The 72089-nt window shown below is 42.2% G+C and overlaps 4 protein-coding genes across 4 annotated transcripts in view; 2 read left to right on the top strand and 2 right to left on the bottom strand.

Moving 5' to 3' along the window:
* The first annotated feature begins 29934 nt into the window (after positions 1-29934).
* On the top strand, positions 29935-32547 carry LOC136705953 (cystatin-like). Its single transcript, XM_066679809.1, has 3 exons — positions 29935-30135; positions 32229-32339; positions 32429-32547. Exons 1-3 carry the CDS (start codon positions 29935-29937, stop codon positions 32504-32506), a joined length of 390 nt encoding a protein of 129 aa, XP_066535906.1. The 3' UTR covers positions 32507-32547.
* Positions 32548-35904: 3357 nt separating this feature from the next.
* On the bottom strand, positions 35905-40013 carry LOC136705544 (interferon-induced very large GTPase 1-like). The gene is made up of 3 exons (XM_066679173.1): positions 39951-40013; positions 36069-39298; positions 35905-35965 (listed from the first exon to the last, which is right to left on the bottom strand). The coding sequence occupies exons 1-3, from the start codon at positions 40011-40013 to the stop codon at positions 35905-35907; spliced, it is 3354 nt and encodes a 1117-aa protein (XP_066535270.1).
* A 3367-nt stretch (positions 40014-43380) lies between these two features.
* Positions 43381-49393, bottom strand: LOC136705542 (interferon-induced very large GTPase 1-like). Its single transcript, XM_066679170.1, has 2 exons — positions 49322-49393; positions 43381-48111 (listed from the first exon to the last, which is right to left on the bottom strand). The coding sequence occupies exons 1-2, from the start codon at positions 49391-49393 to the stop codon at positions 43381-43383; spliced, it is 4803 nt and encodes a 1600-aa protein (XP_066535267.1).
* A 17460-nt stretch (positions 49394-66853) lies between these two features.
* Positions 66854-72089, top strand: part of si:dkey-76k16.6 (uncharacterized protein LOC566817 homolog) — a 5316-nt gene continuing 80 nt past the window's right edge. The window contains exons 1-5 of the mRNA XM_066679163.1: positions 66854-67052; positions 67611-67721; positions 67811-67919; positions 69355-69478; positions 71755-72089. The exon at positions 71755-72089 is cut by the window's right edge and continues 80 nt beyond it. Of these exons, the coding sequence (XP_066535260.1) occupies positions 66978-67052; positions 67611-67721; positions 67811-67919; positions 69355-69478; positions 71755-72089 (754 nt within the window). The 5' untranslated portion in view covers positions 66854-66977. The remainder of the gene's footprint in view (positions 67053-67610; positions 67722-67810; positions 67920-69354; positions 69479-71754) is intronic.

Below are 72089 nucleotides of genomic sequence, written 5' to 3'. Positions count from 1 at the left end.
CTTCTTAGCACCAGGGTATTTCTTGGGGCTGGTCTTGACTTCTCGTTCTCGTTTACACTTTACCCTTTCTGTAATAACATCCAAATTGCTCACGTCTGTCTCTAGCCTTTGTGTACGTCCAGTAAGGGGCTGAAACTGGGCTTTCCTTTCATGGATTTCTCAAAAGACTGAAGTGGAAAAACGCAGGGGAACACTTGTCCTCCCGCCCCTCGCCACCTTCCCTTACAGATGTAATTAACGACATTGTATGTGTAGCCCAAGTTGTATTTTCTTAACAAAGACTAACTTTAATAAGACCCAGTGAAATATTATGTAATTTACATGAAAACTATAGATTTACAGTTATTAATTAATCCCTTAATTATAGTATTTTTTAAGGTGCCACCTCTTGCTGCTTACACAGTGTGAGAACCACGGATGTACAGGATACTGAAAAACAATATTGTGTAAAATGTGCTCTATAAATACATTTTACTTACATACTGAACATATAGAAAACAGAACAGCAAAGCAATTGAAATAAATGACTGAAACCCATCTCAATGAGGTTTACAGCAAACAGGCCTATCATCTTCAGCAATGTGCTGGGATATCCCTGGCTGGAGATGCACTGTATATTGACTGTTGTGTGTTCCTCTGAGTCACCTACTCTGAGATTGTGTGGGGCCTGTAATGTCAGGGAAAGTAGTTAAACAGCTTAACAACAGTCCCTGAAATGTAAATTTTGTGGTCTCACTGTGTTGAACCTCAGGGCCTTCAATGCTTCATGGGATCTTCATGAAGTTTTGTGCCAGCAACCTTTCTATTTCTGTGCACGACACCATCTATGAGAATAGACTACTTGCACTCTCAGTTACAGAGCATGCTGTTACAGAGACATACATTCAGGAGGCCATTAAATCAGGCTTTATTTGCCCACCCTCCTCTCCTGATGGGGTGGGATTCCTCTTCATAGGAAAGAATACAGAGGCCATTACCCTTGTGTAGATTACTGCAAACACTGTGCAGTTACAGTAAAATACCTCTACTCTCTGATGTTGACTGACACAAGGCTCAGATCAAGGGCTTCACAAGTGTTCTTTAGGTCTTAAGAACATGTGTCTCTCTGTCACCACTGTCATTTATCTCTCTCTCATCTGTCTTTCTCATCTATCTCACGCTCCCATTCCTCTCTCTCACCTATCTCACTTATTCTCTGGTGCTGTGTCACTGCTTCCTCACGTCTGTTCTGTAAACTGGAAAGGAAACAGTATTTGCTTTGTTTAGATAAACTGCCTCTTCCTTCCTCAAAGAGTTTCCAGTGAAAGTGCTCTCTAACTTTTTCTGAATTAACTACAACGAGGCAGAAATCTGACTGCCTTTGTGTGCTGTGTTCTGGAGGATGTTTTATTGAGAAAGAGCTTATAGGGTTTTTAACATGGAGCTACATATGTAAAGGAATTCAGCACTCAGCATTCAGAGTCATTGAGATCAGGTCTCAGTCCTGAGTGGGATCCTGGGTAAATGTAAGTGACTAGGGAAATGGTTGACATTGTCCACAAGTGTGAGTGAGTGAGTAAGTGACTGGGTGAGTGTGTAAAACTCGTGTAAGTGAGTGATGGACTGCCCATTGTGTGTTCCTGCTTGTGTCCAATGAAGAATAGATTCTTGGCCTGCATTACAGTTTTTTACCATCTCTAACATAATTTTGTAAAATTTGTATTCACTTTTTTTAAATCTAAAGACAATTATCACAACATCCTTCAGTGGTGAACAATACCATTAACACAATTCAGTCTGTTAACAAGTCTCTAAATGCTTAAATGTTCTGTACATGCAAGCTTTCCCAGTAACAAAAAGCGTGTCTCTTACATATGCTTGAAAACCTAATGTTCAGAATGTCGTATACAGTGTGAAACACATACTTCTGGAACATAGGCTGAAAAGCTATATTGAATTAATGTATTGAATTGAATAAATTGAAAAGTACTTTTGGAACAGACCACAAACTCAGTGAGAAATAGGTGTAGCATGGGAACAGTATTTGTATTATTTCTGCTTTATTGTGATTATTAATTAAGGATTATTATTATTAATAATAATAATTTTAGGTAAGAATAATATTAATAATTTATCATAAATTTATATACCATTCCCCGCTAGAATGTGGGTTTTCAGGATCTTCAGACTCTCCAATGATGGGCTCTATACAACAATATTGTTTCAAATCAAAGAACACTTTATTGGAAAGAAACAATATTAATTTGATAGACATAGAACAATTATTATAACCTCACAAATGGGGATCACTGCAGATGAAACCCTTCTTATGAGTCTTATCAGTGGCTAGGCTCTATGGCTTGCGTGACTTATATGATCTAACTAGTTAAAGTGTATATTTACCAAGGGACTAATTAGACATCAGCTCTGAAAATGATATCTGAGCCTTACTGTGACACAGGTCTCGCCAACTGATAGACACAGCGAGGAAATCTCAGTAGGCTGGGTCCTAGGCCTTGGCAGAGTCCGACATCACAGTGGGTGCTGACGCATATCCATAACAAAGGAGAATTTTAATATGGAGCCTCAATCGTTTTCTTTTAGAGAAAACTTGAGAGGGTGGTGATTCATTCTCCTGTGGGCCATTTGTTGATTCTTTTCTAGATTAAATCTGACCATTAGCTTGTTCAAATGCTTTTGAAGAGTCTTGGGCTTCATCGTGTGATGACTTTACGAGTTAGTTATCAGGACTCATGATCTCATGACTGATTTAAAAGAGCTGTCTGTTGGTGTAATGGTGGTCTGATGGTCATAAATCATGTGTACAGGCCTTTTAGTGTAGGGACCTTCTCCTGCACATCACAGAGTAAATGACCTTCGGATCTCCAAAACAGACTATGTGGGGGTAGTTTGATGGCCGTCCTTACAGCTCAAGCTAAGGAAGTGGAGGACCTGAGGAGAATCCTAGATTCCTTAATCAAACTATTTGAATGATCCATAATCTTGAAGATGGCCAGCATCCTACAGAGATTAGCCACTACATCATTAGTTAGTAGATGAACTACAACTGATTCCAAACTCATTAGAAAAATAGAGTGTTGTGGGGGCAGCCTTGGCCTAATGGTTAGAGACCAGTCCAATCCCCAGAACCAGCAGGAACATCCACGGCCTTGAGTGGCCTTGAGCAAGACACTGAACCCCCAAATACTGCTCCCTGTTCTGTGTATGTTCACAGCCACTAGTGCACTTGTGTGAGTGTGTGTGTGTGTGTGTGTGTGTGTGTTCACTGCCACAGGTGGGTTAAATGCGGAAGACACATTTCACAAATAATAGCTAATTACATTACAGTCAACACAGTCTACTCCCTGCATGGCTTCACTCTCATCTCATCATCCCACGCTCCCCTCATCCTCCCAGTCTCTAACTCAACAGCTTGTGTGCTTTGTGGACCAACCCCTTCACTTTGAAGCTGTGCCATACCCAGCTTCTAACTTTACAACTCTCACTTTCTCTTTTCAGGTGCTGCTGCGGACTCATGCCCCGACCCCTCTGCTGCTGCGCTTCTTCCACCCTCCAGCTTCCAGCTCATGCTCCCTCTTTCACCCCACTTCTTCCTTTAAAGCCCATCCTCTCTCATGCTGTGGACCTTCGTCCCAAACCACCCCCCCCCCCCTCGTGTCTACACTGCACCCTGCCTCCAACTTGCTTGCAGCTTGTACTTTCTCCTGCCATAGACCTTCTGCCACCCTCGCTCCTTCCCCCCTCTCACATTTTGCCTCTTCTGGTACCTGCTTCTCCCTACCAAGGCATCCTTGAGTCAACTTTCTATCCTGCCACCATGTTTGAGCTCCTCAGCACCATTCTCTCTTTCAAGGTTCACTCCCATGTGATGAGCTCTCTCTGTCTAATCCAGTTCCCACTGGCCCAATGATCTTAGCCATCTTAAGATCAACTCTGATAACACTATAACGTTGCACAACCACTAACCCTTTATTGCTGTCACATATTGCTTCTCAGGACACAAACTACCAATCGCTTTAACCCCTGCTCTCTAGAATTCATTCATGGACTCACTAACCCCTTTTTCACTCACTTACTCACGATCCAGGACACCAACCAAACCCTCCCACAACTCCCTCTCAGGCTGACCACACTGTAGCACTTAATGAATAACATGCCTGTAGTTTTTGAGGTATGGCTTCATACACATTCATAAGCCACCTGAACTCCTTCCCAGAATCCTCTGAGTTCACCTCCCCGTTTCAGTCTTTATGGGTGTGGCCTGTACTAACACAAGAGATCATTAAAGTCCCTTTTTCAAACTCCAATGAGCAGGAGTGTCTCCAATGAGCAGGGGGTCTGCTGTGAGTTTACTGGGCTGCTGTGACTGACACATTGGACTCTGTCTGTGTTTGTGGTTCTCACCGAGGGCATGCAGTAGTTCAGATCTGTTTTTCAGCTGAAGTGTGTAATACCGATGTTCTGGTCTGGTTCTGTGCTGTGGTCTCTGAGCAGCAGTCTTAGGTACAGTAGTTGGATTTTCTGGACTGACTTAGCAAGATACAAGTCCATAACAATTTTGGCAGCACACGTGTTGAAAAATTGTTGAGGCCTTTTAAGTTCCCTCTGCTGCAACCTGTTGGAACAGCCCACAACAGTCACTCTACTTTGAAATGTATCAAAAACACATACAAATATCCAGTTATGGCTTCATAGTGCTGCAGACTTGTGTAAATTTAAAAATCTCTGATACTTTATGTGAAAGGGGTGAATAAACCCCTCTCACTGGCTCACAGCCCCCTGAGTCTGAACATATGCTTGTGAGAGATGAAACACTATGTACACACACACATTTCATATATAAATATCACTTTGTTTAATAATATTTGGGTAAGTGCCTGCTAAAACTCACATTGTTCCTCACGGGGCGCGTTGGTCTCGTGGTCGCTTCAGTTTTTGCCATGTTATATGAATCGGCGTTTTCATTAACATCGGGTATCCGTTCAGCGTGTGGCCATTTGTTTTCATAATGCCGTTTTTTGTATGTTGATAGGTGGACGTGTGGCTAGTGAGGTACCCACTACCACATGCTCCATTTAAATGATGGTAACATGTTTTAAAATACCGCTGTTAAAACTTGCACCCACACTGATGCGGGCCTTTCCCACTTCCACATCCATTAGGGATCGGGTTGGAACACGCGCGCTGCTCTTAATTGCCCTTTATTGGAGGTTCTGGGGTGGAAGATGTCTGTTTTAGAAGGAGGGGTGTAATTTATCTCTAACATGATGGTGGTATTTACATTGTGCATGTTTTAATTTCTCAGTTCAATAATATGAATAATGTGTTGTATTTGGGTGCTTGGTGTTATTTTAAAGTGATAAAAAGTGATTTTTGTTTCTTTAGGAACTGCATGTTGCTGGCTTACCATACCTTCATGGATGGTATATCCCAGGTAGGGTTAATGAGGGGAAGGTATTTAAGCATGGGGTGTGAGGAGGAAACTTGAGTTGGAGTGGGCCAGCTTGAGGAGAGGCTGCACCCAAGATAGCTCAAGAAATTTGTGTTTTCTTTTTCCTTTTTTTCTCTTTGTTTTTGGTAATTTCACCCAATAAAACAAAAAGATAAACTTACTCTGCAGTGACTGTACCTCTGCCAGTTATTGATACACGCAACATCTTCACACTTTATCACAGAATATCACAAGAAGCTTTTGAAAATAAAGAAGTCAAAGTGCTGTTAATTCCATGGACTCATCAAAGGGGGCTTTAAGGATTGAGTCTGACACCATGTAGGAGCAGAGAGAGTGATAGAGAGAACAGTGTCGGAACAAGGGAGAGGGAGAGGTGAGGGGTGAGGAGTGAGAATGTGTGGTGGTGTTCAAAATAAAAGCCTCCATCACAGACCATGTGGTAAACCATGGTCTATCTCTAACAGAGGCTAAATTCAGCCTCACTCAGAAGGTCAACTGTGCATTCCATTGTCCAGACTCAACAAACAATCAGGGAAATAACACATTTCAAACAAGCATCACCTGTCCTCGCTGTTGTAGGCCAGGCCCACTGCTAATCCGTGTGTTGTCTTTTTGTTCCTCTAAAGGAAACCATGCCTTCCTTCCTCTGAGGGAAGAGGAACACTCCTAAGTGAAGACCAAGAGCATAAGATGTTTGACATGGTCATTGGTTGGTGCGCCAGGTCAGAGACAAGGAAATATCAATGTGTTTATAGTTTGCAGGTAGAACAGACACATAGAAAGAATGCTGTTCTTTAATGCCACCATCATCACTATCATCATCACCATCAGTGCTGTTTCTGTTTTCAATTTCTCTCGCTTTCTTCTCACTCATTTTCTCTTTCCTCTCTCTCTTCTCTATTTTCATTTACTTTCTGTTCTTTTTTGCAGTATTATCTTTCTCTATGTGCTGTTTTCTATCTTTATCTTTACACACATCTTAATATTTAGCAATGTATTATTGCGAAACACACATTTTATGCGTGCATATAGGTCTGTGTGTACATACATACATATATATACACCCCTAAGATAATGCATTTAAACAAATGCCTTCTCAGTGAGCGTGTGTCTGGTATCAAGTTATATATAATCACAGTAAACACAAACAAATAATAATATAAAACAAATAAGAAATATAAGACAATGTTTTTCTATAAAGCAGTAGGTGAGAGTGAGTTTGAAGAACAGTGTTTTGTTCAGATTCTCCTTGATTTGCATGAATTTGTTAAATCCACAGCACACATTATTTAAAATCATTATTTATTAACCACTAAAACTAGGTACTGGATCCATCCATCCATCCATTATCCACCGCTTATCCGGGTCCGGGTCGCGGGGGAAGCAGTCGGAGCAAAGAAACCCAGACCTCCCTCTCCCCAGCCACCGACTCTAGCTCCTCCGGGGGTATACCAAGGCGTTCCCAGGCCAGTCGAGACATATAGTCTCTCCAGCGTGTTCTTTGTCTGCCCCGGGGCCTCCGCACCGTTTGACATGTCCGGAACACCTCTCCAGGAAGACGTCCAGGAGGCATCCGAACCAGATGCCCGAACCACCTCGGCTGGCTCCTCTCGACGTGGAGGAGCAGCGGCTCCACTCCGAGTCTCTCCCGGATGTCCGAGCTCCTAATCCTGTCTCTAAGGGAGAGTCCAGACGTCCTGCGGAGAAAACTCATTTCAGCCGCTTGTACCCGCGATCTCATTCTTTCGGTCACTACCCAAAGCTCGTGACCATAGGTGAGGGTTGGGATGTAGATTGAACGGTAAATCGAGAGCTTTGCTTTTTTCCCTACCGCTTCACACTCGGCTGCAAACTGGTCCAGCAAGAGCTGGAGGTCCCGGCTCGATGAAGCCAACAAGACCACATCATCTGCAAAAAGCAGACATGGAATCCTGAGACCACCAAACCGGACACCCTCCGCCCCTTGGCTACGCCGAGAAATTCTGTCCATAAAAATTGTGAACAGAACCGGTGACAACGGGCAGCCCTGACGGAGTCCAACTCCGACTGGAAACCAGTCGGACTTACTGCCAGCCATACGAACCAGACTCCTGCTCTGTTTGTACAGGGACTGGATAGCTCGTAACAAAAAGCCCAGTACCCCATACTCCCTGAGCACCCCCCACAGAATACCCCAAGGGACACGGTCGAATGCCTTCTCCAGATCCACAAAACACATGTAGACTGGTTGAGCAAACCCAAAGAGCTGGTCCTGTGTTCCACGACCGGGGCGGAATCCGCATTGTTCCTCCTGGATCCGAGGTTCAACTATCAGTCGGACTCTCTTCTCCAGTACCCCCGCATAGACCTTACCGGGGAGGCTGAGGAGTGTGATCCCCTATAGTTGGAACACCCCCTCCGATCCCCCTTTTTAAAAAGGGGAACCACCACCCCAGTCTGCCAGTCCAGAGGCACTGCCCCCGATGTCCACGCGATGTTGCAAAGACGTGTCAACCAGGACAGCCCCACAATATCCAGAGCCTTGAGGAACCCGGGGTGAACCTCATCCATCCCCGGGGCCCTACCGCCAAGGAGTTTCCCTACCACCTTGGCCACTTCAGCCCCAGTGATAGACGAGCCCCCCCCCCCCCCCCCCCCGGGGTCCCCAAGCTCTGCTTCCTCTGCGGAAGACGTGCTGGTGGGATTGAGAAGATCCTGGAAGTATTAACCGGAGCACCCGGAGGAAACCCACGCTGACACGGGGAGAACACACCAACTCCTCACAGACAGTATTAGTTTTCTGACCAAAGCAGCACACAGAAAATAGACTGGGTATGGACTGGTGAGCTCCACATTAATGAGCATATGCACTGACCAAATTTTAACATTCAAACATTTTTTTCTTCAGTTGTGATTCAGCTGTGACTCACTGAAATGGTCAGAAATCAAATCAAATCAAATCAAATTTATTTGTATAGCACTTTTTACAACTGATGTTGTCACAAAGCAGCTTCACAGAATTCTGGTTAGACAGAGTATTGACATTAAATGTAAAAATGTAAAGAATGTAAAGATGTAAATATCCCTAGGTGAGCAAGCCAAGGGCGACAGTGGCAAGGAAAAACTCCCTCAGCTGAGGAAGAAACCTTGGGAGGAACCAAGACTCACAAGTGGTGACCTATCCTCCTCTGCTCAATCTACTGGTAAGAATAGTTAGGAGTCTGTGAAAACTTCAGTGTAGGGGTGGTCCAAAGCACTTGGTGGGGGCAGCTGGTCTGAAGAGTGGAGGAGGAGCTCGACAGTCATCCATCACTGTCCAGTGACTGGTTGGGGTCTTTTACTCAGAAAAAGGTAGAGGGATGGAATTAGTTGTGATCTGTTTGACTGAATGTAAAGCAGAGAATGTGAACATTTCCAGAGTGTGGCTAATGACTCAGCAGATCTGACTATGACAGCTTTAACTAAAAGGAGAGGAACCAGAAGTACACACAGACACGGGAGCTTCCTGAAACACTGGCAACATCCAGTTACGCAACATCCAGCCTTTCACGTGTTTTACACAGTCCTCTATTATCTTTAATCTTTGTTTGTCATCGGGCTTGGCTGAAATATATAACTGTGTGTCGTCTGCATAACAGTGAAAATTAATGTCATGGTTTCTTATAACTGTGCCTAGCAGTAGCTTGTACAATATAAATAATAATGGTCCTAAAATAGAGCCTTGCTGTATTCCAAATCTTGCTTTAGAATAATTTGAAGATAAATAGTTTAGTTTTACGGAGGTGATAACTGTGGGAGTGGGTAAATGGTTTCAAGTCTTTCTTTTACAATTACATTATGTTTTTTTATTAGCCACATCTGGTGGCAGCCAGATCAGATTTAATACCGTGGGTTGAGTTTGTTGTCTAATATTCTCTATTTTTTTTAATTAAAAAAGTCCATAAATATTTTATTGGTGAGTGTCATACTTATCGAGTCTCCCCACCACTCTATGAACCCTCAAGACAGAATGGAATTCATTTCCCATGATTCCACTCTGCCCCATGTTCCTGTCACATGCCCGCGGTCAGCCAGTCAGGAGTAGCTTCCCCGTTCATCATCCCCTGAGTTCTAATCCATTTCACCTGGTTAACTCAGTTAGTGTGTGCATATTAGGACAGAGAGTTACTTGTTCTGTGCGAAGTATTGCATTCAGTCGCATTAGGAAATACTGAGCTCCTATCACGCGTTTATATTTTATTTGTACTTCCCGTGTTTTTCGTTGCCTTTTGGGCTATGTTATTGAGACTGTTTGTTCTTGTCCTGGGTTCTCCTGTGTTTTGTGTTCTGCCTCATCAAATATTCTTCCTCGTGTCAATAAAATCCTATTTTCATCTGCAAGCGTCTGCCACATTCCGGTTTCGTAACCTGCCTGATTTTTTGCAATTCTGGAAAACACACTAAACAGTGCTCAAGGATTATATCTGAGATCAGTGAGGCCAGATATGCTGAGCGAGATTTAGTGAGGACATTTCTATACTCTATAAGGCTGTCCTTCCAGGCAGAGTGGAACACTCTAGTTTCCATGATGTTTGTTTTAAGGTATGGGTTTTATCATTGTACCATGGAGCGAGCATTTTCTTTCTCATACTTATTCTTTTAAGTAGTGTCACATTTTCTAAAGTAGATCGACAGGAATTTTCTAAGTAGTCAGTTAGTACATCTAGGTCCATTGAGTCTGATGGAGTGGGAACTTGGGATGATAGTTCTGGGAGGTTTTCTATAAATTGTAGGATGGTAGATGATTTTATTATACGCTTTGTTGAATAGCAAGGGGGTGTACATATATGATGGCTAAGACGTAGTTCATATGAAATTATGTAATGGTTGAAGATTGCTGAGGATTGCGGTACGATATTAATTCTGTCTATGTTAAGACCAAGTGTCAAAACTAAAGCTAAAGTGTGACTACAGTAATTTGTAGGCCCTGTTACATTTTGAGCAATACCAATAGATTCTAGGATTGAAGTAAATACCTTTTTAGTGGGTCACTTTCCTTCTCAAAATGGATATTGAAATCTCCTACAATTATAACTTTGTGATTGCACACAGCTAGGTTTGCAGTGAAATCACTGAAGGCCCTGATGGTCTGTAAATGTTGCATAATAAAAATGGGTCATTTTTTTGTGACCGGATTTGTAATAATGTTGGAGAGAACCTCAAAACAACTGAAGGTGTCACATTGTTTAAGACTGATGTCTAAGGTATTTTGGTAAATTACACATACTCCACCTCCTTTGCCTGATAAACTTGGGCTATGCACATACAGTGCCTTGCAAAAGTATTCGGCCCCTTGAACTTTTCAACCTTTTGCCACATTTCAGGCTTCAAACATAAAGATATAAAATTTTATTTTTTGTGAAGAATCAACAACAAGTGGGACACAGTCGTGAAGTGGAATGAAAATTATTGGATGGGTCAAACCTTTTTAACAAATAAGAAACTGAAAAGTGGGGTGTGCAATATTATTTGGCCCCTTTACTTTCAGTGCAGCAAACTCACTCCAGAAGTTCAGTGAGGATCTCTGAACGATCCAATGTTGTCCCAAATGACTGATGATGATAAATAGAATCCACCTGTGTGTAATCAAGTCTCTGTATAAATGCACTTGCTCTGTGATAGTCTCAGGGTTCTGTTCAAAGCGCAGAGAGCATCATGAAGACCAAGGAACGCACCAGGCAGGTCCGGGATACTGTTGTGAAGAAGTTTAAAGCCGGATTTGGATACAAAAAGATTTCCCAAGCTTTAAACATCCCAAAGAGCCCTGTGCAAGCAATCAAATTGAAATGGAAGGAGTATCAGACCATTGCAAATCTACCAAGACCTGGCCGTCCCTCTAAACTTTCATCTCAAACAAGAAGACTGATCAGAGATGCAGCCAAGAGGCCCATGATCACTCTGGATGAACTGCTGAGGTGGTAGAGTCTGTCCATAGGACAATAAACAGTCGTACACTGCACAAATCTGGCCTTTATGGAAGAGTGGCAAAAAGAAAGCCATTTCTCAAAGATATCCATAAAAGGCCTCATTTAAAGTTTGCCACAAGCCACCTGGGAGACCCACCAAACATGTGGAAAAAGGTGCTCTGATCGGATGAAACCAAAATCTAACTGTTTGGCCACAATGCAAAATGATATGTTTGGCATAAAAGCAACACAGCTCATCACCCTGAACACACCATCCCCACTGTCAAATATGGTGGTGGCAGCATCATTGTTTGGGCCTGCTTTTCGTCAGCAGGGACAGGGAAGACAGACAAAATTGATGGGAAGATGGATGGGGCCAAATACAGAACCATTCTGGAAGAAAACCTGTTGGAGTCTGCAAGAGACCTGAGACTGGGATGGAGATTTATCTTCCAACAAGACAATGATCCAAAACATAAAGACAAATCTACAATGGAATGGTTCACAAATAAACATATCCAGGTGTTGGAATGGCCAAGTCAATGTCCAGACCTGAATCCAATCGAGAATCTCTGGAAAGAGTTGAAGACTGCTGTTCACAAATGCTCTCCTGAGCTCGAGCTGTTTTCCAAGGAAGAATTTCAGTCTCTCTGTGCAAAACTGATAGAGACATACCCAAAGGACTTGCAGCTGCAATTGCAGCAAAAGGTGGCACTACAAAGTATTAACCCAAGGGGGCCAAATAATATTGCACACCCCACTTTTCAGTTTTTTATTTGTTAAAGTTTGACACATCCAATAAATTTCATTCCACTTCACGATTGTGTCCCACTTGTTGTTGATTCTTCACAAAAATTTAAATTTTATATCTTTGTTTGAAGCCTGAAATGTGGCAAAAGGTTGAAATGTTCAAGGGGGTCGAATACTTTCGCAAGGCACTGTAATTATAGTCCAGAGGGGTGGCTTCATTTAGTGCTGAATATTCATGTTGTCTAACCCATGTTTCTGTGAGACAGAAAATGTCAAATTTATGATCATAATACCATTTACGGTGGCCGCTTTTGAGTTTAGTGATCTTATGTTGAGTAACTCAAATTTTAGTTCTGATGTGTTGCTGCTATCATATGTGTATGATTTAATATTGATTAGGTTGTTGAAACAGGCTGATTTTGTTTTTCTACTTCTACATTTAATTTGGGGGAAAGACACAGTCTCAATACAGTTGAACCTAGGTGACACCTCAAGGCAGTTCACAGATGGTTGGTTTAGCCTGTCTGTCTGTGGCCTGGTCACAGCTCTGGATTGTCAGCAGCTGTTTACACTACTCTGCTGACTAACTAAAAGACTATGTGCTATGCTGTAAGAAAGTAAGGCAGCACCATCCCGCTGGATACCATGCCTACCTATATGACCAGGCTTGCCCTCGAAATGTAACCAATTATCTACATAGCCCACTTGATTTCCGGAACACCACTTGGACATCCAGCAGTTTAAGGCCAAAAGTCTGCTGTAGGCTTCAGCACCGCACCGCATTGGGATTGGACCAGAGCAGATTACAGATTGGTATAATGAAGAAACACTCACCCTAAAACAAAACGTAAGGAAATTAGAGCGGAAATGGCGGTCGACTAAACTGGAAGTATTTCACTGTGCCTGGAAAGACAGCCTTATCCAATATAGAAGGGCGCTCATCAATGTACGTTCAGCACATCTGTCCTCACTGATTGAAAAGAATAAACACAGTCCTAGAGCACTCTTTAATGTAATCTCTAAACTTACAAACAATCGGGCAGCTACTGATCCACAGATCCCAGCCATTCACACCAGCAATGCTTTTATGGACTTTTTTAACAATAAGATTGAAAATATTAGACAAACAATAAATACCATATTACTAAATCCAGCCTGTCTGTCATCTGGTGTGGATGATATAGAACAAAACAGAGAAGAAAGACTAGAGGACTTTGACCCACTACCACAGCTAGAACTGGAGAAAATCATCTACTCGTCAAATTGTACGACCTGCACACTTGATGCAATTCCAACAAAACTATTTAAAGAAGTATTACCAGTCATAATCAATCCCCTTTTAACAATCATAAATTCGTCCCTTAGACTAGGTCACATACCCAAAGCATTTAAACTAGCAGTTATTAAACCCCTGATCAAAAAACCGAATCTTGATCCTAGTGTACTATCCAATTACAGACCCATCTCTAACCTTCCCTTCATATCTAAGATCTTAGAAAAAGTTGTGGCCCAACAACTTAGGTCATACTTGCATAAGAATAACATATATGAAAAATTTCAATCTGGTTTTAGGCCACACCATAGCACCGAAACAGCTTTAGTTAAGATAACAAACGACCTTCTTCTCGCCTCTGATCGAGGCTGCGTATCCATGCTAGTTCTACTAGACCTCAGTGCAGCTTTCGATACAATTGATCATACTATTCTGCTAGAAAGATTAAAAAACATGGTTGGAATAACAGGAACAGCCCTATCATGGTTTAAGTCTTACCTCACAGATCGCTATCAGTTTGTAAACGTAAATAATGTTTCTTCTACTCATACAAAAATGAGATTTGGAGTTCCCCAAGTCTCCATTTTAGGACCTTTACTATTCATATTATACATGCTGCCACTGGGCAGAGTTATTAGCAGGCATGGCATTAACTTCCACAGTTATGCAGATGACACACAGTTATACATATCAGCCAAACCAGATGACAAACCTACACTAAAGAAAATAGAGGACTGTGTTAAAGAAGTGAAGCATTGGATGTCATACAATTTCCTTCTGCTAAACAGCGACAAAACCGAGGTTCTCCTTCTAGGTCCAAAACCTGCTATAAATAAGGTATCAGACTTAATACATAATTTTGACTTCCCTGTTCTCCCGAGCTCATCAGCTAAAAATCTGGGTGTTATAAATGATTCAGATCTATCATTTGATCAGCATAAAGGTAACATTACAAGAACAGCTTTCCTACATCTTCGGAACCTCGCTAAGTTAAGAAATTCCTTATCCCTCCCAGATGCAGAAAAATTAGTTCACGCTTTTATTACATCAAGATTAGATTATTGCAATGCACTTTTATCAGGATGCTCCAGTAGAAACTTGAGTAAACTCCAGTTAATTCAAAATGCTGCAGCCAGGGTCCTCACTAAAACTAGAAAATTTGATCACATCAGCCCAGTCTTATCGGCCCTTCACTAGCTCCCAGTTAAATTCCGTATTGATTACAAAATTCTTTTACTCACGTATAAATCCTTACATGGTCTCGCCCCTGAATACTTGCTCATCGCAAAGTATCGCAAAAAAAAAGAGCTCATCACACACTATGAACCACCAAGATTACTCAGATCTCAGGGCGCCGGCCTCTTACTAGTACCCTGAATTCATAAGACTTCAGCGGGGGGAAAGCCTTCTCCTACAAAGCCCCTCAGCTCTGGAACAATCTTCCAGCTAGTGTTCGGGATGCAGACACAGTCACTATGTTTAAGTCTAGGCTCAAAACACACTTGTTCAGTTTAGCCTTTGGCAACTAACCTCTGTCTAGTTTAAGGTTGTCATTTCAGGAACTCATGGACATGGAGAATCAGGGTAAACGTGGATGATGTGCTCACAATTTCTCTTGCTTGGAACGAAAGGATGTCTTTGCCTGAGCTCCTTCTGGTTTCCCTACTCCCAGTCTGTTACAGTCAGATCCCTCACTACACCAAAGAAAATATTCACATGCTCTTATTCTCTGCTGCACTCAACTAAACTAACTGCTTCCCTTTACTGTTTTACTGTTTTCTGAGAGAATGGTGGCCCACTGATGGAAGATTGTTTGCTGGATTCTCCTGCAGACCAGACCAGACCAGCTGCTCACCTTATTATTATTATTACTATTATTATTATGTAGCATAATGACACTTCATTGGTGATTATTTAAAATTCAATCTATAGTTTGATGAGAGGAGGATGGGTCCCCTTTGTGAGTCTTGGTTCCTCCCAAGGTTTCTTCCTCCAGCCTCGAGGGAGTTTTTTCTTGCCACTGTCGCCTTCGGCTTGCTCGCATTGGGCTTTGATTTAAATGTTCTGTTTTGAAACTGTGAAGCTGCTTTGTGACAACGTCAGTTGTAAAAGGCGCTATACAAATAAATTTGATTTGATTTGATTACGACATCAGACATCGTCTGGGCCAGTTTAATCACCTCTCTAATATTACCCTTAGTTACCTCTGACTGCCGCAGACAAATATCATTGCCCCCTACAGGAATAACTATTCTTATAAGGATAAGTTAATAAGGTTGCCACTAATGTCTAGCACTCTGGCTCCCGGTAAACAGGTAACCGTTACTGCTGGTGTCCCTAAAGGAGTAGCTAATTTCATGTGTCAAACGACAGAGTCTCCTATAACCAGAGCACGCTTAACAGGCTCCTCAGTGGGTGCTTCGCTGAGCGGGGCAAACCTGTTTGACATGCGAATCGGAGGAGCGTGTTGTCCCGGTGGGCTAGCTTTGGACTCAGCGTTAGCATCAGCCTTAGCTTTCTGGCAATGTTGCCGAGACATCACCCATTCACCCCTCTGTGAGGGATCTAATGCCGGAGTCAAGTTGATGCTTATTCTCCCTAAGGCACCCGGAGTTGCTAGTACTAAATCTCACTGTTTATCCCTTGATAATAATAAGCTCCGGATGCGCACTACTACCTGGTCCATTTTATCCACCAGAGAGCTAACTAGCTGGCACTTAGCACAAACACAGCCACTATCATTATTGCCAGAGGTGGAAAAGGGGGTTAAACTAAACATGCCACACTCTGAGCAGGCAAAACAGCCAGTAGTAGCCATGGTATTGCCGGTACCTAACATTTTTTGTTGATTTAGGAACTTACACCTGAAACGTTACTGCAGGAGCCGGTGGAAGATTTAGTGCCTCTGTAATAAATAATCCTGTGGAGATAATCTACAAAATAGATCTATGGATGGTTAGTAAGTGGTAAAGTCAGAAATAAGTACAGAAATAACAGTAGAAACAAGTAACAGGAAAACCAGGGCGAACAAAACAACTTCATGAACAGCCAAACGGGTTGCCAGATCCTCGAGTCCTCTCAGCATCCTCCTTCACATACACATTATACACATACACACACAAATAGTCTTTTCTATGTGTTTTAAAATTGCAGTTGCTTTATTGCAATCAACTCAGCCACGTTGAATCACACAGAAGGAATCCGATTTTGGTTACAGCAGCTCACAGTGCACAGATATTGACTATATTTCACAGTAGTACAAACCACCACACATTATTGCAATCCGAGCATATTATCTCTCTCTCTCTCTCTCTCTCTCTCTCTCTCTCTCTCTCTCTCTCTCTCTCACTCTCTCTCTCTCTCACACACACATACACAGTCACACCTGTAAACATTGGGCATGTTTTATGTTAAAGTGCTGAGTATAGGTGAGAAGTGCTCACCTATCAGGTGAGGCTTCTGTCTGGAGCAGGAGGATCAGACGGTGTGGTCTTTATTCACACCCAACACATTTTGCTTTATTTAGCTTACATCTGCTTTCCCTGTTGCTTCTAGCATTTTTTTTTCCTCCTGTGCTCACGCTCAACTTTGGATCTTGCCCATAATATAATCATCATTTTTTTCTGCTCCTCCATATTCAGTGAATTCAGATTTTGCTTAATGCAGTTTTAGTGTGGGGTGCAATCTCCTAAAATCGGTTTCAGCTTTCACATTCACTTACGTGTCCAGTTTAAATGTGATGCACTTGTTATTGACAGTTATACAGTTATTCGAATAGTCCATTCTTTTGATTGTTCTGTTCTCTGTGACACTGCAAAAACATCAAACTCTTCACTTACTGAGTGCATTTACTTTCTGTTGTGTTTTGTTCTAATATTTGCAGCACTGGGTATAGTAGTTATTTATTTGTCGCAATCATTAAAAGGTTTAAAGGTGCTGTGTCCGACATCGACCGCAAGATGGCACTGTCTCCCACTGCATTTATGGCACTCAAATTCATTGTGTGTACATCCTCCTTTTTAATTAATCTTTCGACAGTCCACAGTCCTCTAAGTCTTGTTCCTGCTCATTTACTGCAGCTCGCCCTGTATTATATAGAATATATAGTGTATTATATAGAATTCCACATAAAATGCGATTTTTAAACAAAAGAGTCTGTTATTCCTCCAAATTCACATATTCTCTCTGTTACACATTTCAGTCACAGACTGATCAATAGTTTCACCACCTTTCTGTGTACATGTGAAAAATCTGCATGTCATAAAATATCAAGCTTTGCTTTGTGTTGCAGGAAACTTCAAATTAGTTCATAGTTGGTTTAAGTTTCATTTCTGTAACTGTACACACCCAGGGCCTCCACACACTACATGGAAAAACATGAACGCTTTCACTTGATCTTTTCCTGTCTGCTTCAACTGCTGAAATATACCGTTAAACTGTTGCTCTAGGTCAGTTCTCTGCTACACTGCCCCTGAGGTGAGGTTTTGGTGGAGACTTCCTTCCACCTTTAGTTCTTCTCTTTATAGCTCACTTCAACTGATCCAGTATTCCAGACACCATTTAGGTTTTTTAATTAATTTTATATAATTTAAGATTGGGCGGCACGTTGGCGTAGCAGGTAGCTGTCGCAGTCACACAGTTCTAGGGTCCTGGAGGTTGTGGGTTTGAATCCTGCTCCGGGTGACTGTCTGTGAGGAGTGTGTTGTGTTCTCCCTGAGTCTGCGTGGGTTTCCTCCGGGTGAATGCCTGTGAGGGGTGTGGTGTGTTCTCCCTGAGTCTGCGTGGGTTTCCTCCGGGTGAATGCCTGTGAGGAGTGTGGTGTGTTCTCCCTGTGTCTGCGTAGGTTTCCTCCGGGTGCTCCGGTTTCCTCCCACACTCCAAAAACACACATTGGTAGGTGGATTGGCGACTCAAAAGTGTCATAGGTGTGAGTGTGTGAGTGAATGTGTGAGTGTGTGTTGCCCTGTGAAGGACTGGCGCCCCCTCCAGGGTGTATTCCCTTGCGCCCAATGATTCCAGGTAGGCTCTGGACCCACCGTGACCCTGAACTGGATAAGGGTTACAGATAATGAATGAATGAATAATGAAATATTGGTCCTGTATACCCCCCAAACTCTCTACTTACCCCTTCAGGTCACAGCCATCACAGGCATCAAAATCACTTACTTATACAGATACAGGTATGTAAATCAATCCTTAAACATATCTGTAACTCATTATCTGGGGCCCCCATTTTTGTCATCATGTTCCCTTCTTTTCCTAATCCTCCTCTTCTTTCTGAAATATCATTCTCCTCCTCTTTATCCTCTTCCTCTTCCTTATTCTGTACCTCTTCTGCAAGTAAGACACAATGGTTGCTTTGAACGGCTGTTTTGACTTGGAAACACAGTTTATAAATGTTTATACACTAAGGTCATTTATGAAATGAAGTATATCTTCACCTTGGAGATGATCCGAACCTCCTGCCGAAATGGGGGGAGGGGATCCTACTGGGAGCCCACAGCTCTTGATGATATAGCCCTGGAGGTCATTAGAACACAAGTTCTTACGTCATTACAAGGCCCCTGGTGTTAGCCGTTTAGACCTTGTATTCTCAGAGTTGGAGTTGTATTTGCATTCTCTGTGTTAAGTCAGACTTGTTTACTGTGGAATGTGGGCTTCGCCAGGGTTGTGCCTTGTCTCCACATCTATTCTTAATATTTGTGGACAGCTTGGCAAGGTGCAGCAAGCAACAGGAATGCATGTGTCAGAGCCTCAGAATATAGCATCTTTGCTATTCGTAGATGATGTAGTCCTGTTAGTTTCCTTGTATGTAGCCTCCAGCGTGCTCTTGATCAGCCAAATAGGAAGCAGTCTGTATGTGGATCAGCACCTCCAAATCTGAAAAAGGATGGCATGCTCCCTTCTGGTAGGGGGCATGAACATACCAACTCTGAAGGAGTTCAAATATCCCTGGGTCATGTGGGATAGGGGGATAGTGAGATTGACCACAAGTTAGGATCAGCGTCTGCAGTAATGCAGTCTGAATTACACTGAATGTGTAATCGGCTGAAATAAGTTTTCTCCAGTGGGTTGCTGGGCATATTCTCCAGGATCCGGAGAGGAGCTATCAGAAAAGATCTATTGCTTTTTCCAATGGAGAGGAGCCAGTTGAGGTGATTTGGGAATATGATAAGTATGCCCCCTGGATGCCTCCCACTGGAGGTATGTATTTATGGCATGGCCTACTGGGAGGAGAACTTGAGGTGCACCCAGCATTCAATGGAGGGACTATATCTCCCAGCTGGCCTGAGAGTGCCTGGAAGAGCTGTTGTACCTCATGCAGAATGAGGCCTATTATTGTGCTGCTGGAACAGACATGGAATTCCTGTGAAAATATGTCACCTTGATGGCAGCATATGTCTCTCCAAAATATCATGAAAATCTCTGAATTTCTGGTGCTCTCACATATCTGCAGACACCCACACAGAGGACACCATGCCATCACAGATGATGATTTTTGCACTTTCCATTGTTTAGAGTCTGACTGGTCTTTTTCATTTTTGGCATGTAGAATCCGTTATTTCAGAAAACAATATTAATATATGCAAATAAATGAAAAACAAATAAATAAAGTCACGCTGTGCATGGGTTCATACTCTAATCCCTTATTCACATTTAGGATATGATCTTTTGAACATCTGATGATGTATTATATCAGACATTATAGACTGTTTAATATTTATGCAGTAATTTATAAAATGGTTTTTTTTAAAAAAGCAATTGAAAAAAGAGTTAAACCACTGTACTGTTGTAAACTTTATATGCAATATAAACAGCAGATTAAGTTTTTGAACAGTGTTAAAAATTTTAACACAAATATGTACATAGTAATCTTAACTAAATATAAATTCACAATCTTCAGTGTGTGTTGCCCTGTGAAAGACTGGCGTCCCCTCCAGGGTGTGTTCCCGCCTTGCGCCCAGTGATTCTGGGTAGGCTCTGGACCCACCGCCGCCCTGAACTGGATAAGGGTTACAGATAATGAATGAATGAATGCTTGAGCAAGAAAATAGTTTTAATTTTAGACCACATTTAAAAACCTCAGGGGGAAGCACTTTTTCCCCTCTTTCTCTTTTATTTCCTCATTTTTTAGGGTAAAGTAAGGTGGAAATGACCATAACCAGAAGGGAGCTCATTATTCTACAATAGCAGAGGTTTACTAAAAGTTCATTTAAAAAGAAAAAGGGGGAAATGGGGAAAAATAAGAAATAAGAGCAAGTTAAACTGCAGCTAGGGGTTGAACAAGGTTCAGAAGGAGCACTCGTGCTGGCCACAATCTTGTTTTATGTGAAACAGCAGTAATATTTCTGAATGTGTAATGAAATCTTTGCTTTTCTTCATTGACATTTGCAGATGGTGATACAAGGATGGATTCTTATGAAATGTGCTCTATTTCCTTTTAACCATTTCTGTGCCTAAAGGAATATTAGTACTTCTGTGTGTGCAAAGATCTTTTCCCCCTTCTCTGCTCACTCTAACTTCATCTGGATTTCTGGCAATGCCTGTTCACCACATTATTTAAGTTTTCAAACATCCTTTACTCATTAAGGTATTTGACAAACACCAAGACGTATTTCTGGGGACTGTTCCATCAGTCGGACCCACCACAGCCCAGCACACCTCCTGCAGCTCAGTGAACAGCTGAACTGTCATCGCTTGTGTAATATATGAATGGTTTTAAAAAATCAAGCAAAAATAAATGTTCTGTCACAAACACAACCCGGCCCACCCTTAGTGATGTACTGACATTTTTGGAGTTTGAAGGAACCATATGTAGAGCCCCTGCCTTTGTAAAGTGATTATGTATCTTTATGAATATGTAAAGAAAAGGCCTTTTGGTTCAGTAATTGACATGTTATCACCACTGGCCAGAAATGGACCTTTACGTGGGCTTTGGGAAAAGTTGGTGGACACACGTAATCTTCCTGGAATAAAAGAAAAAATGCAGACAGTTGTGGAGGAATTCAGTTCTGGTTTTGTGTTTGGTTTTGGAGTCAATCTGCCAAACTACTGTATTATTCACCAGCTGTAGCTATAGTGAATGGTGTGTTCTGAGCATAGAGTTTTAATTATTTGCCCATCATGGCATTTTTAATTCTGATTTTCTGGAAATAAATGCTGCATGTTCCATATTTAAAACTCCACATATTGCCTAAGACATGGGTTTCAAATAAAAGAAATAACTGTGGTAAACTCTCAATGGTAAATAAACTATTGTTCTATCCAGTTCATACCAGTTATGTGTGTCTAGGAGTAAATAAAAAAGAGTGATACCCAAGGGTGTGGAACATTGGCAGATTGACTCCAAAACCAAACACAAAACCAGAACTGAATTCCTCCACAACTGTCTGCATTTTTTCTTTTATTCCAGGAAGATTACGTGTGTCCACCAACTTTTCCCAAAGCCCACGTAAAGGTCCATTTCTGGCCAGTGGTGATAACATGTCAATTACTGAACCAAAAGGCCTTTTCTTTACATATTCATAAAGATACATAATCACTTTACAAAGGCAGGGGCTCTACATATGGTTCCTTCAAACTCCAAAAATGTCAGTACATCACTAAGGGTGGGCCGGGTTGTGTTTGTGACAGAACATTTATTTTTGCTTGATTTTTTAAAACCATTCATATATTACACAAGCGATGACAGTTCAGCTGTTCACTGAGCTGCAGGAGGGGTGCTGGGCTGTGGTGGGTCCGACTGATGGAACAGTCCCCAGAAATACGTCTTGGTGTTTGTCAAATACCTTAATGAGTAAAGGATGTTTGAAAACTTAAATAATGTGGTGAACAGGCATTGCCAGAAATCCAGATGAAGTTAGAGTGAGCAGAGAAGGGGGAAAAAATCTTTGCACACACAGAAGTACTAATATTCCTTTAGGCACAGAAATGGTTAAAAGGAAATAGAGCACATTTCATAAGAATCCATCCTTGTATCACCATCTGCAAATGTCAATAAAGAAAAGCAAAGATTTCATTACACATTCAGAAATATTACTGCTGTTTCACATAAAACAAGATTGTGGCCAGCACGAGTGCTCCTTCTGAACCTTGTTCAACCCCTAGCTGCAGTTTAACTTGCTCTTATTTCTTATTTTTCCCCATTTCCCTCTGTTTCTTTTTAACTGAACTTTTAGTAAACCTCTGCTATTGTAGAATAATGAGCTCCCTTCTGGTTATGGTCATTTCCACCTTACTTTACCCTAAAGAATGAGGAAATAAAAGAGAAAGAGGGGAAAAAGTGCTTCCCCCTGAGGTTTTTAAATGTGGTCTAAAATTAAAATTATTTTCTTGCTCAAGCATTCATTCATTCATTCATTATCTGTAATTATCTATTCATTATCTGTAACCCTTATCCAGTTCAGGGCGGCAGTGGGTTCGGAGCCTACCCAGAATCACTGGGCGCAAGGCGGGAACACACCCTGGAGGGGGTGTCAGTCCTTCACAGGGCGACACACACTCTCATATTCCCTCACACACACACCTTTGGACACTTTTTTTAGATCAATTTTTTATTTGCTTTTTACACATGTAGAAAAAAAATACAATTCAATGCAGAAAAGAAAGGCTTAAATAAACATATCCACATATAAAAATAAAATATCCCATTCACTGTCACACGAAGTAGGAAAAGAAGTGTACAAGGTGGGTATAGGCTAATGAGTTGACAGCAAGTCCTTAAGGGCTACTCTGATGGTATCCCACCCCACAAGTGTAGAGTTTTGCCTTTATTAATCATTGCAGTAGTCAGTTCAAGAGAGACTATGTCATAATAAAATAGTAGCCATTGTTTTGAGAGTGGTGTTTTGGGATTAAACCAATTAACTGTTAAAGCAGCAAAAATTAGTCTCTTTTGAGCTAATGTAAAGGTAAAAGAACTATCACCACACAACAAACAGAGACTATATTTTCTATATGAATCACAAGCATATCAGAAAGTGTATTAGAATGTAATAGAATATAATGTAATCCCACAATTTAGAAATCACGCTGCAATCCCAAAACATGTGCAGAAATGTACCAGTAGATTTAGTGCTACAAACAGTACAATAAGGCGTAGGAACCTTACCCATTTTATATATAAAGTATGGAGTGAAATAAGCCCTGTGTATACATTTATAGTTAATTACTTGATGAGATAGATTCATTCGAGGTAGCGGTCAAATTAAGCCATATCTAATCCCACATAGGCTGAAATGCTAAATGCTCCAATTTCCTTTCCCATTTAAGGGTTATATCCAAGGGAGAGTAAGATTTGTCTAATATAGAATTGTAAATATTTGTTACTAGCCCTTGTTTACAAGTCTGACGGTTAAACCTTTCAGACATTGGATGTGAGAGTTTGAACACTCCCAGGGAACTCCACATGCCTTCATATTTCTTTTATTTTCGAGAATGTACATAAGCCAGAGTCATCAAACAAGTCACCAAAAGTAAAAATACCCTTTTCCTTCCAGGGGGGATATATAAAGGGCCGTCCACCAGATGCAAAGCTGCAGTTATGCCACAATTGTGTAAATAACTTAAACTTAACCAGGGCACCTGTAATCTTTTCCACTATTCACCAGGCTTTCAGTGTGGTTGACATAACATTTCCTAACTTAAGTCTTATTTGCTTTTGTCCAAGCCGAGTATATGGTAAGTCTTGAAGCCTATGAGGCTTTATCATAGCTTCCTCAATAGATCGCCAAGAAACTCCTGGATCTTTCTTTAACCAATAAGCCATGGCCCTTAGCTGAAAGGATAAAAAGTCAATTTTTAGGTTAGGCAAGGAAAGTCCACCTGCTTCTTTCCTTTGCTTCAGAGTAGTGAAGGAATTCTAGCACACCCCCCATCCCAGATGAAATTTGTAATCATGGAGTTAAGTTCATTTATAAATTTAGGTGGGGGAGTAAAGGGAAGCATGGTAAAAAAGGAAATCAATTATAGTAAGAATATTCATATTTATCACTGATTCTACCTGCAAGCGAGGCCTTTAAGGAGCTCCAGTGATCTAGGTTTATGTGAAATTTTTGCATTAAGGTACCAAAATTTTCTTTTGTTATTTTTGATAAAGAGGGATAGATTTTAATTCCCAAATAGGTGAATGAGGCACTGATGGGAATTGATGGGGGCAACTGTACTAACCTTGCCATATCATTTAATGGCATGAGAGCTGATTTGGACCAATTAATTTCATACCCTGAAAATGACCGAAATAGATCAAACAATTGCAAAAGAAGATTAGAGGAAGAATCTATGTTAGACAAAAAAATCATTACATCTTCTGCATATAAGGAAATGTGATGTACAGTGTTATATATTGTTATAGGTTCAATAAGAGTGCTTTGTCTTATGGCCTGTGCAAGTCATTCTAAACTAATGCAGAAAAGGGCGGGAGAAAGAGGGCACCCTTGTCTTGTACCGCGTCCCAAGGAAAATGGTGTAGATTTTTGATTACTTGTAAGCACGGAGGCCATTGGGGAACTATACAAAACTTGAATCATCGAAATAAATGTAGAACCAAAACCAAACCTGTGTAAAACTAACCATAAATAATCCCATTCAACTCCATCAAAAGCTTGATGAGCATCTAAAGAAAAAAACTGCACAGGAATATTGAACCGAGTCTGCAGCTTCTATAATATGTAGTAGTTTTCGTATATTATCAGCAGCAGATCACCCCCTTATAAATCCAGTCTAATCATAATTAATTATTTTATTTATTACAGATTCCAAACGTAAAGCTAACACTTTTGCACATAATTTCACATCACTGCAAATCAAAGAAATAGGCCAATAACTGCTGCATTCTAGCGGATCTTTACCTTTCTTCAGGAGCAAAGAAATCAACGATATTCTTTGATCTCGATGAAAATGTTTGTTTTCAATTGCAAATTCAAAAGAATTAAGCACCAGAAGTCCAACTTCATCCCATAAAGCTGAATATCTGTTCCAGGAACTTTACCTCTTTGTAGGGACTGAAGTGCATTTTTGAGCTCTTCCATACTAAAAGGTTGATCGAGCATATCACTTTCTTGCTGAGAGAGTACAGGTATGTCTAATGAATGTAGAAAAGAACAGCACCTCTCCTGATCCAGTAATATATCAGATTTGTATAATTCTCCAAAACAATCTTTGAAAGTATGATTAATAGTATCTGGATTAGTTGTTACGATACCCTCTTTCGTTCTTATTGTGTTGATTGTTGCTTTAAATTCACTGTTTTTTAATTGTAATGCTAACAGTTTACTTATTCTTTCCCCATGATAATAGTATTTATGTCTAGTACAATGAATAAAATACAGCTTTAGCCATTGAAATAGAATTAAATGATATTCTTAGTGCAGTAAGTTTATCCAGATTATCTGCAGATGGGTTACGTAACTGTTCTGTTTCTGTTGCTTGAATACTAATTCATTTGCTTGAATTTCTAATTCAGTAAAACCTTAGTTCCTAGCTGAATTTATTATAGAAGCAAAGCCAATACAGTTGCCCCTTATAAAACATTTAGTAGCCTCCCATAATATTTGTGGGTTTCCACAAGACACTTCATTAAAATGTAAAAAATCCTATAATCCTAATTTGAATCCTTAGTTGCTCTAAAAATGTAGGATGAGATAAAAGACTATCATTAACTCTCCATCTAGGGGCATGTGGCCTGCCCAAAGGAAAGGAGAATGTTCTGAAATGAGGATAGGAAGCATGTCTATATCAGACAGATCACTCTGAATCCCATGAGGAATCAGCATATAGTCTATCCTTGAATAGGATTTATGTCGAGAAGGGTAGGAGGAATACTTCCTAAGATTAGGAAAGTTGCAGGAAAGTTGCCATAGATCTATTCAATGAAGATCAGATATAAAATTATTAAAAGCTTGTGAATATTGTGGTTGAGTATCAATACCTGAGGAGCGGTCCATTGTGGGGGACACAACAGTATTCATATCACCTCCTAAGAATAGGTAATGATCCTGAAAGTTTAACAAGGTATTGCGAATAGTTGGGAAAAACTCTTGATCAAACACATAAGGTGCATTTACTGATGCAAATAAAATTTTTATATGATAATTTTTAACCACTGTATATGTAAATTGGCCCTGGTTATCCCCTCTTGAAGTTATAACTTGAAGTGGTAACTTCCTATCCTGCACAATAAGAACACCTTTACTTTTTGTTGTGGCACAAGAGTAACTGACTCCTTTGAAAAATGTATTCTGGAAGTGGGGTACATCCTCTGATCTAATGTGAGACTCTTGAATTAAGGCAAGAGATATATGTTTGCATCGTAAGAATTCCAAACATCTCGTTTGTTTCACAGGGTTATTCAGACCTCGAATATTCCAGCTCATAATATCAATATTAACCATTAAGTTATATGTGGTGACGTGGTGTTGAACAGAAGACCTCCCTTGTATGCTATATATGGTGCTACTATTGTGACTGAAATAAGATCAGTAAAACAGTGTGAAAAAAACAATGTAAACTTTTTTTGGAGCCATGACTGCTCCATGGTAGCTCACAACTCTCCGGCAACCATTCAACCCGTGATCAGAGAAAAAAGAAGTTGGCTTTCTTATAGATGAACACAAAAAGGAAATTGTCAGCTAGATAAAGAATCCATGATGGCACGTCAAATGAAATGAACGAAATGATTTTATTGATATGATCAAAGAACCCGTCTTATCCTAAATTATATATTAACAAATGTATAAATCACGACAATTCACCTGAGCAAGAAATTTACTGACCAGTCATTGTAACAGCGCGTTGCAAAAGTGGAACTATCCGCGAGAATCTTCGGACGTAGCGGCATTGTATCTAGCCGCCGAGGCCGCGGGTAGTGGCTGAGGCATAGCCCCTAGCTGGGTCTTGCTCAGCGGTCCACTAGTATCCATCAGCACGGTGAGCTCCGATGTTGTTACATCAGTCCTACCTGGCTGGTCCAAAGGAACCGAACAAAGGAAATTTTCAGCCTCTTCTACCGTACGGAGTTGTACCTGCATGCCGTGGTAGTTCACTCTAAGAACCGCAGGATACAACAAGAAAGACTGGAGCTGAAGACCCGTGGCATGTAAACATTGCCTGAACTGAGACATCTCTTTCCTTCTGGCTGCTGTCTTTTTGCTGAAATCCGAGAAAAACAACAAACTGTGTCGGTCGAAAGTAGTGTGCATTCCTTGTACCGGTCAGCACTGCTTGTCTACCTGTGTAGTTAAGCAGTTGAAAAATCAAGGTTCATGGCTTGGAATTGTTGTTGATTTCACGACCTAAGCAAATGCTCCTGAAGAAAGGATATAGCGTTGGGGCCTTCCACCGGCTCAGGTAAACCCACTAGTCTCACCTTGTTCCTGCGGCTCCGGTCTTCCATATCGATGAACTTAGCTCGCAGTTTATCAACTTGGCTGCATCCAGTTCTTCCATCAAGAAAGAGGTGTCCTTAATTTTCTTCTTAACTGGTGAAAATTCGGTTTCTAATTTGCATGATATTTTGCCCTGAGTTGTCATGTTGGAGTTATCTGTAATTTAAGGAGGGAAAGCTATAAAAAATAGCATAAAACACGGTTGTTGGCGGAGCTCTGAAATTAGTGTGCCACCATTGATGCGTCAGACGGAACTGTCGATCATGGACACATTTGAGTCACCAAACCACCTACCAACCTGTGTTTTTGGAGCGTGGGAAGAAACTGGAGCACCCGAAGGAAACCCGCGCAGACACAGAGAGAACACAGCACACTCCTCACAGACAGTCACCCGGAGGAAACCCACGCAGACACAGGGAGAACACACTACACTCCTCACAGACAGTCACCCGGAGGAAACCCACGCAGACACAGGGAGAAAACACTACACTCCTCACAGACAGTCACCCGGAGGAAAACCACGCAGACACAGGGAGAAAACACTACACTCCTCACAGACAGTCACCCGGAGGAAACCCACGCAGACACAGGGAGAAAACACTACACTCCTCACAGACAGTCACCCGGAGGAAACCCACGCAGACACAGGGAGAAAACACTACACTCCTCACAGACAGTCACCCAAAGGAAACCCGCGCAGACACAGAGAGAACACACCACACTCCTCACAGACAGTCACCCGGAGGAAACCCACGCAGACACAGGGAGAAAACACTACACTCCTCACAGACAGTCACCCAAAGGAAACCCGCGCAGACACAGAGAGAACACACCACACTCCTCACAGACAGTCACCCGGAGGAAACCCATGCAGACACGGGGAGAACATACCACACTCCTCACAGACAGTCACCCGGAGGAAACCCACACAGACACAGGGAGAACACACCACACTCCTCACAGACAGTCACCCGGAGGAAACCCATGCAGACACGGGGAGAACATACCACACTCCTCACAGACAGTCACCCGGAGGAAACCCACACAGACACAGGGAGAACACGCCACACTCCTCACAGACAGTCACCTGGAGGAAACCCACACAAGGAAAGCATAAATTTTCCTTTTAAAATGTTACAACTGTGAAGTTACACTACACATGACTCAAAGCTTTAAAACAGATTCTTTCTGGCTGTAGGCAAAGGTAGACAACACACTCCACATTTACAAAGGGTTTTTGTTTGATTTCCTCATGTATCCTGCAGTACACACAGGAGTATGTGTGCCTGACTCTCGGACCGAAATGTGTCTTCTATGTCTTAGAATTTTAGATAATTGTGAGAGAAATATATTTAACTTCAGCCACAGTTCTAACACAGCACTAACTCACTGAGGCCAAGTACCTTGACATCAAGTACAGAGACTTTAGAATGGTCCTGCCCCTCATTTCACTGCTTGTCATTACTCTGACCACTTTTGGTGGATGACTGCACACCAGGAGCATCCCTTAAGAGATTTGATGAAGCTCTGATTGAAACATACTGATATCTCTAGCGTCCAACATCGAATTCAAGAACTGTCTGTTCACTTTTCTGCCGCATACATCCCCTTCAGCAGGGGCCACTGTAAACAGATCATCAATGCTTCTCGTGTCACCTAACAGAGGATTTAATCTTGTGGCTGATTAGTGTATCTGACTCCCACAGATGTTATAGGTCTTTCTTTTTTTCTTTCTCTCTCTCTCTCTCTCTCTCTCTCTCTCTCTCTCTCTCTCTCTCTCTCTCTCTTTTCTCTCTCTCGCTCTTCTCTCTCAAGGTTTTTCTGCTCTCTGTTCTATCTCTCCCTGTTGTATCTCTGCCTCTGTGCTCTGTTCTCCATCTATCTTTCTTTCTCTCACACACACACACTCTTCTTGTGCGGTGTTCTAATCTTGGCCAGACCGCACAAGTCAGTTCTAACTCACTGGCACTGCCCTGTTTATACAAGCACCCTTTATCAGTTTTCTCTCTGGTCCATAGGCTCATGTGAGATCAAACCCCACCCCACAGTCAGAGTGGAGTTTATATAACAGCAGTGGACTCCAGTGTTGTTGTGTTGTTGACTGGGTTCCTTCTGTCCACACAGTGTTGTAGAGACCTGCAGAGCCCTGAGATGTCGGTGAAGCTGGTGGCTGTGGTGCTGGTCCTCTCCCTGGTTGCGGAGGGCTCTAAGCTGCCGGGAGCGCCAATGGCCGCGGACATGAATGATCCAGAGGTTCAGAAGGCACTGCACTTTGCCATTGCTCAGCACAACCGGGTCAGCAATGACATGTGGATCAGCCACGTGACCAAGGTCCTAAGCGTCCATAAGCAGGTGAGGGATGGTCCACTTAGGGTCTGTCTTTCAGGAGTGGGCTTGTGTTTTAAACTGAGGCTTGTTGCTGTGTTCAGATTAAAGAGCTGTGCTGCTCCTATCCCATAATCACAATATAAAAGTGTGTGAACATGGTCCTAATGTGTGGGAAAGGATGAACAATTCTTATGAACAAGTTTAAATATCATTTAATGCCTTAATGTTATATTACTATAAAGTGTTATGATGTGTGTGTGATGGACAGGGACACTGCACATTTGTGTGATGGACAGGGACACTGTGGACATAGTGTACAATTCATCTACACCAGATGACATTAGCGGATAGTGGATACCCATAATGCACTTCACTGTTAAAGCCCTATGAAGCACTGTCCAAAATCACTCTCCACCCTCCGAAACCAAGTTCATTATAAAAGTAGACTGTATAGTGAGGAATGTAGGGAATAGTAAACAGGGAGTCATTCCGGACACAGGGTTCAGACCCAGTGCAGATCAACATCGCATCAGCAACTTAAAGATTTGTTGAGGATTGAGGAGCAGCTGCAGCGAACAGTTGGTCCACATTCACAGCAAAACGTATTATTATTTTTTTATTTAAGTTATTCCCGTGGAGATCACTGATCTCTTTTACAAAGGAGACGAGGTCAAAATGGCTGCAACACAGAGTTACAACAAATACTACACACACAAACATATTCAGATAAATACAATTCATATAAAACATCTACACAACGACAGCCTGGACTCAGTGGACTTCACCACGGCACCAAGTTTTCAATCTTTAGAATGAAACAAATAAACAGGGAGTTTACCTAACTAAGTCTAACTTACGACTAACTTTAAGCCAACTAACTAAGCCATTCTAATTATCCCCAAGAATAAACATTTACAACCTGACCTCTGTGAAAATAGGCAAAGACAACATCAGCCCATCACAGCAGGCCAAGCGGAATGAGATTCACAAATGAAGACAGTTCAGAGTGCTTTTGTTTGCTTAAATTATTATTATTATTATTATTATTATTATTAAAAATATATTTTGGTACAGTCCTTAAGCCTCAACATAAAGTTAACAAAAATACTGTAGAATTACTGGATTGTGTAAAGACTGATGTGTGTCGGGCAGCTGTCTTACTCTGGGCTCCTGCACACGGTTCCCAGAATAACCCCCTTGCTGCCCCTCCTCACATCAGCACCTTATTTTGGTGAAGGAGTTTACATGCCTGTGTGAGCCTAGGAGCTATATTTCTGGGGGCAATGGCCAAAAGTAGGGTTACTGAGGCCCCACCCTGGAGCAGTGTGGATCAGGGCAGGAACCCCAGCGTTCTGATCCTTGGAAACTACACTCCCTGGTGAAGTGGTCCGGGCATGACCAATGGGGAGGAGACCCCAGGGAAGTCCCAGAACCATCTGGAGAGATTGTATGTCTCGACAGACCTGGGAACGCCTCAACATACACTGGAGGAGGTGGCTAGGGAAAGGGAGGTCTGGGTTTCTTTGTTCAGGCTGGTGCCCCATGACTCAGATAAGCAGGAGATAATGGACTGGAAGTCCTCATTGTTCCCTGGTAGCAGTCGATCAATCCAGCATCAGTCATCAAGCTTCAATTCCACCACAGTGTTTTAAATACAGAGAGCCTTTGCAGCACACTGTCATTCAGAAAAGTCTCTCTACCTCCTCCATCTCTTCCTCCCTCTACGCATCATCCTCCAACTCTACCTCTTTTATTTCTCATCCTCCTCTCTCCTCACTCAGCTCATCTTCACCTTATTATCCTTCTTCCCTCCTCTTCCAGTTCTCCTACCACTTTACCTTTTCATTGTTCTCTTCATTTACTTCTTCCTCCTCCCATCTTTCTGGTTCCTGATCTTCCTTCTCCTTTTCTCATCCTTCTTCACCTTTACATGTTTTCCTTGTCCTACTCTTCTGTTCCCTTTTCCTTATTTTCCACCTTTTATCCCCTCTTTGTCCTTGTGCTCATATTTCACCTCTGTACGTCCTCCTCCACATTGTCCTGCTTTTCTCTCCTGATCCTCCACCACCTTTTCTTCCTCCTTCGCCACAGTGTTTTGATCATGTCTCTGCCCTCAGATTGTTGCTGGAATGAAGTACCTCTTCACGGTGGAGATGGCCCGGACGTCCTGCAGAAAGGGGCGGCAGAAGGAGGTGTTTCAAACCCATTGTGACTCTCAAGTTGCACGAGTAAGTACTTCTTTTGTTCAACTGAACTGACCATTTTCAGTTTGTTAGGATGCATCTGGGAACAGTTTGTGCTTTGTCTCTTTCCTCAGCCCCACGTGTGTAAGCTTGCCGTCTGGACCCAGGCCTGGATCAAGAAGATACAAGTCACGGAGGACACCTGCCTGTAGAGCTCTGGCACAGAATGCCGTTCTCTTCCACCAGGAATCAGTGAAAGACTCCTCTTCAGGAAGTGTTTATTTGAAGAGAGTGTTCCAAATCTACAGAGTATATACTGCTTTGTTGTAGCTGGATAAAATGCTTTCTTACTCCTAAATTTCTTTTTAAATTCTAACTGAATTGTTTTAATTTAAATCTAAAGTTCTGAAAATGAGAATTTGGACCTGTCAATTTTTATTAAATCATCCCTGAAAAGATCTGTGTAGATTTTCCCTGTTTAGTCTCAAGGTGTCATTCTCCTGCCTTCACTGGACATTATTTAATGGGTTCATTATTCATGTAAATATACTATAAATACAATACTAACAATGTGCAATAACAAACTAAACAATACCTCACACTGTACATCAACCATATACAATAACAATACAGAAACAATTCAATAACACAAACATACAGTAAAACAAAGAATAAAAATAACAAAGAATATACAAAAATACTACTGTATTATGACCAGTGAAAAAACATAGTAAAATTTAACATACAGTTATAACATCGGCAGAAATTGAATTTAATCTGATATAAAATCTACCATTGTGTAATGTAGTGTGATGTGATGAATGTGTATTAATTTCTAATAAGAAATGTGACTTTCTGAGATTTTAAATACCCAAACTTTAGCTGGTTTCAGAGACATCCCCAAGCCACACCAAGCCAAGATTGGAATTTGAGAAAAGCTTTTCAGCAAGAGCTGGCTCCAAATTGGTGCCTGAAGTCTGTGTCAGAGGGTCATAAAACTGACACTATAGGCCAGTTTACAACACAGGGTCTTGGAGGATCATGCAACTCTTCTCAAATGCAGAATGCAGAGAGACACACAGACTCAAACTTGATTAAAACACACATCTTCATGCCATGCCACAAGCACTCATGCAACCCCATACCATCAGTGATGCAGGCTTCTGAACGGAGCATTGATAACAACTTGGGTTATCCTTGTCCTCTCTGGTCCGGATGACATGGCGTCCCAGTGTTCCATAAAGAACTTCAAATCCTGACTCATCTGACCACAAAACAGTCTTCCATTTTGCCACACTCCATTTTAAAAGACCCCTGGCCCAGTGCAAACGTCTGAGCTTGTGGAGCTTACTTAGAAATGGCTTCCTCTTTGCACTGTAGAGTTTTAGCTGGCGACGGCGGATGGCACGGTGGATTGTGTTCACTGACAATGCTTTCTGGAAGTATTCCTGAGCCCATTCTGTTATTTCCTTGACAGTGGCGTTCCTGTTTGAGGTGCAGTGACGTTTAAGGGCCCGGAGATCACGAGCATTTACGAGTTTTACGGCCTTGACCCTTACGCACAGCAATTGTTCCAGATTCTCTGAATCTTTTGATGATGTTATGCACGGTTGATGATGATAACTTAAAAGTCTTTGCTATTTTACGCTGGGTAACACCATTCTGGTATCGCTGCACTATCTTTCTGCGCAACAATGGTGGAATTGGTGATCCTCTTACCATCTTGGCTTCAGAGAGACACTGACACCCTGAGAAGCTCTTTTTATACCCAATCATGTTGTCCATTGACCTAATTAGTGTTAATTGGTCTTCCAGCTGTTTGTTATATGCTCAATTTCCTTTTTCCAGCCACTTATTGCTACTTGTCCCAGCCACTTATTGCTACTTGTCTTTTTTGGGATTTGTTGACACTGTGAAATTTTGAATCAACATATTTTTCCTTTAAAATGTTACATTTATTCAGATTAAACTTTTGATCTGTCATCTATGTTCTATTACGAATAAAATGTTGACATTTGCCATCTCCACATCATTGCATTCAGTTTTTATTCACAATTTGTTTAGTGTCCCAATTTTTGGAATCTGTTTTGTATGTTTGTGGTCTATGCTACATAGCGCTGTTTCAGAGTTTTGTTCTATGTTTAAAGCTTTCTTGTTTAGCATCTGGTTTAGTGTTTAGCTTTCTTCTATCTCCTGCACTGACCTCCATCCCTGTATCTTGTCTTTCTGACCTTACCCCAACCGTGACAATTCCACTTTAAAAAAAAAAAACACAGCCTTTATTTCTTGCCACGTTTTTTAGGTTTTTTCCCCTGCAGATGCTGTTGGACTGGATTTGCTCTTTAAAATTTCCTTTCTTTTTTCATATTCTTCCAAGAGAGTTCAGTGAATGATTGGGTAGTTGTTAATAAGTCGTCATGGAAACAGTGGAACTTTACTGCAACAAAACCTCAGTCACTGCAGTAAATCACTTACTGTTCTTTCTTAGTTAAGTGAAATGTCTGAGGGGTTTTATGGAACACACTTAAGTAAGAAACTTTGACCTAAGGTTTATATTTAAGGGAAAATCCTAAGGTGTTCTCTGCAACTGGGCACTGAGCCTCAACCCCGTCTCAGCTATTTCTCCGGGAATGGGGTCAGACACATTCCTACTCATGTTCCACTGAGATGTAATGGGGATCTCTGTCATAGCTACTCCAGGCTCAGCACTGCAGAAACTGCTCTATGTAACGTAGGAAACCACACCCCCCTCCTTGATTTCAGGAGTGTGCTGTAAATGTGAATTACACTCTGCAGCTGTAGGGGGAGCCCAGGAGTCTGTGTTCCAGCTCTGTAGACTATGCTTATGTAAAATGACGGGGTTTTCATGTCTCTCAGGGAAAAGTTTGAGTGTGATACTTTATTGAAGTGGACTGAAATGTGCTGCCGGTCAGTGAAGTGCTGTCCTAATGAAGCCGAGTGTGATGGCCACATTGTGCCTGCGCTGATGACTCACTTATCTTTACAAGAGCACTTTATGACTGTCCACTTACTGTAAGTAATTCTGATACAGCACGGATGAGCGAGCTAATATTCTGTTAGGCTTCAGGTCTATTAGGAGCACTCAGAAACCAGCTAGCTAAAGTTGCATCTTATAAAGTTAGTGATCTGTTTTTATGTTGTTTCTTTGAGTTATTTCAGTCTTTTTTCATCATTAACACTCAAACACATTATTCACATTTCTGAAATGCAAAAAATATATAATTTGTCTCAGGCTTTTCTTCAACAGTTTGCAATAAATAAATAAGTTAACAGAAAACATATAAACATTCCTTCATTCACTATCTGTAACCCTTATCCAGTTCAGGGTCGTGGTGGGTATGGAGTCTACCTGGAATCACTGGGCACAAGGCAAGAACACATCCTTCACAGCATGACACACACTCACACATTCACACCTATGGATTTTGGAACATGGGATGAAACCCACGCAGACACAGGGAGAATACGCCACACTCCTCGCAGACAGTCACCCGAGGAGAGGGTCCCCCCAGGACCCCATGGCCCTGCAGTAGAAGAGCAGTGTCGCTTATTTGTGGGTTTCAATGATGGGAAAATAGTAACTTTCGATTTACTGCTGCGACTGTGCTCCCACCAAAGCACTCTGCTCTCTCAACAGAATTTCTCTGCTCCTGAGCAACAAGTTTAAGAGACTTGAATAAATTGAGTGGAATGTACTTGCTGCTTTTCATTAAGACGTAATCATTGTAATCAGCAGTGCAAATAAAGTTGTACATTTTAGACTCTGTTTGACTAAAAACAAGGCCACGCTCAGAGAAATTTGTCAGAATACTAATCACATCATCTGATATGTTCACATCTTTGATTTTTGGAGCGTTCTGAGCCAGTGCTGATACCCACTCTCTCCACAATGAATCAAACTCTGCTTTCACCCCCTTTGGATTTCCACTTTGATTTTCTCTACATTTTAAACCAAGCTCTTTGCTTTTTTCAAAGAGGGTCTTCTCGTAGTTGACCATTTGTTCGTCCAGAGATTTTCGAAGCCTTTTCTGTTGAATGTTGTAATCCAATTTTCTTTTTGCATCATTCATAAGTTCTTCATGGAGATGCCCTATTTGTTTCTGAAATGTGTTTTTCCACTGAATCAGAGTTTCTTTTTCACTGTCTTCCTCAAAAAACACTTTAAAAGCCCCTTGCACCCCGTCCATAGTCACTGCCATTTCTCTGATGAGGTCTTGCGTTTCAACTGCTTCCACGTTTCCACTGGAGACTCTGTTAAGCATTGTGTTTTCAATCCCCAGCATGGCACTCCTAAGGCTCCAGGTCCACTTCTCATGTTCCTCCTCCAGTTTCCTATGAACAGAAATCTCATGTGCATTCTTGAAACTAAAAACAAAGTTTTCATTCAACAGTGCATTCCACAGGTCATCCACACGCAGCTTAAACTGTGATAAAGTCATTCCATTTGTTTGTGATGCACGGTGAACAATTGCCCTCTTTAGCTCCTGAATATTTTCACTGTAGCATGGGTTTGGTGGAGCCATGGGTGGGCTTCCCTCCCAGAGCTGTACAAAGTATCTCACATCATCCTCTACGTCAAACCCAATGACATCACTGAAACACTCCGCATCACAGACTTCGTCTTTTGCTGCTAACTTTGTCATTTCATCCAGTTTGTCCTGCAAACGTCTCCTTCCCTTCATCATTTTCTCTCCAGCTGCAATATCAGTGACGTTCTGATGCACAAACACACAGCTGGGGCTCAGTCTGACCTGCTTCATCCTCATAAAAGCCTGGACAACAATCTGGAGGATGTCCTGCATCTCTGATGGATTCTCTCCAAAAATATTGATCAAAGTCATGTTTCCAAGACCTACCACAAATGTTGCCAGTTCATTATCGTGATTTATGGTGGCTTTTCCAGACAGCTCTAAAGCTCTGAGACCTTCAGTATCAACAACGAGGATGTAGTCCAGCTTCAGTGTGTGTTTCATCTCCTCAGAGACCTTGACCAGCTGCATGAAAGCACCTCTCGTGCACCTTCCGGCACTGACGGCGAACTGGAGTCCAAACATGGCATTCAGCATGGTGGACTTCCCAGAGCTTTGGATCCCCAAAACCGACAGCACAAAGACCCTCTTGTCCTCCAGTTTATTGATGACTTCCTTTAGAACTGCTGAAAGCCAGATCAGAGGAACGTGAGCAGCGTCTCCATCCATCAGCTCCATTGGGTGTCCTGATATCAGTAGATCAGCAGCAAGTCCTGGCAGGTAAGAGAGACTGAGATTCTGTTCACCTGCCCTTGAAGACACTGAGGCTTCATAAATCTGACCCATTTCCCGGAGCATGTGCTCTAAGCCGAGTGTGGCAGCATTGAGCTTGCGTGAGATTTGTTCCAGGTTTGACTGCTCTTCTTGAAGTTTTTCTGTTTTGACAATTTTCACATCAGTATTTGAGAATTCTTTATCATGTGTTTTTTTTAGACTCAGCGCTTCTCTCCATTTCTCGTCGTACTGCTGATGGATGGCAGAAAGTTTGTCAGAAGTGAAATCATCCAGATAAATTGCCATCCACTTGATAAAATACCTTTTCCCACTGTTTGATAATGACCTCAGATTTCCAACAAACAGCCCCATGAGTTCACTGAAGCCTTGTTTCTGCTGCTGCTTTCTCAGTCCCTTCATTTCTAGCTGCTTTTGGGCTTTCTCTGTTTCTAAGTTGTTACTGTGTAGCCGTCGCAGGTCTTTGTTTCTTTGACACCACTCATGCCAGAGCTCTCCCTGGCAGGGGAGATACTTGTTTTTGACTCTGGGTGGATCTTCTGTCTTCAGGAATGTCAGAATCTGCTCTGCTGCATTCTTCCCACTCTGACAGGCTTCACTGCACTCATCCAGCTTCAGCTCTTTGTGTTTTACCAAGTCTTTAATTCTGAAAATCACAGGGCGATCTGAGAGGCACTCCCTGATCACTCTTCTGAGAGCAGCAGAGACGTCAGACTGATTTCTGCCCTTCAGCGCTAACTTGTATTTTCTTTTTCCGATCTTGAAAACAGCATCTTCATTCTGATCTTCTTTATCAGTCAGAACAACAATGAGAGGTGTTGTTGACCTGCAGAGAGTCTGTACAACTGCCCTGTCACTGTTGTCCATGTCCAGATTAGATAAAAATACAACATTTACGGAGGCCAGTTCAGTAAGAATCTTTCTCTGAGGCTCATGTTTGTGGGAATCACCGTGTAGATTACAGAAAGCAACACAGTCACTGAAGTAATCTGTGTTTTTTCCAGAGGGGAGATACCAGGCGATCTCCACCACGCCATCCATCAGTAGACGACTCTTGCTGCTGCCTGGACAGTGTCTGTGGAAGAATGTGTTGTGCTTCTCATTGATGAAGCTGTTCGCCAGCTGAGACTTGGATGAGGAAATGGAACCCATCCTGAAGAACGCCACCATAGGAGTCTGGGCTTGGTACATGGGCAGGGACATGTTTTTGATTTTGCCTGAGGTGTCTATGGTCTTCCAGCTCTTACTGACCTGCCGCATTGCCCACAGATGAAATCCAATCTCTGTGGAGAAAGGCACCAATAAGGGAATGGCGTATTGACACTGAGAGAGCTTGGTCACCATGGACTGCTGAAGGAATGGGTCAGCACAGAGGAACACTGCCATCTGAATATCCATAGGGTGAATGTGGAGTGTTTTGTTTTGGACACTCGAGGTACTCTCTGCGAGAAGAGCACCAAAGACGTCTCCTGAAGTTAATTTCTGAGACTTTGTTGCTGGTGGTTCAGCTTTGACGGAGATGTATCTTGCTCTGTAATCTACAGTCAGAAGCCTTTGCATGAAAGCGTTAACCAGATCCTGCTCTTTCCTGGGCTCCTCAGGGTGGAGAACGGATGGAGTTATTTCAAGGAAGCTTTCTTTTGTAAGTCTGTCCTCATACTTTCCCTCAAGACCCAGTCTATGTAAGAGCTCTTGTATCTGGCTGTAATTGGAATCTTCTTCCTGAAAAACAATACAAAGCCATGGAAAAATGCATTCATTCATTCATTAAATAAACTTATTCAATCAATCATGGACAAGTAAATAAACACTTTTATAAATGTTCACCATACACTTCTGTAACAGTTTTCTAAAGCTCTGAACAACTTGTGAGAGGATGAGAAAGTAACAATTTCCATGTTGTTTTTCCCATTAGTGATCAATTAAAAATAATAACAAATGAAACGCATAATTTTCTGAAATTAATTGTGACTATTCACATTATCCCTTTTGAATACTAAAGTATTTAATTACAGAAATCCATTAATTCATTCATTATCATTAATTATTCATTATTATTATTATTATTAAGTACACAGTGAAATTCTACCAATATCATACAGGTAATAGCCAAGAGGCCCCTCTGTTTAATGACAGTGGAATAGTTTAGGCATTATGGGTCATTTTTGAGAAATCCATATTGGAATGTATTCAGTATGATTTCATGAGAAAAGTATACAGTGAAATTTTGCCAAAATCATACAGCTGATAGCCAAGAGGCCCCTCTGTTTAATGGCAGTGGAATGGTTTAGGCATTATGGGTAAATTTTTGAGAAATCCTTATCAGTATATATGTAATATGAGTTTATGAGAAAAGTACATAGTGAAATTCTACCAAAATCATACAGCTGATAGCCAAGAGGCCCCTCTGTTTAATGGCAGTGGAAGGTTTAGGCATTATGGGTCATTTTTGACAAATCTATATTATTAAATATTTAGTATGATTTTATGAAAAAAGTATACAGTGAAATTCTACCAAAATCATACAACTGATGGTCAAGAGGCCCCTCTGTTTAATGACAGTGGAATAGTTTAGGCATTATGGGTAAATTTTGAGAAATCCTTATCAGTAAGTATGTAATATATGTTTATGAGAAAAGTAGACAGTGAAATTCTACCAAAATCATACAGCTGATAGCCAAGAGGCCCCTCTGTTTAATGACAGTGGAATGTTTTAGGCATTATGGGTAATTTTTGAGAAATCCATATTGGAATGTATTCAGTATGAGTTTATGAGAAAAGTATACAGTGAAATTCTACCAAAATCATACAACTGATGGTCAAGAGGCCCCTCTGTTTAATGACAGTGGAATGGTTTAGGCATTATGGGTAATTTTTGAGAAATCCTTATCAGTATATATGTAATATATGTTTATGAGAAAAGTACACAGTGAAATTCTACCAAAATCATACAGCTGATAGCCAAGAGGCCCCTCTGTTTAAAGACACATTACACTGTCTGTACCTTTAAAGACACACTACACTGTCTGTACCTTTAAAGATACACTACACTGTCTGTACCTATAAAGACACACTACACTGTTTGTACCTTTAAAGATACACTACACTGTCTGTACCTTTAAAGATACACTACACTGCCGGTACCTTTAAAGATAAACTACACTCTCTGTACCTTTAAAGATACACTACACTGTTTGTACCTTTAAAGATACACTACACTCTCTGTACCTTTAAAGACACACTACACTCTCTGTACCTTTAAAGATACACTACACTGTCTGTACCTTTAAAGACACACTACACTGTCGGTACCTTTAAAGATAAATTACACTCTCTGTACCTTTAAAGATACACTACACTGTCTGTACCTTTAAAGATACACTACATTGTCTGTACCTTTAAAGATACACTACACTGTCTGTACCTTTAAAGATACACTAAACTGTCTGTACCTTTAAAGATACACTACACTCTCTGTACCTTTAAAGATAAACTACACTCTCTGTACCTTTAAAGATACACTACACTGTTTGTACCTTTAAAGATACACTACACTCTCTGTACCTTTAAAGATACACTACACTGTCTGTACCTTTAAAGACACACTACACTGTCTGTACCTTTAAAGATACACTACACTGTCTGTACCTTTAAAGATACACTACACTGTCTGTACCTTTAAAGACACACTACACTGTCTGTACCTTTAAAGATACACTACACTGTCTGTACCTTTAAAGATATACTACACTGTCTGTACCTTTAAAGGCACACTACACTGTCTGTACCTTTAAAGATACACTACACTGTCTGTACCTTTAAAGATACACTACACTGTCTGTACCTTTAAAGATACACTACACTGTCTGTACCTTTAAAAATAAACTACACGTCTGTACCTTTAAAGATACACTACGCTGTCTGTACCTTTAAAGATACACTACGCTGTCTGTACCTTTAAAGATACACTACACTGTCTGTACCTTTAAAGATATACTACACTGTCTGTACCTTTAAAGATACACTACACTGTCTGTACCTTTAAAGATACACTACACTGTCTGTACCTTTAAAGATACACTACACTGTCTGTACATTTAAAGATACACTACACTGTCTGTACCTTTAAATATACACTACACTGTCTGTACCTTTAATGATACACTACACTGTCTGTACCTTTAAAGATACACTACACTGTCTGTACCTTTAAAGATATACTACACTGTCTGTACCTTTAAAGATACACTACACTGTCTGTACCTTTAAAGATACACTACACGTCTGTACCTTTAAAAATACACTACAGGTCTGTACCTTTAAAGATACACTACACTGTCTGTACCTTTAAAGATACACTACACTGTCTGTACCTTTAAAGATACACTACACTGTCTGTACCTTTAAATATACACTACACTGTCTGTACCTTTAAAGGCACACTACACTGTCTGTACCTTTAAAAATACACTACAGGTCTGTACCTTTAAAAATACACTACAGGTCTGTACCTTTAAAGATACACTACACTGTCTGTACCTTTAAAGATACACTACACTGTCTGTACCTTTAAAGATACACTACACTGTCTGTACCTTTAAATATACACTACACTGTCTGTACCTTTAAAGGCACACTACACTGTCTGTACCTTTAAAGATACACTACACGTCTGTACCTTTAAAAATACACTACAGGTCTGTACCTTTAAAGATACACTACACTGTCTGTACCTTTAAAGATACACTACACTGTCTGTACCTTTAAAGATACACTACACTGTCTGTACCTTTAAATATACACTACACTGTCTGTACCTTTAATGATACACTACACTGTCTGTACCTTTAAAGATACACCACACTGCTGTACCCTTAAAGATACACTACATTGTCTGTACCTTTAAAGATACACTACACTGTCTGTACCTTTAAAGATACACTACACTGCTGTACCTTTAAAGATACACTACACTGTCTGTACCTTTAAAGATACACTACACTGTCTGTACCTTTAAAGATACACTACACTGTCTGTACCTTTAAAGATACACTACACTGTCTGTACCTTTTAAGATATACTACACTGTCTGTACCTTTAAAGACACACTACACTGTCTGTACCTTTAAAGATACACTACACTGTCTGTACCTTTAAATATACACTACACTGTCTGTACCTTTAACGATACACTACACTGTCTGTACCTTTAAAGATACACTACACTGCTGTACCTTTAAAGATACACTACACTGTCTGTACCTTTAAAGATACACTACACTGTCTGTACCTTTAAAGATACACTACACTGCTGTACTTTTTTTTTCCTGAATGTGGCGGGTCAAACTGTTGAAGAGAAGCCAGAGACTGATTTCCAAATTATATTTTTTCATAAATGTGAATAATGTGTTTGAGTGTTAATGATGAGAAAAGACTGAAATAACTCAAAGAAACAACATAAAAACAGATCACTGACTTTATAAGATGCAACATTAATTGGATTATGATTAATATAATGTATTACAATAATTCATGTAAACACCCACCATGTGTTTGGTTATTGATAGTATTAATGATCATGGTCTAAAAGCAATAAAACCTTCAGTGATTAAAGAATCTTTCTGAAAAACAAAACAACACGCCCCTCCGACACATCCTGGAGTGAAGATGATAAATGTTGTGCTTTAAAGAATGATGTGTCTGAGATGTTTCAGAATCAAATGCTGCAGCAAGTGCACAATCTGAACTCCTCATTAGTCCCAGTCTGTGATTAGTGTGAGCGGGTGATTAGTCTCAGCCAGTGATTAGTTTATACCTAAAGCTGCGATGGTGTCAGACTGATTGAATTCTCTCCATTCAGAGTGAATCTCCCCACTTCCACAGTACTTTTTCTTATGCTGATTTTCAAGGTTTTCCTGGAATTCACAGACAAACCATTTCCAGTACGCCAGCTCCGAGAAATCAGTGGAGATCAGCCATTTCTCATACCTTCCTCCAGCTGTGGTGTACTTTTTGTGTGGAACAGAAGTCTTAGAATCAGGTTCTGGGTAGAAACTCTTGTCACTTGCTACTGCTGTTGTGCAAAAGTCTGTACAAAGTTCTATTGTGCCTCTTACATGCCATCCAATCATTCCAGACGATCGATGAAAGTCTGCATTGTGCTTTCCAGGGTGGTCTTCTTGACTGTTGGTACAGACAGCTCCACAGAAGGGGCACTGTACCCAGCAGCACCTGCAGAAGTGTTTGATCAGGATCTCATCAGGGCTCTCTCTGAACTTCTCCATATTTAAGTCTGAAAGTGTGCTGAGGTTTCCTTTTAGCTCCTCAACAACTTTCAAGAGCTCTATGTTTAAAAAGTCCACAAGAACATCACAGTCAGTGATGTCCTTATAAATAGCATCACTCAGATGAACTCTAGTGTCTCCTAACTTATCGACAAGGCTGCTGGAAAATATATTCATCCATGTGTTTACATCTTCCATTTTGTTCATGACTTCCTCTCTTGCCTTTTCAGCTGCAAGATTTACACTGTTCTGTTTCTTTTCAATGTAAGTTCTGATTGTAAAAGCTGCTTTAGGATTTTCTGCTGCAATATACTCTTTAACATTATCTTTGATGAACTGTTCAAAGTGGACTTTAGGCTGGTTCATGTACATTAAGAAGTTTTTAAACTTCTCATCTTTATCTCCCTTTTGTTCTGCCAGTGCTTTCAGAATGTGCTTCTCCAGATCCGCTCTGTTCCCATTAAACGGAGGCTCACTCCTCATTTGTACACAGATGAAGGTCACGGTGTCATTGTACACACTCTGCAGGATGGTGTCTTTAAGTTTACCACAGATCTGAGCCCCGAGCACAGCGGCCGACTCTGCTCCCTGGCAGTGTTTCTCAAAGACTTTGAAGTATTCTTCCTTTTTCTTTTCAAAATAAAAAAGTGGGTCATTTGCCTCTTTGTATTTCCTGTGAAGCTTTGTAAAGTGATCTTTCACCTTTTTACACACATAAAGAGAGAGATCTACAAAAAATTCTTTCTTGAACTCATATGAGTTATCTCTAGGTCTGAAGTCCTGCACTAGTTTTCTGACTTCACGTACAATCTCCTGAATGTAGGCAGAACTGTATCCCTGCTCTGAAACTGGAAACTGATTCATTTTTTTTGTTGTTCGTTCAATAACATTAGAAATTAGCTCTTGAATTGATCTTTGATCTTCGGGTTTAAGAGACTTGAATAACTTGAATGGATTGTACTTGCTCCATTTCATTAAGACGTAATCATTGTAATCAGCAGTGCAAATAAAGTTGTACATTTTAGACTCTGTTTGACGATAAACAAGGCAACGCTCAGAGAAATTTGTCAGAATACTAATCACATCATCTGATATGTTCACACCTTCGATTTTTGGAGCGTTCTGAGCCAGTGCTGATACCCACTCTCTCCACAATGAATCAAACTCTGCTTTCGCCCCCTTTGGATTTCCACTTTGATTTTCTCTACATTTTAAACCAAGCTCTTTGCTTTTTTCAAAGAGGGTCTTCTCGTAGTTGACCATTTGTTCGTCCAGAGATTTTCGAAGCCTTTTCTGTTGAATGTTGTAATCCAATTTTCTTTTTGCATCATTCACAAGTTCTTCATGGAGATGCTCTATTTGTTTCTGAAATGTGTTTTTCCACTGAATCAGAGTTTCTTTTTCACTGTCTTCCTCAAAAAACACTTTAAAAGCCCCTTGCACCCCGTCCATAGTCACTGCCATTTCTCTCACTAGGTCTTGCGTTTCAACTGCTTCCACGTTTCCACTGGAGACTCTGTTAAGCATTGTGTTTTCAATCCCCAGCATGGCACTCCTGAGACTCCAGGTCCACTTCTCATGTTCCTCCTCCAGTTTCCTATAAACAGAAATCTCATGTAAATTCTTGAAACTAAAAACAAAGTTTTCATTCAACAGTGCATTCCACAGGTCATCCACACGCAGCTTAAACTGTGATAACTTCATTCCATTTGTTTGTGATGCACGGTAAACAATTGCCCTCTTTAGCTCCTGAATATTTTCACTGTAGCATGGGTTTGGTGGAGCCATGGGTGGGCTTCCCTCCCAGAGCTGTGCAAAGTATCTCACATCATCCTCTACGTCAAACCCAATGACATCACTGAAACACTCCGCATCACAGACTTCGTCTTTTGCTGCTAACTTTGTCATTTCATCCAGTTTGTCCTGCAAACTTCTCCTTCCCTCCATCATTTTCTCTCCGGCTGTAATATCAGTGACGTTCTGATGCACAAACACACAGCTGGGGCTCAGTCTGACCTGCTTCATCCTCATAAAAGCCTGGACAACAATCTGGAGGATGTCCTGCATCTCTGATGGATTCTCTCCAAAAATATTGATCAAAGTCATGTTTCCAAGACCTACCACAAATGTTGCCAGTTCATTATCGCAATTTATGGTGGCTTTTCCAGACAGCTCTAAAGCTCTGAGACCTTCAGTATCAACAACAAGGATGTAGTCCAGCTTCAGTGTGTGTTTCATCTCCTCAGAGACCTTGACCAGCAGCATGAAAGCACCTCTCGTGCACCTTCCGGCACTGACAGCAAACTGGAGTCCAAACATGGCATTCAGCATGGTGGACTTCCCAGAGCTTTGGATCCCCAAAACCGACAGCACAAAGACCCTCTTGTCCTCCAGTTTATTGATGACCTCTGTTAGAACTGCTGACACCCAGATCAGAGGAACGTGAGCAGCGTCCCCATCCATCAGCTCCATTGGGTGTCCCAATATCAGTAGATCAGCAGCAAGTCCTGGCATGTAAGAGAGACTGAGATTCTGTTCACCTGCCCTTGAAGACACTGAGGCTTCATAAATCTGACCCATTTCCCGGAGCATGTGCTCTAAGCCGAGTGTGGCAGCATTGAGCTTGCGTGAGATTTGTTCCAGGTTTGACTGCTCTTCTTGAAGTTTTTCTGTTTTGACAATTTTCACATCAGTATTTGAGAATTCTTTATCATGTGTTTTTTTTAGACTCAGCACTTCTCTCCATTTCTCGTCGTACTGCTGATGGATGGCAGAAAGTTTGTCAGAAGTGAAATCATCCAGATAAATTGCCATCCACTTGATAAAATACCTTTTCCCACTGTTTGATAATGACCTCAGACTTCCAACAAACAGCCCCATGAGTTCACTGAAGCCTTGTTTCTGCTGCTGCTTTCTCAGTCCCTTCATTTCCAGCTGCTTTTGGGCTTTCTCTGTTTCTAAGTTGTTACTGTGTAGCCGTCGCAGGTCTTTGTTTCTTTGACACCACTCATGCCAGAGCTCTCCCTGGCAGGGGAGATACTTGTTTTTGACTCTGGATGGATCTTCTGTCTTCAGGAATGTCAGAATCTGCTCTGCTGCCTTCTTCCCACTCTGACAGGCTTCACTGCACTCATCCAGCTTCAGCTCTTTGTGTTTTACCAAGTCTTTAATTATGAAAATCGCAGGGCGATCTGAGAGGCACTCCCTGATCACTCTTCTGAGAGCAGCAGAGACGTCAGACTGATTTCTGCCCTTCAGCGCTAACTTGTATTTTCTTTCTCCGATCTTGAAAACAGCATCTTCATTCTGATCTTCTTTATCAGTCAGAACAACAATGAGAGGTGTTGTTGACCTGCAGAGAGTCTGTACAACTGCCCTGTCACTGTTGTCCATGTCCAGATTAGATAAAAATACAACATTTACGGAGGCCAGTTCAGTAAGAATCTTTCTCTGAGGCTCATGTTTGTGGGAATCACCGTGTAGATTACAGAAAGCAACACAGTCACTGAAGTAATCTGTGTTTTTTCCAGAGGGGAGATACCAGGCGATCTCCACCACGCCATCCATCAGTAGACGACTCTTGCTGCTGCCTGGACAGTGTCTGTGGAAGAATGTGTTGTGCTTCTCATTGATGAAGCTGTTCGCCAGCTGGGACTTGGATGAGGAAATGGAACCCATCTTGAAGAACGCCACCATATGAGTCTGGGCTTGGTACATGGGCAGGGACATGTTTTTGACTTTTTTGTCTGAGTTGTCTATAGCCCTCCAGCTCTTACTGACCTGGCACATTGCCCACAGATGAAATCCAATCTCTGTGGAGAAAGGCACCAATAAGGGAATGGCGTATTGACACTGAGAGAGCTTGGTCACCATGGACTGCTGAAGGAATGGGTCAGCACAGAGGAACACTGCCATCTGAATATCCATAGGGTGAATGTGGAGTGTTTTGTTTTGGACACTCGAGGTACTCTCTGCGAGAAGAGCACCAAAGACGTCTCCTGAAGTTAATTTCTGAGACTTTGTTGCTGGTGGTTCAGCTTTGACGGAGATGTATCTTGCTCTGTAATCTACAGTCAGAAGCCTTTGCATGAAAGCGTTAACCTGATCCTGCTCTTTCCTGGGCTCCTCAGGGTGGAGAACGGATGGAGTTATTTCAAGGAAGCTTTCTTTTGTAAGTCTGTCCTCATACTTTCCCTCAAGACCCAGTCTATGTAAGAGCTCTTGTATCTGGCTGTAATTGGAATCTTCTTCCTGAAAAACAATACAAAGCCATGGAAAAATGCATTCATTCAATCATTAAATAAACTAATTCATTCAATCATGGACAAGTAAATAAACACTTTTATAAATGTTCACCATACACTTCTGTAACAGTTTTCTAAAGCTCTGAACAACTTGTGAGAGGATGAGAAAGTAACAATTTCCATGTTGTTTTTCCCATTAGTGATCAATTAAAAATAATAACAAATGAAACGCATAATTTTCTGAAATTAATTGTGACTATTCACATTATCCCTTCTGAATACTAAAGCGTTTAATTACAGAAATCCATTAATTCATTCATTATCTGTAATCCCTTATCCAGTTCAGGGTCGCGGTGGGTCCAGGGCCTACCTGGAATCATTGGGCGCAAGCCGGGAATACACCCTGGAGGGAGCGCCAGTCCTTCACAGGGCAACACAGACACACACACATTCACTCACACACTCACACCTACGGACACTTTTGAGTCACCAATCAACCTCCCAACATGTGTTTTTGAACTGTGGGAGGAAACCGGAGCACCCGGAGGAATCCCACGCAGACACAGAGAGAACACACCACACTCCTCACAAACAGTCACCTGGAGCAACCCCACGCAGACACAGGGAATCTCTGTTTACACTGTTTACTTTCATGCAGTTAGCGCCCTCCTGAATTTAGAGTGGGCTCCTCCATAAATAATCTGAAACAGCAAAAATAAATCAATATTAAGCACCAGTGGAGTGGGAATAAAGCAGTATGTTCATCTCTGCTTTCATGATTCATCTCGTTTCTCTGCCGTGAGCAGAGAGAGAGGAAACCTACCTTACTGGACCTAGCCCTAGTTTGTTTTTTTACCCATTTACAGACACTGGGGCTTCGTAAACACATTAGAGCGGTTTCCAGAGCAAACTGACTGCAGAGCAGCACATGGAGAGGACACACACTCAGAGATTTATACACAGGGTTTTATTAAAATCAGGAATGTCTTTAATTCTCCTGAAGCTTTATTTAATTGCAAATCTAATGTGGAGTTTATAATGGTCAAATGCAGACCTTATAATCTCCCCAGAGAACTCACTTTCATCATACTAACCACAGTGTATATTTCCCCAGATGCTAATGCTAAGCTGGCTATGAAAGAACTTTATGCAGCTATTAGAAAACATCAGAGCAAACACCCTGAGGCTGCTTTTATTGTGACTTCAACCATGCCAACTTGAAGACAGTCCTCCCCAGATTCCACCAATATGTCTCCTGCCACACCAGAAGAGACAAGATTCTGGACCATGTTTATTCCAACCTGGCTGGAGCATACAAAGCATCACCCCTCCCCCACATTAGACAATCTGACCATCTCTCCCTTTTCCTCACACCTCGGTACTCACCATTCATCCAATGTGTGAAATCCATCACAAGGACAATTAAAGTTCGGCCAGAGGGGATAGACGCTGTGCTCCAGGACCAGTTTAGGAACACTGATTGGAATATGTTCACTCACATAGACTTGGATCAGCACGCTTCATCTGTACTGAACCACATCTCCACCACTACAGTGTCACCACCCAGAAACAGATCACTATGTACCCCAACCAAAAGCCTTGGATGAATCAGGATGTCCATCTCCTGCTGAAGGCCTGCTATTTAGCTTTCAGGTTGGGGTACGCACAGGCCTAAAATATAGCCAGAACTGAGCTGAAGAGGGGCATCAAAAAGGCCAAACACCACTACAAGGGGAAGGTAGAAGAACACTTCTCCAACTCCAACCCCCAACGTACGTGGCAAGGACTCCAGATCATCAAAGATTACAGGTCTACCAACCCTTCCCCCACTTCATCTGATGTCTCCTTCCTCAATGAGCTTAACAATTTCTATGATCATTTTGAGAGAGGGAACCCAACAACTGCAACCAAGGCAGATGTGCAGACCACCAACCACTGACTCTTTTTCCCACCGATGTAAGAGCGGCACTGAGCAGTATCAAAGTCCATAAGGCTGCAGGTCCTGATGGCATGCCTGGACATGTTCTCAGAGCATGTTCTGGAGAGCTGGCAGGAGTACTGACGGACATATTCAACTTGTCCTTGGCCCGTGCTGTGGTGCCGAGCTGCTTCAAAACCTCTATCGTCTCGATACTCAAAAACTCTAACCCATCAAGACTCAACAACTACTGCCCGATAGCCCTCGCCGCCATCATCACAAATTGCTTCGAGCAGCTGGTCCTAGTGCACCTAAAATCCAATTTGCATACCACCAGAATAGGAGCACAGAGGATGCAGTCACTACAGCACTGAACTCTGTCCTCTCACACCTGGACAATAAAAACACCTCTGTCAGGATGCTGTTCATAGACTTCAGTTCAGCATTCAACACTGTCATCCCCTCAAAACTTATCACAGAACTCACAGACTTAGGCATCAGTTCCCTCATGTGCAACTGGTTACTGGACTTCCTGACCAACCGACCTCAACATGTCTGGTTGGATAACCACTGCTCATCTAGTATTACTATAAACACAGGTGAACCACAAGGCTGTGTCATGAGTCCCTTCCTCTATTCTTTACCCATGCCTGAAAACCTGTTGATGGCTCCAACATCATCATTAAGTTCGCAGATGACACCACAGTGATCGACTTCCTCAAAGATAACGATGAGACTGCCTATAGGAAGGAGGTGGATCATCTGGCTGAGTCGTGTGACAACAACAACCTTCTTCTCAACATTGATAAGACTAAGGAACTCATTGTGGACTTCAGAAGGAATGCTGATCCACATCCACCCATTCACATCAAGGGGACGGCAGTGGAGCATGTGAACAGCTACACATTCCTGGGGTTCCACATCTCAGAGGATCTCACCTGGATGAGCGGCTGCTCCAAGGTGATCAAGAAAGCTCACCAGTGCCTCTTTTTTCTGAGGACTCTGAGGAAGAACCACCTGTCCTCAGACATTCTGGTGAATGTTTATTGCTGCACTATTGAGAGCATCTTGACTAACTGCATCACAGTATGGTATTGGTGCTGCTCTGCCTCATACTGGAAGGCACTGCAGAGGGTGGTGAAAGCTGCCCAACACATCATCGGAGCACCACTTCCTGCCATAGACGACATCTATAAGAAGCGGTGTCTAAAAAGGACTGGGAAAATCATCAAAGATCCCAGTCACCCAGCACACCGACTCTTCACCCTCATGCCCTCTGTTGTGTGTACATGTCATTGAATAAATATGCACTACAACGCGCTCAACTTTTGTTCAGAATCAGCTTCTCATCACTGGTAAAGACTCGGCTTTCCTCTCAATCATTCCCGCAGCTTCACAGTGATTTAAACAGAGTTCAATAGCGAAGCAGTTGAAGTGCAGCGAAACGAGATGAGTCATTGTATAAATGCTGGGCTTTGTCCCGCCCATCGAACGCTCAGCGTCTCTGGGCTGGCCTCGGCTGGCCCAGACACTCAGCTTCTGCATGATGATTGGATGATCTGTCTGAGGCTGAATCCTTTCTTGATTGACAGCAAAATGAGCGAATCAGCGATCCTTTGGTGTAAAGATCCGTGGGAGCACAGGCGGACACACTTCACATGGGCCAAGGCCGTTTAAGCAGCCTAGCTCTGCTGGCCATTGAGAGGACACTAGTCAAGTCCCTGGAAAAGACGCCTTGTTGGTACGACAGGGTCACAGATCATTTTCTTAAAAAGGAACTGAGGGTAGAATTTACGTATAAACCGACACATTTTATGATGTAGGCCGAAATTGAGCTTCCCCTCCTTGAAAGACCAGCATCCGCCACTGATTCACACTATACCCAAATAATTTACTGTAAATTTGTAATATACTTATTTATATTATTTTTTTTACTACTAAGCACTTCTGGATGGATGCAAACTACATTTCGTTGCTTTGTACTTGCGACATGTGAAATGACAAAGTTGAATTCTATCCTATTCTATTCTAATGACTAAAGTACAAAGAACAGATTTCCAAAGTTGTCTCTAACAACTCGATTGTATTTCGTAAATATAAAACTGTTTAGTGCCCGATGACTGCAGCACCCTACAACAAGTTGTTTTCCATCTCCTTTCCTCTTAATTTATCTTCAGATTTTTGCAAAATCTTTAAAAAAAATCCAAGAACCAAGAGTCAGAACCTGCTTCCTCTGAAACATTTGGCCAAACAACAAGAAACAAATGTTTCTTCAAGAACTTCCACTAACTTCAATCCTGGACGTTACACAATTTCCTGATGTTATGTTGATTAGGAATTGTTTGAATGAATATTTATAGAGCTGTCCTGGGGTGGAATGTCACCCCGTCCAAGCTGAACTCTGAACTGAGAGTTCTCAGGGAGGTCCTCAGGGATTGAGGATTGGAGCATCTCTTGCTCCTGATTTGATGTTTCCTGTACCCAATTTATGACACTTGACAAGACAAAGACTTAAGGAAAGTCCTTGTTGGAACCTATCCAATGATTCTGAACTATGCTTTTGCAATATAAAAGATTATATGTTAACACAAAGTAATATTATTCAGACAAACCCATGTTTTAAGTAATTCTTAACCAAATAACACACAGAGTATGTGGCTTCCTTGGTTCCTACATACGTTTATATAAAAATGTGATTTTAAACACATGTAAATTAATTCCACCCATTTCGATTGTCCAAATGGAATTAATTTCACAGTTGTACACATATGTAACTTAAAATCGTTTTGAACCAATGGGATTTAAGGTTTAATTCTATAGTTTGAGAAGTTCTTGATTAAGCAGTTTTACATAGAGCATAAACTGATCTTTGGAGTCTCTGCTAACAGCAAAGATTCCTCTCTTGACCCTATGAGACCTTTGGTCATAAACCGCCCTGGAGTGTGGTTTACGATCCTTCTCTGCTCGATTATCTCAAATTCCCATCTGGGCTTGAGTGAACTAGAGATATCTCTGAAGACCATTTGAAAGTCTAAGTATTAAAGTCAAATCCCAAAAGTCAAATTTTTGTTTAGATATTAATAAAACATTCATCTCCACTACTATATATATATATATATATATGTGTAGAAATAAGACATAATTACCGTTTTGCTACAGATTTGTTATTTTCCACAAACTGTGAATAGGGAATGAGGGAATAGGGAAAATGATTGAAAAAGACACTGAATTAATTTTAAAAATATTTTTTTTACCTTAAAATGTTTTTTTTTCTGTGTTCTGTTTTCTCTGGTGCTGGCTTGGTCAGCCATTTCGTTCTTCATCAGTTTACTGATAACCCACTGCTTCTGGATATCCTCTGCTGCTCGCTGTTTTTATGGAGTTCCTTGTAATCACGGGGCACGGATGTGGACAAACAGAAGCTGGTGATTGGTGGCTCTTACAGCTGTATTCTTGTAAATCACGTGATTGTTTTAATCCAAAGCATTTCAGTAGATAACGCCTACATCTTCTTTGCCTAATAACCTTGGGCTGTGTTTATGAATATAACCTTCAGGACTGGCTTCAATTAATGTCAAATACAGCACCAGTCAAAAGTTTGTACACACCTCTTCATTAGTGATAGGTTTAATAGGGCTGTTCACCGTACAGAACTATGTACCAGCTCTTGCCTCTGCACAACCCCAGTTATGGCCTCAGACATATTATGAGAGAACACATTTAGAAAGAACACATTATGAGAGAACGCATTTAGAGAGAATGCATTAACTCTAAGAACCCTATCTATATAGCTATTTTGCTATTCCATTTTTGTCAGTGCCTCTTTCAGTTGCATTTAAACAGTAATTATGTGACATAGCCATATTCAATATGTTTTATTTAAAGACCCTTGGCTACTCAAATATGTAATCACTTGAGGTACCTAGTGCCTGCTTTTTTTCATATTTCTCAATGTATAGCCTTGAAATCATACTCCCACATCAGATATCTTGACACCGATTGTTAGTTTGAGGTGTCTGTTAGTTGAAAACGTAAGCATTCTTTATGCTAATTTATTACATGTCATATTATTGTGACAAAATAAATTTGCAGCATCAGACGGACATATTTTTGTTGATATTCTAAGGTCTGGGATGTATGACTGATAAACCTCTGACAGTCACAGCAGGCCCAGATTTTCAGGAATTTAGTTCAGGGCAAATATGGACAATATCTCAACAAATAAAAATATTTTGGTACTTTGGCAGTTTTCTCAGCTGCTGATAATATCAACAATTATTATCATTATTATCTTTTAAAATATGATGAAATAATACTTGTTTATTTAGAATACAGACAATAAAGAGTTATTTAAGCTTTTTAGTATATATTTAGAGCAGTGGCGATTGCTCTAAGACTGCAAGGGAAGCTCAGCTTCCTCTAAAATGTAAAAAAATAAGTGATCAAAGATACTATTGTGTGTACATGTCATTGAATAAATATGCACTACAATGCGCTCAACTTTTGTTCAGAATCTGCTTCTTATCACTGGTAAAGACACGGCTTTCCTCTCAATCATTCCCGCAGCTTCACAGTGCTTTAAACAGCGAGGACGCTGAGCGTCCACAAAGTTCAATAGTGAAGCAGCGAAGTGCAGCGAAACGAGACGAGTCATTGGATAAATGCTGGGTTTTGTCCCGCCCATCGGACGCTCAGCGTCTCTGGGGGTCTATGGGGCAGTGGGCTGGCCTCGGCTGGCCCGGACGCTCAGCTTCTGCATGATGATTGGATGATCTCTCTGAGGCTGAATCCCTTTTTGATTGACAGCTAAATGAGCGAATCAGCTAGTCAAGTCCCTGGAAAAGACGCCCTGTTGGTACGACAGGGTCACAAATAATTTTCTTAAAAAGGAACGGAGGGTAGAATTTACGTATAAATAAACCGACACATTTTATGATGTAGGCCGAAATTGAGCTTCCCCTCCTTGAAAGACCAGCATCCGCCACTGATTTAGAGAGACCGCATTTAGAGAGACCACATTTAGAGAGATCGCATTTAGAGAGACCACATTTAGAGAGACCGCATTTAGATAGACCACGTTTAGAGAGAACACGTTATGAAAGAACACATTTAGAGATATTGCATTTAGAGAGACCGCATTTAGAGAGAACACGTTTAGAGAGAACTCATTATGAGAGAACACATTTAGAGATACCGCATTTAGAGAGAACACATTTAGAGAGACTGCATTTAGAGAGAACACGTTTAGAGAGAACACGTTTAGAGAGAACATATTTAGAGAGAACACGTTTAGAGAGACCGCATTTAGAGAGACCGCATTTAGAGAGACCACGTTTAGAGAGAACACGTTATGAAAGAACACATTTAGAGAGATTGCATTTAGAGAGACCGCATTTAGAGAGAAGACATTAAGAGAGAACACGTTTAGAGAGAACTCATTATGAGAGAACACATTTAGAGATACCGCATTTAGAGAGACCGCATTTAGAGAGAACACATTTAGAGAGACCGCATTTAGAGAGAACACGTTTAGAGAGAACATGTTTAGAGAGAACACATTTAGAGAGAACGCATTTAGAGAGACCGCATTTAGAGAGACCACATTTAGAGAGAACACGTTTAGAGAGACCACGTATAGAGAGACCGCATTTAGAGAGACCACGTTTAGAGAGAACACGTTTAGAGAGAACCTGTTTAGAGAGAACACATTATGAGAGAACATGTTTAGAGAAACCGCATCTAGAGAGACCGCATTTAGAGAGAAGACATTAAGAAAGAACACGTTTAGAGAGAAGACATTTAGAGAGAACATGTTTAGAGAGACCGCATTTAGAGGGAACACATTTAGAGAGACCACATTTAGAGAGAACATGTTTAGAGAGAACACATTTAGAGAGACCCCTCCCCAGATCACCACCTTAACGTAATGGTGAGGTTTGCATGCCTGCGTGAGCCTAGGAGATATGTTGTCGGGGGCAATATCCCCTGGTAAGGTGTCCCCAGGCAAACTGGTTCTAGGTGATGGGCCAGACAAAGAGTGATCCACAAAGACCAAGATGAAGAGATTAAGAACAGGGACACAGCTTCTTTTGCCCGGAGTAGGAGCCAGGCCTGGGGAAGGTGCTCCTTGGCGAGCGCCTGGTGGCCGGGCTTTCACTCATGGGGTCCGGCCGGGCTCAGCCCGAAGGAGTAAAATGGGTCCTCATTCTGGGCTCTCCATTGTTCTGCTGGGGGACTTCAATGCTTACGTAGGTAAGGACAGTGAGACCTGGAGGGGCGTGATTGGGAGGAACGGCCCCGCTGCTCTGAACCCGAGTGGTGTTCAGTTATTGGATTTCTGTGCCCGTCTCAGTTTGTCCATTACGAACACCATGTTCGAGCATAAGTACACCTGGCATCAGAATACCCTAGGCCGCATTTCGATGATCGACTTTATAGTCGTATCATCAGACCTGCGGCCATATGTTCTGGAAACTTGGGTGAAGAGAGGTGCTGAGCTGTCAACTGTTCACCACCTTGTGGTGAGTTGGATCAGATGGTGGGAGAGGATGCCGGACAGACCTGGCAGGCCTAAACGTGTGCTGAGGGTTTGCTGGGAACGTTTGGCAGAGGAACTTGTTAGAAAGATCTTCAACTCCCACATCTCGCAGAGCTTCAACTGCATCCCGGGGGAGGGCTGTGACATTGAGTCCTAATGGGCCATGTTCTGCACCTCCATTGTTGAGGTGTCTGAACGGAGCTGTGGCTGCAAGGTTGTCGGTGCCTGTCTGGGTGGCAATACCCGCACTCGGTGGTGGACACCCCGGGTGAGGGGGTCAGTCAAGCTGAAGAAAGAGTCCTATTGAGCCTGGACTCCGGAGGCAGCTGACAGGTACAGAGGAGCCAAGCGGCTCGTGGCTTCAGCTGTCACTGAGGCAAACATGGTGAGAACATGGAAAATGACTTTCAGTCAGCTCTGGCAAATCATCAGGCGACAAAGGAGGGGAAAGCGGCTTTCCTCCAACACTGTATATGGTGGGGGTGGGGAGCTGTTGACCTCGACTGGGGACGTCATTAGGCTGTGGAAGGAATACTTTGAGGATCTTCTCAATCCCACCAGCACATCTTTCACAGGAGAAGTAGAGTTTGGGGACCCCGTGGTGGGGGCTCGTCTATCACTGGGGCTGAGGTGGCTGAGGTGGTAGGAAAACTCCTTGGCTGTAGGGCCACGGGGGTGGATGAAGTTTGCCCCGGGTTCCTCAAGGCTCTGGATGTTGTGGAGCTGTCCTGGCTGACACGTCATTGCAACATTGTGTGGACATCGGGGGCAGTGCCTCTGGACTGGCAGACTGGGGTGGTGGTTCCCCTTTTTAAAAAGGGGGATCGGAGGGTGTGTTCCACTGATACTGATACGTCAGCAGTCGTCATTGGTGTCGTCATTTCCGGCTGACAGTTCGCGCGCCCAGTTTGTTTGTTTGCTTGCTGCTGTTTAGTACTGTTCCTAAGCTCTTTACTTAAAGTCTTTACTGTTAATACCTTGTTAACTTATCCTTATTAGTTGTGCTTAGTGTTAGTTGTACATTGTTAATACCACTACCATTTTATTATTGTTGTTTTCATATTAATAACTTCTCTCAATTAATAACTCCTTCTCTCCTGATTATGGCGACCGCGGAGGAACGATCTCTCTCCAGGCTCAGCACAGAGCTCGAGCAGTTGGGCCGCCGAATTCAGCGTCTCCTGGAGAAGCAGACGGAGCTCCAGCGGGAGAAGACGAGGCTCGAGGCCGCCCGCGATGCCTCCTACGCGGCCGTTGGCACGCCAGCTCCTCCGTCGCGACGGCTCCCCGGGATGGCCATCTTCACTCCAGCCCCGAGCTGGGAGCGTCAGCGTGGGCGTGGGAAGCCGAGGTCGTCTCCCCCTCTAACGCAGCCAGTCTTCACCTCTACTAACCGGTTTGAGGTGCTCAGCTCCTGGCCCTCACCTGCACCGGAACCGACACCGAGAACTAAACAGGGCGGTGTTCTTATCATCGGCGACTCTATAGTCAGACATTTAAGAGTCTCAGGCACAAAGAGTAACGCTACTGTGTCCTGTCTTCCAGGTGCTCGTGTCCTGGATGTTGCCAGGCGACTTCCCTCGGCGCTGCGGCAGCGTGAGGATCTCGGCACCGTCGTTCTCCACATGGGGACGAACAACACTTCCGCCCGCCGCAGCGAGGTCCTGAAGGAGCACTATCGTTCGCTTCTGGAGACCGCTCAGAAGAAGACGGACGCCAGGATCGTCACCCACCTACAGACGAGGATGTGAGGCTTACAGCAGGCTCTTCGCACTCCACTCCTGGCTCCGGGTTTGGTGTGGCACTGTTGGCGTGGACTACGTCGACCACTGGGAGTGTTTTCGGGAGCATCCTGCCCTCTACCGCCGGGATGGGCTTCACCCTAGTCGTCTAGGTTCTGCAGTTCTCTCTGGGAACATTGAGGATGTTCTTCACCAGGCTTGACTAACCCCACCCACCAGCACAAACCAGGCAAGTAGATTACACAGCGAACAGGTAAGTGATTTTAAGGATACACTTACAGATAATGGCCATTTGTTTGCCCATAGTAAGTGTATATCTACAAAGCTTGCTTTAAGAAATATAAAAATTTGTTACAGTATCAAGACTGTGTCTGTCCCCAGAATCAAACTTAAACCCAGAAAATATCAAACAACGTGCCCCAATAACCTAATCACTATTAAACCATCAGAAACAGAGGGTAGTATCATTCCCACAGACCTAAAGTTTGGCCTACTCAATATAAGAGCACTTAACTCTAAAGCAGTCATTATACATGAAATAATAATGGATCAGAAACTTGATGTGTTACGCCTTAGTGAAACTTGGGTCAGAAATGATGAATATTTAGCACTAAATCAAGCCACTCCTACAGGCTATAACTATGTACACAGCCCCAGACTGACAGGCAAAGGGGGTAGATTATGTATAATTTACAAAAATAATTTAATTATTAACCAAAACATGGTTACAACTGTACTTCCTTCGAAATTATGTACATTAACATAATTAACCCCGCCACAAATAAGAACACTATCTCCTTATTAAACATTTATAGACCACCAGGGCCCTATTCAGAATTTATAAAAGAATTTGGTGAACTAGCTGCTAATTTAGCAGTGTCATGTGATAAGTTAATAATTGTAGGAGACTTTAACATTCATTTTGAGAAAAGTGATGATCCCCTAAAAAAGGCATTCACATCAATCATAGATTCTGTTGGTTTCATACAAAATGTATCAGGTTCTACTCATTATTGTAATCACACACTAGACTTGGTTTTGACCCTGGGCACGAACATAAAAAACCTAAATATTCTCCCTCAGTCTTCCACGGTCTCAGACCACTACCTAATTTCATATGAACTGAGTTTAGATATTAAAAAAATGTACATGCCCACATTATTATCTAAAGCGCTCACTAACCCCATCTACAGCCCCTAAATTTACTGAAAACATCACTGATTTATTGACCTCAGTCAGTAGTCCAGCAGACCCACTGGAGCTGGACAGACTAACGGACTACTTAGATAACACTCTTCGATCAACTTTAGATAGTGTAGCACCGCTTAAGCGTAAAAAGCTACAACAGAAAAATCTCGCTCCCTGATATAATGAAGAAACACTCACCCTAAAACAAACCATAAGGAAATTAGAGCGGAAATGGCGGTCGACTAAACTGGAAGTATTTCACTTTGCCTGGAAAGACAGCTTTATCCAATATAGAAGGGCACTCGTCAATGCACGTTCAGCACATCTGTCCTCACTGATTGAAAATAATAAACACAATCCTAGAGCACTCTTTAATGTAATCTCTAAACTTACAAACAATCGGGCAGCTACTGATCCACAGATCCCAGCCATTCACACCAGCAATGCTTTTATGGACTTTTTTAACAATAAGATTGAAAATATTATACAAACAATAAATACCATATTACTAAATCCAGCCTGTCTGTCATCTGGTGTGGATGATATAGAACAAAACAAAGAAGAAAGACTAGAGGACTTTGACCCACTACCACAGCTAGAACTAGAGAAAATCATCTACTCGTCAAATTGTACGACCTGCACACTTGATGCAATACCAACAAAACTATTTAAATAATTATTACCAGTCATAATCAATCCCATTTTAACAATCATAAATTCGTCCCTTAGACTAGGTCACATACCCAAAGCATTTAAACTAGCAGTTATTAAACCCCTGATCAAAAAACCGAATCTTGATCCTAGTGTACTATCCAATTACAGACCCATCTCTAACCTTCCCTTCATATCTAAGATCTTAGAAAAAGTTGTGGCCCAACAACTTAGGTCATACTTGCATAAGAATAACATATATGAAAAATCTGGTTTTCAATCTGGTTTTAGGCCACACCATAGCACAGAAACAGCTTTAGTTAAGATAACAAACGATCTTCTTCTCGCCTCTGATCGAGGCTGCGTATCCATGCTAGTTCTACTAGACCTAAGTGCAGCTTTCGATACAATTGATCATACTATTCTGCTAGAAAGATTAAAAAACATGGTTGGAATAACAGGAACAGCCCTATCATGGTTTAAGTCTTACCTCACAGATCGCTATCAGTTTGTAAACGTAAATAATGTTTCTTCTACTCATACAAAAATGAGATTTGGAGTTCCCCAAGGCTCCATTTTAGGACCTTTACTATTCATATTATACATGCTGCCACTGGGCAGAGTTATTAGCAGGCATGGTATTACCTTCCACAGTTATGCAGATGACACACAGTTATACATATCAGCCAAACCAGATGACAAACCTACACTAAAGAATATGGAGGACTGTGTTAAAGAAGTGAAGCATTGGATGTCATACAATTTTCTTCTGCTAAACAGCGACAAAACTGAGGTTCTCCTTCTAGGTCCAAAACCTGCTATAAATAAGGTATCAGACTTAATACATAATTTTGACTTCCCTGTTCTCCCTAGCTCATCAGCTAAAAATCTGGGTGTTATAATTGATTCAGATCTATCATTTGATCAGCATATAGGTAACATTACAAGAACAGCTTTCCTACATCTTCGGAACCTCACTAAGTTAAGAAATTCCTTATCCCTCCCAGATGCGGAAAAATTAGTTCACGCTTTTATTACATCAAGATTAGATTATTGCAATGCACTTTTATCAGGATGCTCCAGCAGAAACTTGAGTAAACTCCAGTTAATTCAAAATGCTGCAGCCAGGGTCCTCACTAAAACTAGAAAATTTGATCATATCAGCCCAGTATTATCGGCCCTTCACTGGCTTCCAGTTAAATTCCGTATTGATTACAAAATTCTTTTACTCACGTATAAATCCTTACATGGTCTCGCCCCTGAATACTTGCAAGACCTCATCACGCACTATGAACCACCAAGATTACTCAGATCTCAGGGCGCCGGCCTCTTACTAGTACCCAGAATTCATAAGACTTCAGCGGGGGGGAAAGCCTTCTCCTACAAAGCCCCTCAGCTCTGGACCAATCTTCCAGCTAGTGTTCGGGACGCAGACACAGTCACTATGTTTAAGTCTAGGCTCAAAACACACTTGTTCAGTTTATCCTTTGGCAACTAACCTCTGTCTAGTTTAAGGTTGTCATTTCAGGAACTCATGGACATGGAGAATCAGGGTAAACCTGGATGATGTGCTCACAATTTCTCTTGCTTGGAACGAAAGGATGTCTTTGCCTGAGCTCCTTCTGGTTTCCCTACTCCCAGTCTGTTACAGTCAGATCCGTCACTACACTAAAGAAAATATTCACATGCTCTTATTCTCTGCTGCACTCAACTAAACTAACTGCTTCCCTTTACTGTTTTACCCACTGATGGCCCACTGATGGAAGATTGTTTGCTGGATTCTCCTGCAGACCAGACCAGACCAGACCAGCTGCTCACCTTATTATTATTATTATTATTATTATTATTATTATTATTATTATGTAGCATAATGACACTTCATTGGTGATCATTTAAAATGCAATCTATAGTTTGATCAGAGGAGGATGGGCCCCCTTTGTGAGTCTTGGTTCCTCCCAAGGTTTCTTCCTCCAGCCTCGAGGGAGTTTTTCCTTGCCACTGTCGCCTTCGGCTTGCTTGCATTGGGCTTTGATTTAAATGTTCTGTTTTGAAACTGTGAAGCTGCTTTGTGACAACATCAGTTGTAAAAGGCGCTATACAAATAAATTTGATTTGATTTGATTTGATTCCAACTAAAGGGGGATCACACTCCTCAGCCTCCCCGCTAAGGTCTATGCGGGGGTACTGGAGAAGAGAGTTTGACTGACATTTGAACCTAGGATCTAGGAGTAACAATGCAATTTTTTTTTCTTAACAAGTAAATATGACTCAAATTAAGATAAAATACTATTTTTGAGCAATTTTTACTTATTAACTGATTTTACTATTTATATTTTTCAAGGTTTTTGTAGGTTTCACATTAAATAATATTGCATTAGATAAACAAATATAAACTAAAAAGCTTAAATAATTCTTTATTGTGTGTATTCTAAACAACCAGCTCTTTACCCTCACTAGGATCCTGGAGGGTGCGTGGGAGTTTGCTCAACCAGTCTGTAGGGAGTGCTCTGGGAGTATGAGGTACTGGGCTCTTTGCTACGAGTCATCCAGTCCCTGTACAAACAGAGCAGGAGTCTGGTTTGTATGGCTGGCAGTAAGTCCGACTGGTTTCCGGTCGGAGTTGGACTCCGTCAGGGTTGCCTGTTGTCACCGGTTCTGTTCATAATTTTTAAGATCAGAATTTCTCAGTGTAGCCAAGTGGTGGAAGGTGTCTGGTTCGGTGGTCTCAGGACTCCATATCTGCTTTTTGAGGATGATGTGGTCTTGTTGGCTTCATCGAGGCGGGACCTCCAGTTTTTCTTTTCTTGCTGGACCAGTTTGCAGCCGAGTGTGAAGCGGTAGGGATGAGGATCAGCACTTCCAAATCCGAGTCCATAGTACTCAGTCAGAAAAGGGTGGAGTGCTCTCTCCAGGTTGGAAGTGAGATCCTGCCTCAAGTGGAGGAGTTTAAATACCTCGGTGTCTTGTTCACGACTGAGGGAAATATGGAGTGGGAGATTGACAGGTGGATCGATGCAGCGTCAGCACTAATGCGGGCTCTGTACCGGTCCATTGTGGTTTCCAAACATCAGGACATTGTGGTTTTACTTGCTGTTTGTCCTGGTTTCTGTTTCTCTCTCTGTGTCAGTCCTGGAACCACCCTCAATGCAGAGGGTCTGCTTATTTTAATCAGTCTCTGAAGCAGTCACATCCCCCACCCCCTCAGTCCCTGTCAACCATAGCATTTACATAGTGTATTCAGTGTAAATGCATCCTGTTTATTGCTCAAGTACTGCATATTGTCAGGAACGCTGGGTGGACTGACGGAGGCGGACGCACTTGCTTAAACACAATACTTTTATTTAAACAAATGATAACAAAACAAAGACAGACAGACTTGGATCACATGACAGGATACTTAGACAAAGAAAGACCTAGACAGGGAGACTTGGGCAGAAAGACTTAAACAGAGACCTAGACTAAAGAGACAGATACAGACTAAACCTAAACAGAGGGAACTAGACAAACAGAGAAACCTTGACAAAGAGCTTATACAGAGACCTGAACAGAGAGAGCTAATAGACTACAGACAGAAACCACAAAAGTACACAAAACGCAGGAAAGGAAACACTAACAGACCAGAGAAACAAACTAGAGAGACACAACCCGACTTGATAGGGAGAATGATGATGATGATGATGATGGAGTTAGAGAAGAAGAAGATGATTATTAGATAAGGTGACGATGATGATGATGATGATGATGATGATGATGATGATGATGATGAGACAAGACAACAAGACCAGAGACAAACAAGTGAATGTGGAATGTCCCACAATCACACAGAGAGACAAGTGAACTTAAATGCACACCAGAGACAAGGAACACCTGGGACAGTTAACGAGAGGGCAGGATTACAAATGAGACACTGATGATGAGGAGGAACAAAGGCGGGACTAGGGCGGAGACAGGAACAACAACAAAGTGAGCTAAGTGAGCACATGGTTGAAACAACAGACAAGACAGGGCCAGGGCGTGACAGATATAAAGTCAAAAACAGACAAGGTGGTACAGCAGGTAGTGTCACAGTCACACAGCGCCAGGGACCTGGGGGTTGTGGGTTCAATTCCCGCTCCAGGTGACTGTCTATGAGGAGTTGGTGTGTTCTCCCCGTGTCCGCTTGGGTTTCCTCCGGGTGCTCCGGTTTCCTCCCACAGTCCAAAAACACACGTTGGTAGGTGGATTGGCGACTAAAAAGTGTTCGTAGGAGTGTGTGAGTGTGTCTGTGTTGCCCTGTGAAGGACTGGTGCCCCCTCCAGGGTGTATTCCCGCCTTGTGCCCAATGATTCCAGGTAGGCTCTGGACACACCGCGACCCTGAACTGGATAAGGGTTACAGATAATGAATGAATGTATTGTATTTTATTTATTTATTTATTATTATTTATTTTATTTATGTATTTATGTATTTATCTTTTATTCTCCACAGTTGTATAATGAACGATTACAGAGATCCCCCTCTCCTTCTGGAGAAGAGAATGTAATGAACCTTTAGGGAACACAACTGGACTCTAACACCACTGCTGTACCTTTAAAGATACACTGCACCGCTGTACTTTTCTTTCCTGACGGTGGCTGGTCGCTCCTGTAAACTGTGATTGCTGGAGGCTCCGTTTGAAGCAGCGGGGGAAACTGGGTCTCACTGTGTGACAACAGTGGGTCTTTCTGCTTTTACTTTTTTTTTACTTTATTTTCTGTGGCTGGGGAACGGTACAGAATTAAAAAGTGTGTGTTACTCCACAGAAACACTAGTTAGTTAGTGATTATTTTGACCTACACTTAGGGAAGTTTCAGTGTGATTTAAATAAACCCCAGTCAAATGTAAATAAAGTGTATCTGTAGCACACTGATATTATCTTTGTGTAAAATTAAATAAATAAATAATCAAGGCCCAGACGCCTCCAGCAGCTGACTCTATCATAGTCTTCACACGGAACCTGAAGCCACATCTCTCTGTGACCCACTGAGCACTGATCTAAGAGCCCACTGTAACACACCACACTGCGCTGACGCTGCGCTGAACTCTATCTGGGTTTGAGCGCTGAGTAGACGCTGAGTACTGCACTTATGCTGTGTTTATTGTTCCTCTGTATCAGCGTCTGATCTCAGGGGGAGTTAAGACCTGCACCTCTCTGTACGAGCGATACACACTCTGTCTGAAGCTCTTCTGTGAGTGGCTCTGGATAAGAGAGCGTCTGCTAAAGGCTGTAAATGAAAATGTAATGTAAATCACACTAAAATGCCCTCACACAGCACACACTGTGTAAGTCAGACACTGTGTAATCTGTGGGAGTGTGTGTCGAGCTCATTCTCCTGAAGATTCCTTTGAGCCCTAACTATGAAGAGCCATAAACATGAATAAAGTCCTAAATGACATTGTTCACTGACCTGTGAGTCCCTGCCCTGCCCAGAGTCCAGCAGCGGTTACAACATACAACTCACTCATCTCCTGGTAGACCTTTAACCTCAGAACTCTACATCAGTAAATAACACTTTAGAAACACACTGGAGCATCTTTTCAGTGGTGTTCTGTCTGTGTTAGGCCTGATAACAAATATAAACTCAACACAGCCTTTCACTCACTGAACTGTAGCAGAGGGTCTGGAGTTGTGCTGCAGGGAGAGCGGAGCGAGGTTCTGGTGCTGGTTCTGATTTGTGTCCTGGTCCAAACTCAGTAAAGGTCACTTTTACAGCACTTAACAATATCTTATAATTACAGAGTATTTAAGGGTGTAATAAATGGAAATGGCTACAATTATATATTAATTTACAGCACAAAACAAAGTCTTATTCAAAAGAGATTGTTATTATTATTTTAAATCATTTATCATCTCAGTAACATGCTGCTTGTATAAATCATATATAATCACAATAAACAGAAACATAAACACAGTAAAAAGATGTTTGTTCTAAAATGTAGATGCTGTGCTGTGAGCGAGTGAAGAACAGTGTGTTTCCTGATGTTTCTCCTGATCGTATGGATTTGTTAAATCTTCAGCACACTTCATTTAACACAGTGAAGTATTAATTACCCTCTGACACTAGGCACTGGACGATCACCTCAAATAACACTGGACTGTCTCACACACACACACACACACACACACACACATACACACACACGCACACACACAAACACACCCCCACAAACACACACACACACACACAAACACACCCCAACAAACACACACACACACACACCCACAAACACACACACACACAAAAAAAACACAGACACAAACACACACACAAACACACCCACACACACACACACACAAAAACACACACACACAAAAACACACACACATCACTGGAATAATGATTGGGTTGGGTTTATTTGTTAAACTCCTGAACAGAGCTGTGAGTGCCTTTAGGGCAGTGAGAAGGTGCAGGGCCTGTTTTCTAATAAAAGTAAGTGTAGGACAATAATGTGTAACTATAAAACTCAGTTTAGAAAACTACCGTAATACCTCTGTCACATTAGCGTATACACTGTATATAAGGGCTGACAGGGCCCAGGCCACAGAGACGGAGCCACAGTGAGAGAGGCTCATTGAGGCGCCGTGTACTGTAACCCCCTCTACCGTAAACACTGTGTATATGCGCACTCAGAAACCTCAGAAGGCAGACACGTGGCCTAGATCTCAGACAGTAAACGGACTTCGACCTGAACTGATCTGATCTAGGGTTCACTGTCGTTCACAAACAGCGACTTCAGCTCAAGCTCAGACTCAGATCACAGTCTTGATCCTGAGGCTGAAGACTCCTTGGGGGCTCTGGGGGTTTTTGTTTGAGAAAATGAAGCTGCTGACCAGAGATGAGCTGAAACTGGCCGAGGACTCCCTCAGACCCCTCCTCCCCAAGTCTCAGCAGGTGAGTACAGGTACCAATGAGTACAGGTAAAGGTGAGTACAGGTACCAATGAGTACAGTTGAGTACAGGTACAGGTGAGTACAGGTACTGGTGAGTACAGGTACAGATGAGTACAGGTGAGTACAGGTATAGGTGAGTACAGGTACAGATGGGTACAGGTACTGATGAGTACAGGTACAGGTGAGTACAGGTACCAATGAGTACAGGTAAAGGTGAGTACAGGTACCAATGAGTACAGTTGAGTACAGGTACAGGTGAGTACAGGTACTGGTGAGTACAGGTACTGGTGAGTACAGGTACAGATGAGTACAGGTGAGTACAGGTATAGGTGAGTACAGGTACAGATGGGTACAGGTACTGATGAGTACAGGTACTGATGAGTACAGGTATAGGTGAGTACAGGTACTGGTGAGTACAGGTATATGTGAGTACAGGTACAGATGAGTACAAGTGAGTACAGGTACAGGTGATGATACAGTTAGATGTGATTTCCCCAACACAGCGCCCCACTGCGTGTGGTTCCTGTGTGTTACAGCACTCACTCCACTGTGTCTCCAGGTGTTCGGACACATCGCTTTGATGAACCGGGTTGAGGCGGACCCTGTGGAGGTGATGGTGGACCAGTGGCCGGACTTCAATGTGCTCTTGGTGAGACCGGTCCGGCAGGAGGTGAGCTCTCTGCAGAACCACAGCGGGTCGTTTACGCTGACGCTCCTCGTACAGGCGGCTAATCCTGGGCTTGTTCCTCTCACCTACAGGAAGCAGATGTGTATAAATCCGCCTGCTTTTTTGCCAAAGATGATGATTCCCTGAGGAACGCCCTGCTTGGGTCAGACCTCCTGGACTGGACGCAGTACCACTGTCTGGGTATTCATCCACCATTCCTGTACCAGTGTGAACGGTTCAGAGTCATTTACACTTCACCTGTATTTAGGCCTGAGCTTAGACTAAACTTCACAGTGAGGGTTTAGAGCTGGCTTTGAGCTGATATTTATCACGACACAGAACACAGTCTCTGAACGTTCACTGCGTTATAAAGGACATATGACTGACCCAGGCCTGCTTTTCTCCACACCACTGTTAACAGTGTTCAGAATTAGGGTGAGCCCCATTTCTCCATTTCTCCTAGGGGTGGGGGGTGTCAGATTTGTGTGGAAATAGATAAATAATTTCAGTATTTTCTCTGGTATGATATGATCTTATTTTAATGTAGTGTCAGTGGATTATGGCCCTTTATTTAGAACAAGCAGAAAACAGCACGAGGAGCAGCTGAGTACATTCTGGCCCCTGACACTACTGCAACATTTAAGGTGGAACTGGAAGTTAGAACAGAATCCGAGCTGAGCTCCATGTCACAGAAGAGTGAGGAGAAGGGGGTAATCTCTGATTGTGGAACTCTTTTGAAGGAGAATGAGGCTCTAAATGTAACTAAAGTCCAGCAGCTCCTCTGATATCACTGCAGACTGGTGCAGAGCTGCTACAGAGCGGCGCTAGTCACTAGTTTTATTTGTGTTCTGATGAAGTATCGGGGTGTTGAAGGGTCGTTGTAAGATTTTAACCACTATGAGGCATGGTAAGGCAAATTTATTTATAGAGCACCTTTCGTACACCACAGCAGTTCAAAGTACTTTACAGAACAGTACAGAAATATTCAGTAGAAGAATTCAAAATGTAAAAGATAATAAAAGCGCCCCCTCCAGGGTGCCTTGCGCCCAAAGATTTCAGGTAGGCTCTGGACCCATCATGACCCTGAACTGGATAAGGGTTACAGATAATGGATGAATGAATGAATGAATAAAAAGATCTACATTTCTACATCTTTAATACATCTTTAATTTAAGTGCAGCGCGACTCAAAGGCACAGGAAGGTCTCTACTTTAGATTTGAAGATTTTTGGGGCAAATCTGACGTCTTCTGTGAGTCTGTTCCAGGTGGAGGCAGCAGAGTGATCAGAAATGAATTCACCTTTAAAATTAGAACCGCAGAAGCTGGGCTCACTACGGTCTGGGTTTCAGCGTAACGTAGAGCTTCCACAAGAGGGCGCTGATGTACATGTTCATGTGCCTGTTACAATTCACTCCTGTCTTTTTTAACACTTCATTAGACTTTACAAAGGGTGGGTGTGGCTTGAAATAAGGTGATGATTTAGTATTTACTGATATTCACAGATATTAATAACATCATTAAAGCAGAACACAGTCTGGAGAGAGTCTGTGGGGCTCCTCTCATCACTGGAGGAATGTGGCTGGTGTGAAAGGTGTTAAATGAAGGGACAGATTTCACAGGTCACTCCTTTCCTCAGGGTTTGACCAGCGCCACGAGGAGACGATAAAAGCTGTGGCAGTGAGCAAAGGAGCGTCAGGGAGCAGAATGTCCCTGTGCCACATGCTGACGCTGCAGGATCCCTCCCACCTTCGAAGTGAGGGGTAAGTGTTCCACACAGCACTCAGCCCACAACACACTTCACACTGCACAGTGCCACTCCACATCACTCCACGTCACCCCACATCACCCCACATTACTACACATTACTCCACATCTCTCCACTCCACTCCACATCACTCCACATCACCCCACATTACTCCACATCACTCCACATCACTCCACTCCACATCACTCCACATTACTCCACACCACTTCACATTAATCCAGATCACGTCACACCACTCCACATCACTCCACTCCTCACCACTCCACATTAATCTACATCACTTAACACCACTCCGCTCCACATTACTCTACTCCACACCACTCCACATCACTTCACATCACTCCACACCACTACACATTACTCCACATCACTCCATTGCTCTACATCATGCCACTTTACGCCATATATCAGATACAGTTCATGGTCCTTCATTATCTCAGTTTAATACATAGAAAACTATATTTTTGTAATGTAATAGTTTTTATTTGTGTAATATAGTATAATACTAATTAACATAGTACAAAAAGTATGGAAATGTGTGTTTGTAGATTATTTCTTTGTTGTAACAATGCTTCTTGGCAGTAAATCTTACACCGTTGGTGTCACGCCCTCGCCCTGTCATGTCTGTTTTCCCGGCCATGTGCTCGCTCTCAGCACATGGCTCTGTTTGTTGTTGCCCTAGTCCCACCTTTGTTCCGCCTCCTCGTCTGTGTCTTATTTGTCCGCTGTCCTCGTTATCTGTCTCAGGTGTGTCTCGTTTTTGTTTTGTATTCAAGTCCCCTTGTATCACTTCCTCCTGTCGGTTTTCCTCCATTTCACCCTTGTTTGTTCTTAGTCATGTTGTGTTGTTTCTCTCCCACTTCAAGTCATGTCGTTTTGTTTAGAATCCTAGTCTTGTTGTTTCCACTGTTGCCTGTCTTTGTTTTGTTATATCTTTTGTTAATTAAACTCACTGTGTTTTAGCAAGTGTGTCCGCCTCCGTCAGTCCATTTGAAATGTAAAGTAATTTGTAAGGAACATGTGTTTGTGGGAGGAGCAGTGGAGCTGAGTGTGTGGGTTTCACCCATGAAAAATCTGCCAAATCCTCTCTGCCAATGCCAAGCAACATATTCTGTGTGATGGTGTGGGGCGGCACCTCCCTCACTGGAAAAACGAGGTTTGTCATCATTGGAGGAAATCACAATGTAGAGAGACATCGAAATTAAACTCTGTAACCAGTGGCCATCCTTTATCTCCACAGTCTGAGACCAAACTCTATCCTCCAAGATGACAACACTCACCTCCACAGAGCGGGGTTTATCAGAAACTACCTCCAGAATGTGGGAGTGGAGAGGAGGGAATGACCTGCCAGCTCCTGACCTCAACCCCATTGAACACTTGTGGGGTCACAGCTTGGACGTGCTGTTGGTGCCAGAGCGGCCAACACAACCACGGTGGCTGACTCCAGATAAATGCTGGTTGACGAATGGGGTGCCATCCCACAGCAGTGTGTGACCAGGCTGGTGACCAGCGTGAGGAGGAGGTGGAGGCTGTTGTGGCTGTGTGTGGTTCTTCCACACGCTACTGAGGCTCCTGTTTGTTAAATGAATTAATTATTAAATTGCTGATATGTTCTTGTTTCTTCAAACTTCAATCATCCACTCTACCACACACCAAACGAGTCAATGACAGAATAAACTGTTTGTCTTTGGCAGTGAGGATTTGGCAGATTTTTCATGGCGTGACCCACACACTCAGCTCCACTGTTCCTCACACAAATACATGTTCCTTACAAATGTTGCACTATTTTAAAGGGAAATTAACAGACTTTCCAGTGGTATAAGATTTATTGCCAAGAACCATTGTTACAGTAAAGAAATAATCTACACAGATTTCCTTACTTTTTTGCCATGGTTATGAATGTTTGCACACTGTATTTAAAAATCGTATTCCTTTTATAAGACTAATATCCTGTGTATAATAGTTTTTATAGCACATTTATTGTATGTGTACGGAGACTGGCCTATATGTGACATATTGTCATCTGCATGTGTACAAATATCACTCATCACTTTAACCCCTTGCACATGACATTTTTTGGCCTTTTTCTTTATTCGGTATTAGTTTGACACTTGTCTCTGGGCCTGTGTGGCTTGTTGTGTATGTTACATGTTACACGTGTGTGCACTCACCAAGACAAATTTTCAAAATAAAAGCCCAACACCTTTTAGTATTTCAGCGGTTCCTCTGTAGCTTCATGTTTGTAATTATCCCAGACCTCTGCCCCCCCAGGTTTTCCGGGCAGGTCTCGTCCTTGAAGGAGTCCCATGTTGCTCTGGTGAACAGCACCTGGAAGTTCAGCATCGGAGAGTTTAGCGAGCGGGTCATCAGGAACATGATCCTGAACTTCCCCTCGTGCTGCGTGCTGGACTCGGGGGGGCAGCCCGTGGCCTGGATCCTGACCTATGCCAACGGTGCGATGGGGATACTGTACACGCTGCCGGAGCACAGGGGGAGAGGCTACGCCAAAGCCCTGGTCCGAACAATGGCCAGGAAGCTGCACTCCGAGGGATACCCCGTGTTCTGCTTCGTCGAGGAGGAGAACACGCTGTCGTACGAGCTCTTCA

This window comes from Hoplias malabaricus, chromosome 8 (assembly GCF_029633855.1).
Source record: "Hoplias malabaricus isolate fHopMal1 chromosome 8, fHopMal1.hap1, whole genome shotgun sequence".
Lineage (NCBI taxonomy): Eukaryota > Metazoa > Chordata > Actinopteri > Characiformes > Erythrinidae > Hoplias > Hoplias malabaricus.
The sequence above is the reverse complement of the archived record's forward strand: the minus strand, read 5'-3'. Positions and strand labels throughout refer to the sequence as shown.

Excerpts from the sequence above, each read along its gene's own strand:
- LOC136705953 (XM_066679809.1), top strand. The coding sequence starts at position 29,935 with ATGTCGGTGAAGCTGGTGGCTGTGGTGCTGGTCCTCTCCCTGGTTGCG. Across the intron at positions 30,136-32,228 it reads TCCTAAGCGTCCATAAGCAG|ATTGTTGCTGGAATGAAGTA; the intron begins GTGAGGGATGGT and ends CTCTGCCCTCAG. Across the intron at positions 32,340-32,428 it reads GTGACTCTCAAGTTGCACGA|CCCCACGTGTGTAAGCTTGC; the intron begins GTAAGTACTTCT and ends CTCTTTCCTCAG.
- LOC136705544 (XM_066679173.1), bottom strand. The coding sequence starts at position 40,013 with ATGCCTAAACCTTCCACTGCCATTAAACAGAGGGGCCTCTTGGCTATC. Across the intron at positions 39,299-39,950 it reads CTATCAGCTGTATGATTTTG|GAAGAAGATTCCAATTACAG; the intron begins GTAGAATTTCAC and ends ATTGTTTTTCAG. Across the intron at positions 35,966-36,068 it reads AGTCAAACAGAGTCTAAAAT|GAGCAGAGAAATTCTGTTGA; the intron begins GTACAACTTTAT and ends CTTGTTGCTCAG.
- LOC136705542 (XM_066679170.1), bottom strand. The coding sequence starts at position 49,393 with ATGGTCCAGAATCTTGTCTCTTCTGGTGTGGCAGGAGACATATTGGTG. Across the intron at positions 48,112-49,321 it reads CTGGGGAGGACTGTCTTCAA|GAAGAAGATTCCAATTACAG; the intron begins GTTGGCATGGTT and ends ATTGTTTTTCAG.